The 50,598-nt window shown below is 44.1% G+C and overlaps 1 protein-coding gene across 1 annotated transcript; it reads left to right on the forward strand.

The window, feature by feature from the left end:
- The first annotated feature begins 397 nt into the window (after positions 1 to 397).
- Positions 398 to 46,991, forward strand: LOC148349974 (matrix metalloproteinase-17-like). The gene is made up of 10 exons (XM_088319785.1): positions 398 to 757; positions 28,859 to 28,991; positions 29,752 to 29,887; positions 34,980 to 35,266; positions 40,138 to 40,314; positions 41,460 to 41,562; positions 41,670 to 41,752; positions 42,253 to 42,405; positions 43,918 to 44,175; positions 46,389 to 46,991. Exons 1-10 carry the CDS (start codon positions 614 to 616, stop codon positions 46,709 to 46,711), a joined length of 1,797 nt encoding a protein of 598 aa, XP_088175911.1. The 5' UTR covers positions 398 to 613; the 3' UTR covers positions 46,712 to 46,991.
- The last annotated feature ends 3,607 nt before the right edge of the window (positions 46,992 to 50,598 follow it).

Here is a 50,598-nt window from a genome sequence, read left to right on the forward strand (position 1 = left end):
GAGAAAGTTGAAATGAGTTCAAAGTTCACGGGAGAGTGAAACAATGAATGCTGTTATAACTTAGTAAAGGAATAGATTTGGATTTCATGGAAATACATTCATTTTGTGCATAATATTATGTTATTATGTAGTGTACTAATCAGGAGACCCCCAAACCTGCCATTTTCGTTTCTTTTTTTTTCCTGCTTTCTTTTTGTTCTTCTTTTGTTTCATTTTTCCTTCATCCACTATGTATCTGCAGGAGGGCAGTGCCCACCCTCCGGCCACCTCCGGTAACGCCCCTGATTCGACGCCTGAAGCCTCCGCCCCTCCCTGTTGGCCACGCCCACCCACCTCCTCCTCCCCCTTCGCTCCAATCCACTCGTGAGACTTTAGAGAGGGGCAAGAAAAAGCCCACGCCACGCCACGCAGCTGCTCACGTTTGTCTCGGTGGGAGACCGGGAAGCGCTTTTCCTCCTGGATACCTCCTCACGGAGTCCTCCTCCCGGAGTCCTCCTCCGTCCCTCCATCATGGCCACTTAGCTCGTCTTCTTCCCCCGGAAAGCAAACTTCGTCCCTCGCTTAACCGCCACCTGTTTTCAGGCGTTTCAGGCGTGTGCGTTCGGCGAAGAAAATGGCGCTTTCCCTTTGGTTTTGGGGGACGGCTTGGACTCGCTACGCCGAGATGCTGCTGCTGCTGGTCCTGGTCCCCTTGCTGAGCTTTTTGCCTCCGAGCCGAGAAGCTCCCACGCAGACGCCGCCAGAGGACACGGGAGTGGTAACAACAACAACTTTTTTTTTTTCTCCTTTAAAAAAGAAAAGAAAAGATATTTGTCGCGTTAAAAGCACGTGGATACGAACCGGCCTCGGTTTTCTAACAAGAAGACGCGTTTTGGCGTCCGCGCAGCCGTGGTGGCTCCGTCTTGTCGCTTTATCGGAGTTGTCATTTGGTCCCCGCTTGGGTTCGGACACGTTTGGGTCCTCCTGTCTCGCCTTGCTGACAATTTGTCTTGGTTTTGGGAAAAGTGGAGAGGGAACTGCAGAACTTTCAAATCTCATCATCAGTACTCGAGATTTTGGGGACGTTGGATGAAATAGACGTCTTAAATGAGTTAGGGAAGCTGTGGCTCGGGAGCCATCTATGGCTCTTTTCCTGGTTTAGCCTGTCCATTGAGGACCAAATTGAGTCCCACAACTGTTCTAATGGATTGAGAACTTGCAAATATCATCAAGACCCCAAGCTCTGAAACTCTCATTGGATTTTGAGATGGCCCCAGATTTGGATACGACAGTTTGTAACGCCCAGTCAGTGAATATCTTTATTGCATTAAACTGAATACATGACAATTTGTAGTCAATCGTATGAAATCCTTTCTAGTTAAATGTATAAAATCCTTTAGCACCAAAACACTAAACATGTAGACCAGTCTGGTTTGGATTAAGATTCCAAAATGGCATTTTAGTCCTTCACTTTTATCTCTTACGTGTTTAGGAACTCATCAACAAAACCCAGTTCCAGACGTCATTTGGAAATCCGAATTTGGGCTAAATCGTGTCCGTTTCGGACACAATTTGTCTTCAGTCAGTTTGCCTTCATCTTTTTTGCCAAAAAATTGACCGTTTGTTGAAAAACTTGCAAATCTCATCATCACCCAGACCACCCAGCTCTGCATGACATTTAGACTATGAGTTTAGTGCTGGATGATGACCGTTTAAGACACCGCTTAGCCAGAAACCGACCTCCTAAATCTGTCAGTTTTGGACCACATTTAGTCAAAAAACTCTGATTTAGAACTTGCCAATATCATCATCATCAAGACGCCTCAACACTGGATGTATTTAGGATGTTGGATTTAAGGCTATATCTGGACAATTTTACACCCAGTTTGGCCAGAAAACACAGCCCTTCAACTGGGTTATGTAGGTGGGCCAAATACGGTACCAATCAGACGTCTTCTGAGTGTTTGATTTTGGGATAAACCCTTATTGCGGTGTGGTTTGCCGGTTCTTCCTGTGCACATCTGTTTCTCCTTTAAATGATCCAGCTGACTCCCGCTTTACAAAAACACGCTTCTGGGTTTAGATCTCAGCCCGCCCAATTCGTCGCTTGCTTTTTTTGTTTTAGACATTGCCTAGCAGTCAAAAATGGTGTTCCATACGTTTGGGATCTTCCCCCTTAAAGGATCCCTACTTATTTGAGTACAATGATCCCTGACTCTTACTGAGACTCAACCATAACTTTGTAGCTTTCTTTCAATTCAGTGGGTAAGTGTGTGGATGCAGTTACACTGCTGGCCAGGTGAGGCAGTGGAGAGTAAAATCCACCTGTAAATGTACAATCGACCCCGGGGTATGACATCAAATCCATTCTGAGGTGGGGATTGCAAGTGACATTGCCATATAGCGAGGGATTGAAACCCACGGTAATTAGCTATTGCTTTCCAAACCCTTGGTGCCCCAAATAAAAACAAATTAAGAAAATAGTTTATAGTAAGACCTATTTATGAATGACATCTGTGTGTATAATTAACACAAATAAATTTATATGCAAAGGAAAAATGAATTGTGTCCATCTTATGGTGTAACATAACATGAGCTGGTCAAGTGGACTAGCAGGACGGATGCCGGGGTAGGAGATGGTGGATTCAAATTGAAACAGATTTCAAAATCAATCACTTGAAGGATTGTAATCCCCTACAGAGATATCCTTGCGTTCATCGATTCCTTATTAATCAAAGAGTCCATTGGTTATGGCCATGCAAATTAGCCAGGGTATCCTGGTTTAAGTAAAAGAGAGAGAAGACCTCAATAGATTGGAATTTGCAAGGGGAGATAAGCCTTCAGATAAGGAATTTCAACACATTCTAGAAGCCCTCCCCTGGGCTCTTTCTATTTATTACCGATCTTCCCTAAAGAGTGTGGATATCAAAGAACAGCAAGGCCGAGGGCGATAATAATGTGTTTGTATAAACAAGTGCGCAATAATAGTTGACATAACCAACTGGAATCCTATTGAAGATCAGTTGTAGGTGTCCAGTATTTAAGACGATCGTGTGCCTTTTTCAAATTTCTTGATCATCGCCAACTTGGTCTCCACGGTTAGCATGTTTAGGCTTCTCCCTTTGGCGTTACGGCTAAAGTTGGGACCCATAGTGAATGAATACAGTATTTATTGTGAGCGTCTTACAGTGGGGAATTAAAAAAGCTCTTCTTTTACACCGTAAAGAGAAACCACTGTGCATTCAATTTCCATTCTCCATCCAACATTGCACTCCTCAGACAACGACTTTCCTTCAAAAGAAGTGGTTAAATGGTCTGCATTTTTATAGCGCTTTTCAAGTCAATGAAGACCTTTACAATGTGCTTCACACTTACCCATTCACACACACACTCACACACCAACAGCGGTCATGCAAGGCGCCAACCTGCTTATCGGGGGCATTAGGGATTCTGTGTCTTGCCCAAGGACACTCCGACATATAACACGGAGGAGCCGGGAATCGAAAATGCGACCTCTTGATCCCGAGACGATAAAAACGGAAGAAATAATAATGGAAACAAAATGTATTCTGGCAAGTACAGGGACACATCAAATTTGCTCTATTATAAAGTCAGTCCTATCGAGTGATACAGTTAGAAACTAAATATAGCTAGCTAATTGATTCGTTTTCATCTCAAACGATATAAACACATCTACCTACTTGCCTACCCACTGTAAATAGCTAGATTGCTTACTAAATGAACTCCAAATTTGGTTAGCTCTTAATTTCCCTGCGGGGATGAATAAAGTATCTATCTATCTATATAAAGCTATATAACTCACCTCTGCTAGCTAGTAGTAGAGGGCTTTAGCTAGAAGTTACATCAACCAAATTGACTCCAATGTGAAATAAAAAAGTAAAAACATAAATAGTAAATGGACTTGGGAGTGGAAAATAAGATGCTAAAGGTGTTGTCAAAACTAAAGAAATGATGATAAAGGAGAGTGGAACCAGGAGTGCTGAAGTCTCAGAGGAAAACTGGAGAGGGGATCTTGAACCGGCCAAAATCTTGAAAAGATTCGGGAATACCTTTAGGAAAAGGGTTGGAGTGGTAGCTCTTAGGTCGAAGAGGGAAACGTTGAGATGGAGGCTTGAGTGAGAAATGGAGGATTTAAGAGGTTGACATCTTTGTAGAAGTAGAAAATAGCAAAGAAAGTCTCGTCATTCCTTTTGTAATGAGTGTTTAGGTGATGACTCGAATCAGCGGGGATAAATATCAGCGTCTGAACTGCTGCTGACAAGATACATTTCACACTAATGGCTTTTGTAGCAGATGCTTTTATCTCCCGTAACAAATTGGAAGCCTCCAGCCAACGCAAGATTGGCAAAGACGCTTCTTAAGCATCTGGGTCTTCGGTGTCCCTCAGCTCCCCCGTCTTTTGTTCCGCCTGCAAACAAATTTCATTAGGGGACATCCACTTGGCCCCTTTGCCTCGCTTTCAAATCCCACCCGGCACGCCTCTCGTATTTAACACACGCCGAGGACGTCGGTTGCAAAAGTAGATTCGGAAGGTTTCGTTTTGACCTCGTAACAAATCAAGCGCGTATCATGGGGAGGGGGTTTCCTGTCCCTATCAACTGCGATACAAACGATGGACCGCAGCACGGCTCGGCTCTTTTCACGAGTACATCTGGCTCGGAGACAAAATTGAGATCAATGTGCTTGTTTGCCGAATTTTGTGACATTTTTACAAAAGAACTTTGCTTGCACCTTGTTTTGAAACCATTGTTTAAGACAAAAATAATAGTTCAAAATGAGCCTCAACACTCTTAAGTAACTGAGGGAGAGAAACCTATTTAAGTGTTAAATTGAACTTGGACACAGGTTCTGACATTATTATTTCATACATTTGATCAAATCATCAAACGCCACACAGTGAAATTAAATGTGCTGAAGAATGAGCTTTTGTCTGGTGAGCGGTTTTGTTGAATTTCATCTTCAAATATAAGGTGTGACTCGCATGTTAAACATTATTTTTCTTTTACAATATTTCTGATTTAAAAAAAAAAATATATATATTTCTGTAGTAGAGCATACTGATTAGACTTATTTCTTGACTGAAATAACTTATTTAAAAAAAAAAACCCGAATGTGGCACCATTTTGTTGCATCCATTGTCTTGCAAGGGTGGGCGGCGATATTTCTGACTGATCAATTATCGCACAAATAGGAAATATACTACCGTCAAACCTTGTGCGTAACGCGCACCCGGACTTTGGGTTCTTTTGGTAGGTAAAACAAAAAAATCCATACGAAATCTATTTTGGCACTTTGAGTGAATTACTACTTCTGTTTTGATGGACAGCTCTCTTAACAAGAGGGGCGGGATTTTAGGAGCCAGATGGGCCTCAGACACAGTTCCTCCCACCAGAGACCTTTTGAACCTTCTTAAATGATTGATTTCAATTAAAAAAACAGCCCCTCCCTCTCTGAGCAGGGAGATTACGTTTTGAAGTGGGCTTCCTTTATTTGGCCCCAGCGGTGCTTCTCAAAGGGTCCACGAAAGAAAAGCCGCCTGCAGAAAGGTGTGGCCTCCACCTCACGTCCCGAAGCTGCCCTCTACCCGTTCTCTCTCTGTTTTTTGGAAACTCATTAGCCGAAGCGCAGCTCGGAGCCGCGCTCTTCTCATCTGGCTTTTGTAATCCTTGCCTCTGTAGGAGGAGAGGAAGCGTTTGGACATAAAAGACGAACACGATCTTCATGTTTTCTTCTTATTCTTTTCACGCCAAATTCAACGGCGTCTTGTATTTATCAGCTCGAGCGTTTCAGAGAACATTGCGCCGGATTCCTGGTAAATGGGATCAAGGGCGCTCTGTTTCTGATATGTTCTCGCTAAAGGTGGAGTGAAACCTATTCTCTATGAAGTGATTACAAGGCCCGACTAAGAGCCCTTATGCTTTCTTTTCCATTGGGCCCATCTGCTTTTATCTTTCCTTTAGCGGGAGTGTCGGGGGCGGAACTATCTCTTCAAAGAGTTCATTCGAGCGTGCACATCGTGTGTTACTCTGCCGCCATCTCCCGGCTTATGGTGAAGATTGCAGCCGCAAGTTTTCAAACGCCGCACCCCGCCTTTAAGATGCGGGATTATGTTTTCTTTCTGCACCGTTGTGACGTTTTTCTCCGTCAATTCTTCCAATATAGACCTTGAGTAGAGCCGCGACGACTTTAATAGTCGACTAGGCACTGACTATTGATAATTGTGATGTTTTTTTTCTCAGTTTTAGTTGATATGTGAATAAGGTTTGTTGATGGAAGAAAATGGGGTACAGTAAAAAACACGTCTTGAACAGGTTTGTACACAAATTTAAAGCCAATCAGGCAAAGTGCTCGGTCAGTCGAGACATAAATCCATCCATGATCTGCACCGCTTGTCCTCAGTAGGGTCGCGGGGGTGCTGGAGCTCATCCCAGCTATCTTCGGGCAGTGGGCAGGGGACACCCTCAACCGCTTGCCAGCCAATTGCAGGGCACACAGGGACAGACAACTCGCTCGCTCATTCCCACCTAGGGACAATTTGGACCGGCCAATTCACCTGACATGCATGTTTCTGGAACGTGGGAGGACACCGGAGTGCCCGGAGGAAACCCACGCAAGCACGGGGAGAACATGCAAACTCCGCACAGGAGGTTCGATCTCACAAACTGTGCCGCACAAGCGCAAACCACTGTGCCGCCGTGCTGCCCGAGACATAAATCCATAAAAAAAACAGACAAGCGTTAAATACAAACAAATTGCCAGCCATTCCCTTTGAATGTTTGTGTGTCCCCGATCCACCGCCGTGATACGGGAGGTCTGCTTTGCAGTCGTCTTATTCTCGGGCGTATCTTGCATAAAATGCTCCCGACCTTTTCAAGTTTTGCGTACTTGACATTTCTGTATGTTTATTTGACCGCTCGGTAAAGGGACGCTATTGCGCACGAGCCACTCTCTGCAGGGATCCTTTTCATGCAGCGATGCCTCACTCTGTCGGAAAAATGTGTCCGGTGACGATCGTTGTAGCGTCCCCACTGAAAAATGCTGGAGTCTTGACGGGTGGTTTTCAAATCGACAAATTACGATTTGTCGTTCACCAAAAACATCCGATCGCTGTGAGAAATTGTACTGCTTCGCCGTGTGCTAAAACTAGAAGAAACTGAATAAGAGTGCCTCTGCGGTCGGATGTCAACACAAGTTTTGAACCTTCACAATAAGAGTGAGGTATAAAATCATGGCATCAGGAAGATGAAAATATGTTATTGGCTGAACTCCTTCCTATAATGCCTTTCTTTGTTTTTGTAAAGTTCAGAAATGCATTTGCTTTGTAAAAAAACGGCGATGCAATATTGTGTTTTTGTACAGTATTTATCGGCTATGGATCCAAAGACTCTCAATTCTGCCGTGAAAACGAGGCTTGCGATGATCAGGACATAGGAAAAGGACAAACAAATCGCTACCCATGTTCATTCGCATTGCCATAACCCATTGATGATCAGGACTATGACAAATATGGATGTGATTAAGGAAGAAAATATTTAAAAGCATTTTTTTTTTTAAAATCCACCATCATCATCGACCCCCCTGCATCCACCCACTACTCCACTCAACCAGCTCATGTCACTTTACACCAAAAGTAAATCAGATGCCATTTTTTCCCCTTTATGTGTATTTTCATATAGATGTTTATATAATTAGTATTTCCTTTATATATATATATATTTTTTTTTTTTAATTTGGGGTACTGGAGGTTTAGAACGCATTAGCTAATTACCCTAAGTCTCTATCCCCCACCATATGATAATTTCCCCGTACGATCCCCATCTCAGAATGGATTAATGCTGTATCCCGGAGGACTACTGTACTTGTGTAGTTTTTACTGGAAGGTTCACGTCGTGGTTAATCTTCTGCGGGGTTCAATTTGCGGTTCTTGCATCAGATCTGATGTCCATGGCCTTGAAGGAAACGGGCTTCTTCCACGGACGGTCCTCCCACGGGTCTCCTGTATCGCGTCTTCCCGCAACCATCGCCAGTTCTTCTCATTAGCTTTGCTGTTAGCGACAGTCCGATTCCAAAAGGATCTCGCTCGTCCCTCCTCCCGTTTGACTTCCTCCGGGTTTTTTTCTCCCACGAGTAGCTTCGTTACGCCGACTCGTCGCGGCTCTTCTGGCGAAGGGGGTACGTTTCATGAGGAATAGTTTTATTTTGAATGCAATTATTCCTTTTGTTTTGCTAGAAAACAGTCCAATTCAAATGCTGTTCGGCCAACCCATTTTGCATCTGTTCAAACTGTCGGCAATTATCGATGAAAATGTAGCCTTGACCAAATTGTTGGAATAAGTTGTCCGACTCCATTAACCAAACACGACCCACATTCATCCAACAATTATGCGCGCTCGGTTTTTTGAGAGTGAAACGACCAGATGGATCACGCGGGGGCAGATGTATATTGTTCCTAACAGAAGACCAAAGTGTATCAACAGGAGACCGCGTTCCCCTCCCAGGTGCCCCGGATCATTTTTACATTTCACAAAGAAAGAAAAGACATCCCGTTGGCTATGTGCTATGTGTCCTCTGTAGTTAACGTTAGCTTTCTCTTATCGGTCTTCCCCTCGTATGAGGGCGTGTCGGCCGGGCTCCGCGATCTTCGCATACTAGCGGTGCCCTGACGTCTGCCCTTCTACGTCCGGCCTTCTCCGTCAGCACTCACAGGAATTCTGTTATCAGAAAGACATCCGATGCATTCCACACAGCCTAACCTTTTAATGTACCTAGAATAAAAACACAGTCAGTGAATATCTTTATTGAACTGAATACATGTACTTTGTATAAAATCCTTTAAAACAAAGTATTGTTTATTTGATGAAAGCGCTTGGGAGCGTTAAAAATGCCCGCAAGATTGAAAAGTAGTCCGGTGTCTGTATTTCCTTCCTGTGAATTGCCTCGATGCTACTACTTTGATCGTCGACGATAGAAATTGCTTTTTCGGACTCGAATAAGATGAGACACCGATCTAAAACACCAACAAAAATCACGTTATGGGTCATTTATCACGGTTAATAGGGACCGCGACTTAATGCCAGATGCGAAAATCAGTGAGGTAAATAAACAGGATTCGCACCGATACGGGGTTTTCAGGACTCATACCCGTCATTAGTATGAAGAGGAGGCTGATTACCGATATATGGAGCCCATATTCATTCGCTGTAAAAGCTTCATATTTGGCGCGAGACATCTTTAATAATGCAAAAAAAGACTAAGACTATTTGTGATTTTTTTTCAACTAAAACTTGAAGAGCTCTCCTTTTACGGTAAATACATTTTAACACGACTCACATGACTAATCTTTCCTTCAAACCGAAAATCTGGCTCAGCAGCAACCCGTATAAAATGACATCAAAACTAGTTTTTTTTTCCCAATAAATCATTAAAAATGTCCAACCAACATGACTTCAATCAAGTTAAAATAAAGAGTGCCTGGAAATTTCAACTTAGTTTGAAAAGTGCGGGCACTTCTGTTTAAGAGCCAGATTGACCTACTCGTGTTATGATAGCAGCTAATCACTCAGCCTTCCACGTGCTTTTAATGCTCTTTCTTAATCACAAGCACACCAACTCATGTTATGATAAGAGCTCATATTTCAGTCTCCCTCTGAAGTCCCTCTCTAAAACAAATGACACTTTTTAATCATGATCTCTTGATCGCAATCTCTCAAATTTATCTTGGACACAGGCGTTTCGGGACATGCTAGCTGAGTCAAGTCAAGTCATGTTTATTTGTATGTCCCTTAATCACAAGGAGTCTCAAAGGGCTGCACAGACCACAGACTATGACAAACCACGGACTATTATGACACCATCCCCTGATCTAAAACCTACACGAGGGCAAGGAAAAACTCAAAAACCTCTGCATGAGGAAAATTAGAAAACCTTGACAAGGGACCGCTACTTTGTTTTATGATAAAACAGTTTAACACAACAAAGTTGAAACTTTCATGAAAATTTTGTTTATAATGCAATGTTCAATTGAAAAAAAATACAAGATAACTTTTTTATAAAAACTCTCTTGGCGGATTCTGCCGGACGAAAGTGGTACTACAACATCACATCAGAATTGTGTGCGCTCGTGTTTGCATTGATTTAACGTACTTAGTGGCTCATAAAACACACAATACAAAGAATCTAATGAGTTGCTTTAAATATTCAGTTTGAATCGGTTTTATCGATGAGTTGTTGCAGCCCTAAATATTTGTGACTTGAATAAGTCATAAGTTAAGAGTTATTTTACACGAAAGAGTAGTTACACTCATTTTACACGTCATTCAATGACATTTAGGCCTTTTGTGAAACGCCATTACGCTGATATGGCTCTCGGTGCAAATGAGTTCTGGGTGAAGATCATGTTGAGCAAAATAAAGGGACATTTCTCAACATACAGCTGCTGCTCTATTATTGTTCCTTCTCCAGTGACTCCGCCCCTGGTCGTTTATCCAATCGGAAGTGGGGGGAGCGAGACATAGAAATTCTCGGCTCTGGGACTAAATACTCTGCTCGTCTGGAAACAAAATATACCGATATATAAATACGGTAGCGACAATTTTCTCCCATACGAACCAGTCTTACATGCGAGCAGTGTTTTCGTTCCGATTTTCAAACACTTTCTTCTATTGACTCTCCTCATGTGACCTGAAAAAAATCTCGTTTTGCCCATTACCCGAGAAACAACTGAGGGTTAGTATTTCAAACCAGTGTGAGAACGGGGTGGAATCGGGGTTAGGGTTTCAAAGTCGAGGCCCCGAAACGTTTTCCCGCTGCAAAACTTCCAAGCGGGTCGAGTCTTTCATCGATCGACGCGTCAGAAGTTTCAAGGTGTTTAAAGGAGCTCGTAAACGTTCTAACTTTAGCTGCGGACGATCCCGCGCAAACTGCCGAAAGCGGCGGCGAACGTCGGCGCCTCCCCAAGGCCGACATCTTGACCCTCGCCGTTAACCGCGTCCCTTTCGCCGTCGCCTCAGGAATGACTGCAGCTGTTGGCGTGCAAAAATACATGCTTGGACACACATGCAGCAGGTCTTTTTTTTTTGGGGGGGGTTATTTTTAGGTCGGTCTCGGCACGTTACTTCCAGTGGCTCAGCCCAATCCAAACAGTCAAGCGGGCCTCGTCGGAAAATAGTTGAATTCAAAGCGTGCTGGAAAAAAAGTATGTTTGAGTAGAGCTGCACGGTTTGGGGAATTTTTGTATTGCAATTTCAGTGCATTTCATATCATAGTGACATGCAACATTGCCTCAGGACGACGTCATCAAAGACTGAGAGTATACCACCGTAACCAAATAACAACTATAGACATACAAATAAAAACACAGAACTGCAGTTGATTTAAATGGCATTTAGAGAATAGAATATAAAAGAAAAGAATATACCTTTATTGTCATTGTTACAAAATGGGTTGAACATATTGTGACAACGAACTTGGACGTGGCACTCCAGGTCCGCGTTTTACAGTAAGGAAAAAGAAAATAAAGAAGATAAAGGTTATAATTGACACAATATTTACACAAGAAATGTGGGCATGTAGGATGTTACATCCAGTTTTGGGATGGTATTAGTGCAATATGCGTTAAGTGCAAAAAAAGTCAACATTGTCATGATACAAAATTAGAGTTTCAGAGTAAGGAAGCGTTTTAGAGAGCGGCTGGCTAGCCGCACATTCTTAGCATCAAGTGTCGTCGGAATGTGACATGTCTCCACGATGATTACATAAAACCGACCTGAAGGTTGTAGCTCCAGGGCGTCCGTTTCACGGTAATGGAGAGATGCAGGCTGGGCAGGGATGGCTTCTGAGACTTGTTATGTAGCCTAGCCACAGTAAGCCTGACCCATGGCGCCGCTATTGCCTTCCTTCCTGACGTTGTCCGCCAACCCTGGCTGTTGACAGTATTCACCAGCCTCACAGTCACACTGCTTGCAAACTTTGCCCAGTCTTTATTGGCTCGTGCCGTTCAAATTCGCCTCTGATCGGCCGGCCAGTTTAAACACGAACTGTGCCAATTCTGGTCCACCAAACGCTCCATCACTCCTAAACATGGAACTGTAAAACCTAGAAAAAACGGCGTAGTCTTGCGATGACACAATCTCACTGCGTCACGTCGCAATAGCGATTCGATTTTGGAAACGGCTCGAATTTGTGTTGCAGTGCTTGTAGATGCTTGAAATTGTGGCCATGTTTCTCAACAAGTGTGCTTATAAATGACAGACACTGCTCTCTCGTGGCTTGGCGTTGCCATTACAATTCTCTTTCCCTCGTGATTAATGGCAACTAGCGTTAGTTTGTATGGCTTTGTCCTATGTAGCGTGGTTGCCCCCTATGGGACAGTTTTAAGCTATGCACTATAAAAGGATACAATGTGTTTTAGTCTAAGGGTTACCGATCTGTTATGGACCTTTATTACAGGCTATGCAGACATGAAGGTAGCGTTTCCCATTGTTTTTTTTGTTTTTTTTACAATGGGCGAAAAGAGTTTCTCCAGGCGTATCTAAGAAATAAACTCGTATCATGAATGAGCTTGACTGAGTCTGCCATGTTACGCAATAAAATAACTTGGAAAAACGATGCCGTCATCGGATGGAGAATATAGACTACGGATTTTACGTAGATGTAGGTAAGACATTGCGCCATTTCATAAAACGAAAGGGTTCATTTTTTAATCTTTGTGCACACTACGAAGAGGTAGAGAAGCAACACAACCGAGATATGCTATTACTATAGAAAATCGATTTAGAATTAGGAATATTATTATTATGAATATTTCCAACAAAGAGTGTTTGTTGATTGATTATTGTAGCGTGGCGTCAGATAGCTCGCGTACTCTATGAAGAGATAGAGAGGAGACATGACCCCCTTTTCCTCGTACCTGTATCGAAAATTTGGATCTAGCCATATAAGTAACATGAATGCTTAGAATCTATTTAATAACTAGTTTTGGCTGATTGATTATTATGGTCTGTGTTTTTAGTGCCTCGGGAACGTTATGAGGAGGTACCGAGGGCACTCGACCAAGTTGGAGGACTACTTTGAAAAACACATTTTAACGGGAAGCGTAAATCCTTGGAATCTACGACTCATTTTGACCGATTGAATATAATGGCGTGGTGCCAGATGCCTTGTGCACATTATGAAGAGGTAGAGAGGCAAATGGTAAATGATCTGCACTTATATAGTGCTTTCAAGTCAATGAAGATCTCCCAAAGCGCTTTACAATGTGCTTCACTCACACACCAATAGCGGCCGTGCAGCCATGCAAGGTGCCAACCTGCTTATTGGGGGCATTAGAAAAAGATCACGTGATTTTCTTGAACACAGTATAAATGCCAGTGTCTCTCAGATGGACTTCGAACGTGGATGAATGTTGCTAAATAAAGAACGTCCCCCTTTTGTCATATCTCCTCTCTGCGTATATTTTGGGGCGACGCCCAACGACGTCCTCTCCAAAATGAGTTTTGAGCTAAATTTTAGACCAGTGCCTGATCAAAAATTAGGGCTGCGCGTTATACACTAAAAAATACAGTTCTCAGTCCATGGTGGGTCGCAAGGTTTTAACTGCTCCCTGCCAGGGTCTCAAACGTCTATTGAAAAAATAAGGAACACAACCAAGGTGTACTAGAAATAAGACTGCAATGTTAAACAATAAAAATGACGCGAGAATAAATGATTTTTGGAATACAGTGTAGAATACAGACTACCAGTTTTACGTAGAGGTTAGTAAGCTGTTCAGGCTCAGAACAGGTTGGAATTTCTCATCTAAGGGTCGGTTCTGTTCTCCTTGAAAGTTTCAAATACGTTCAATGAATAACTCGTCCGTCACCAAAAAAAAGCCGATCCGTGCTTTGCCTGGGCTTGCACCAAACCAAGAGCGAGATGAAAAAAGTGATGTGAAAAAGACTCCCAAGACTGTCCAAGAACGTTCCATTGTTGTCCCTCCTGCCTTGGTTAAGAAAAGGATATCGTTCATTCTTATCTGGAGACACCATTAACTCAAATATAACCCGCGCTTGTTAAACTAAACGGACGGGGGCACTTTCTCCCGTGCCGCCCACTTTTCCGACAGCCCCGCGCGCCTCCATTTTACGTTTCCCAGAAATCCCGTTCCGACACGAGCGATGGCGCTTCCTTTTTCCCCTCGATGCACGCAACCCTGACTTGTTAGGGAATAAGACCCCGACGGGCTCAATCCAACAAAGACGTCAGCTTACATCAAAGACACAGACATGTTTTTACACAAAACCCAGATACTTATTTCACGTCTGCCAGATTTCTGCGAGCCATTTGAAAGCCGCCACGCTTTTCTCCTTTGGCTTTTCTCGATCGTGTTATTAAAGCCGAGCTATAGATTATTTTGGGCGCAGCCGCCGCAACGCGCTATAATGACACGTTTGAAAAGCGGATCTTTGATCTGGTCAAAGAGACGCGGGGCGGCGCTCTCCCGCTTGAAATTTGAACCGTCCACATGGAGCCGGTTGATTTGAGGTTTCCTGTAAAGTTCCCTCCGTGGACGCACGTAAAAGCCATCCTCCCTTGCGGAAAAGATCTGAAAATGCGGCCCAATCGTGACCTCAAAAGGAAACGGTCCTTGCCAAACCGGGCTTTGACGAAAAGGAGACTTTTTTTTTTTCCAATTTTGACTTTCAAAGGAGGTCGATTTGGAAACGAGGCTATTCTTTAAGGAGGGGTTTATTCTAGCGCTGGTAGGATTGAGAAAAACAATCCGTATCATTTATACAAGCAGACAAAATCCTACTCTCCAGGCTATAGCCTTTAAACCCTAGTCCCCGAAGCCAGCTCTCCCGACCCTACCCTCCCTACCACACTCTCTGAACCCTTCCCTACTCATCTCTGCCTACCAGAGTTTGCGAACCCTATTTTCCGAACCGTACCACCCACTGTGACCGAACCCTCCGAACTGTTCCTTCTAACTCGAATCGTACTCTCCAAACTGTACTTTCCAAACCCTTTCTCATGAAATTATGAGTTCCCAAATGGAGTTATTTTCTTGACTCCATTTGATCACCCCTGTTATGAATTCTAATCACGTTTCAAAAGTCAAGCCCGATTTGGAAAGTCATTTGAAACCCAAACTGTCCTTTGAAGCCTTCAAAACCCAGTGTGTATTTCTTCATTCAATTCACATCAATTTCGTCCAATTTTGATTGAAGATAAATACGTTGTGTCACGCAAAATTAAATAAAAATGACAGACAATTCTTATTCCTCGAAAGCCGTCCAAAAAATGTCTCAAACGCTTGTACGACAATTCCGTTTAGTCCGCGGGTAAAACAGAAACAATGACCCGATCCGAGAAAATGCAATTATCTTTCGGAAATACTTTTCCAGGTACGCTGCCAAGCGAGGAAGGAGCTTTTGTTAAGGCGGTTCTTTTTTGGCTGAAATGACAGCGGAAGAAAATTGAACAATGGCGTCATGATTAGAGTGAGTTTTTGAAACGTGTATTTCCTTTTTTCCGTTTTTTTCCAGCTGTGAAAATTTCAAAATCACATATATATAATGATGGAGGGAGTTGGCGGGAGAGCTCCTATTCCCTTTACGAAATCTCTTCGCTAAAGCTGGCTTTTGAACGATATGACATGAACTGAAAATTAAAGGCAACATTTTTAAAAGGATCAGCACAAATTGAGGGATAGAACAAACTGAAACGGATGGCTCGATGTTAGGGGGCGTAATAACTCTTTGTTTTCTACTGATAACCGGTAAAGTGTGCCTCGCCCACATAACGAAGAGCTAGAGACGGGACACGACCGAGTGCTGTTAATACTTTTCTAGAAAATCCAAATCTATTCTCATCGCTGAATCTTTCTGACAAGTAGTGTCTCCTGATGAAATAGCATAGCGCGGCATCATGATGAAGCGCCAAAGAGGCCACACAACCAAGTTCTTCTACTACTAGATAGATGTCTAGATAGATAGATACTCATCTCCTTAGGGAAATTCACACTTCTATCCTTGTGTTGAAAAATAAAATAAAAGATAAAGAACACAAAAATACCCAATATAAAGTTTTGCTATCGACTATTTACATAGTGCTACGGAAAATACACGCTGTAATAAAAATAGTGTAATATGCAAATGTAAGGGGTGGGCTTTACTCCCCCGGGTGGAGTTAAAGAGCCTCATGGCACGAGCAAGAAAATATGGAAAATCACTCGATAATTAGCGATATGATTGCTTCAAATAGTGTTAGCGTGGCGCCAGATGTCTTGCACACATTATAAGGAGGAGACACGACCAATTGTGCTACGACTTTGATCGAAAAGAAAAATCTCATTTCATGAGGAACATAAATGCTTTTAATCCTTCTAACAAGTAGTCATCGCACGTGTCATGATTACTGATTGGGGGCTCTTGCGACTGCCCCGTTGGCGCCAACAGCCCTGGTCGCTGATTGGCTCCCTGCCACTTTTTAAACCCCCCGGCTCCCTGTTACCGGCGTCAGACCGTTTGCGAACCTATGCTCCCAGCTAGGCAAGCTCATACCTTCCGACATTTTCCTGCCCCGTTTTCTCCTGCCTGATACCTGTTTCTGGACCCATTTCTGCCCTGATCTGCCATCCTGACTATCGACCTGTTTTGCCCCGTTTCCTCCCTGATACCCGTTGCCGACCTCTTTTCTGGACTCGATACCGCCCTTGCTCTCCCGTCCCGGCCAATATACCTAGTATTCCTGCTACCCACGACTATCCTCGCTCGACGCCACTTCTGCGTTCCTGCCATCAGCCACCCGTGTCTGACGATCATGGGATCCTGGAAGCAAGCGCTGCTCTCTATATCAATAATACTGAGTAAACGAACGCTCGCTACTGGGTCCTGTCTCCGTTTCTGGCTTGCGACAGCGCGACTTATTACAGGTTGTGTGACGCCATATTTGGCCCTTATCCCTTCCACGTTTCCCGGCACGATAATAATTCTTCGTCCCCGTGAAACGTTCCAAAGAAATTCAATCGGAAGCCTTTGAAATCAACGCACTCCCCGTTACTGCTGTTGAGAAAGAATAGAAGGAAATGCTGTTAAATCACCTGGAAGAAAATGCCATTCACGAGCGTCGCGTATCAAAAACCCCCGACGTGCGCTACGTTACTCCGGACAAATACTTCCTGGAGCCGAGCGACCGAACCGCTCGCGGGGACAAAGAAGGAGAGGCTTCTTCAGGCTCGTCCCAATCTCAGGCAAAAGAAACCCGGCTTCCTCAAGTCCTCCGAAAGTCTGTCCGTTTCTGTTGTGGTCGGCCGCATACGCTTTAATGAATTCTCATTGATCCTAATGGCCAAGAAATGCTCGCTGGAGATTAAAATGTGATGAGATTTGGACTGGAGTGAAGTCTTTTTGAATACACGAATCACATTTTCGTCTGCTTGATATGTGTGGCAAGTCGTTTGTGTGCAATTCGGCCAACCCGTGTCCGTGGATGAGGACAGTAGATACAATCAAATGATTTCTATATATGATATACACGCCGTGCCTTTTAAAAGTATCTTGATAACCTTTTGAGATTTGACGCCATTTTAGGGTTTAAACTGATAGATAACTATGGTGAAAACAACACATTTGAAATTGTGCTAACAAAAATGAAATCTAAACCTTTTGAGGTCTGTCTCTAGAAGTTTTTCACATCTTGAAACAGAAATATTTGCCATTTCTTCCTTACAAAACAACTCGAGTTCCTAAATGTTTGATGGTAATAGTTGCTGCACAGCATTTCTTTCTAATCTTTCCTCAAATGTTCGATAGGATCAAGGTCTAGACTTTGGCTTGGCCATTCTAACACCTTCTAACCATTGTTAGTTTGAAACCTTTCGGGCGTTCAATCATCTTTCCAGTCCCTGCTGAAGAAAAGCAACCCAAGAGTATGATGCTGCCACCACCATGTTTGACAGTGGGTACAGTGTTATCAGAATTTCGTGCTGTGTTTCTCTTACGCCAAAGGTAACCCTTTGCATTCAGAACAAAAAGTTATTAGAGCGTGTTATTTGTGTCTCCCGTATGGCTTGACGGGCTTTTTAATGTTATTCTTTCCGAAAGGGCTTTCTTCTTGCCACTCCTCCATCAAGGGCAGATTTATGCAAAGTATGACTCATCGTTGTTTTATGCACAGATTGTCCCCCGTTAGCTTTTTGTGCTTTCGGGTCAACCGATGTGATCACGGGCCTGCTTCTCTGAATCGGTTTTCATCTCGTTTGGGCCGAAAGTTGAGAGGGTCGGCCAGGTCTCGCAGTGGTTTTGCGCTTTCTCCGTTTTTCTATTGACTGAGACTTAATGACAGACGGGTACACTCTGTTGGTCATTGCTAGTCATTTAGGCCGACAAGGCATCATTTCGAGGGAGCTTTTGGAGTCTGATGTCTGAGCTGAGAGAATCCCCCCAGTTCTCAACATTTTTGCAACCCCTACCTTTCAATTTCGTATTTGTTGAGTTGAAAACATTTGATTTCTTTTCACGATTGCGTCTCACACGTGCTCGATTTTTAGAAAATGTTTAGATTTTTTTTATTTTTTTTTAATCTATAGGTTTGAAGCCTGAAATAAGGGTTCTCGAGGTTGGGGGCTGGAGTCTGGAGGGACCAAAGCATGACCGACTTGGTTGTCGAGGTGCCTCACTTGTTTGGGTGTTTGGGCATTTGGCTTGGCCATGGTCCCCCAAAATATTTTCTGTGTTTTTTGCTATTGTTTTTCCCTTTTTATTTTCTTTGTTATCGTATGTGTTTGTCTTGCTGTCGGTCACCCCTCTCGAGGCATATGACCAAGGTAGATAGATAGATGGATAGAGGTTGGGGGCAATCCTTTTGCAAGGCACTGCTCTAAGGGAGCGGGTATCTCCGGGACCCCCCCTACCCCCGAGAGGTTACATTTTTTCCGACGGGGTCATTTCCTGTCCGTTAGAAGATGAAGCGAGCCGGCAGCTGTGCATCGGGCCGGAACAGGGAGCTGGATTGTGGGGCGGCACACTAGCTCAAATGCAGGAAGGAGTTGCCGTGGTGACGCCGTAGCCACCCGCTTTTCAGTTGAATGCGAGCGACGGAGACCCTTAATTAGAGGCGTGATGTCATCATGGCCGACAAAGCTATGAATGTTCCCCACCGTGGTCCCACATGTAGCTCGTACGAATACACGAGAGCTCCGCGATTCACGAAAAGGATTTAGCACGCAGATCGGCGTCTTTCAGGGCCGATACCGAATATCGGTATCGGGTGGAGGCCGATAACCGATATTCATTTGCTGCAAAAGCTTCAAAATTCGTTTTTGATCATCCAAAAATGATTGTCATCGATGAAAACTCGAACGGCTGTGTCTAAACCTTTGACCCTAAATAAAGTTGAATTTCAAGACACCTGACCGACCCTTACTCAAACCCAAAACTAACCGTGCAAGAAAGAAAATCGGGCTTAGCAGCAACACTTATTTAAGTACATAAACACTTCACGCTCCCTGATTTTTTATTTTTTTATTTTTAATTAAAAATCACAAAAATATAAATACAACCAACATGACTTAAATTAACTTCAAACAAAAAGTGCACTCCTGTTAAGAGCCAGATTGACAAACTCATGTTATGGTATTAGCTAATTACTCAGCCTTCCACTTTTGCATAATATGCTGTCAATCACAAACACACACGCTTGTTAGACAAACTCATGTTAGGATAAGAGCTAATTTATCAGTCTCCACCTGTAATTCAGATTCAGATACAGATTCAGATCTACTTTATTGTCATTCTAGTACACGTGTATACAGAACGAAATGTCGATACATCTGACCCGCACAGTTTCCTCGAATGTACAGATATAAGTAAAAGTTGTATTGTATTATGGCTACGTATAGTATTTTACCATAGTGCCGATAGTGCAAGAGGAGTAGCTAACCAGATGTGCAAAATGGGCAGTCAGGTTAACAAGTCAGGTAAACAGTAACATTAACACTGTAACAATAACGCTGTAAGTACAATAGTGCAGAGAGCAAATGTGCAAGGAGTTAGTTCCCATAATTACATACAATATGTTTTGGTTTTGCTGGTCATTTTGTTTTTTTTAAAAAAAAAAAGAAGCAATGGTGAATATATTCTATCTCTGCTTTAATTAGATATATCCGAGGAGAGGTTTTTTTAACTTGTCATTAGCGTATGCAATGGTTGGTCTTGAAGTCATATACCGATTGGTAGAGACTACTTACATAGATGACATACAAAAAACCCATTCGATTTGATATCCTGATCTCTCTCTATTTTAGTCATGGTACCAAAAACGAACGTCAGAGAATGGAGACGACAGAAAGTCGTCCTAAAAGATATAAAAAAAGCAAGACGAGCCTTCGGTGTACCTAACGATGAACGAGACCTCGCGTCGAAATGAGGTCAAGTCGGTCTCCTCTCTAGAACGGAGGCAACCCGTCCACCGCAAGTCATTAAAGGGACTCGACGGCCATATTGACCTGTGGCTTTAAAGGAAGGGACGGCTTGACTTTTCCTCCAACGCATTTCTTCCAACTCCATGAAATTGCTTCCCTCTCCCCCGTTGCAGAAGCTCCCGGGGTTTAATGGCTTTGGCCACGGTTCCACCTTTTCATCACCAGCTCAGAGTTCGAACGGGCGCTTGAAATTCTTCAAAACGCTCGAATTTCAGGTGAAGTGCTTGTAAATGCTCGATATTGCCACTTCGTTTCTCAACCCGTCTGCTTAAAAACAATTCCGACACCGATCTGCGGTCGGCTTCGCTTTGTCATCGCTTACCGTAGCCGGCATGAGTTTGTACGGCGTCGTCTAATGAGGAGTAAAGTGCCCGAGAGGACATGTTTCACGGCCTCACCCGCGTGTGTCACGGTTGCTGCGGTGCCCAATTGGCCCCACCCGTGGGGTGCCAGATGCGGCTCGTTGAGAGATTGACTTTGTGTTTATATAAAGCTTGGCGCTCTCTCGCTTCGGGGTCAGCCCGTCATACGAACTTCTGCCCACGAGACGTGGGTTCTGACTCGGTCCTGTTTTCCCGTGATATCTTCCAGTCCGGTATTGTTCCCGTTAGTTTTGTATTGTTTGATTTCAGGTTCCGTTTTTTTCCGTCTGTTTTTGTCCTGTTTGTTAGTTACTTCAGTTTTTGTTCCTGTCTAGTTTCTCCTGTTTATTTTTCGTTATCGATCTCGTCGGTCTCTGGCTTCCGGTCTTTCCACGCCAGACCGGCGACCTAACGTGCATGACTCCCCATTTTCCGTAAAATAAAGGCTTGTGTGAGAACGTCACGCGATTGGGTCCTGTATCTGTTCTGGTTCTTGAAAACATGCGCATGCTACCATTAAACATTGCACTTTGAAACGTGTACTACTGCAAGGATTACAAATCAATGATGGACATTTAATGCAAAAAAGGAAGCTGGAGTTTCCCAGTGGTAAAATATATTGGGAAGAACTTCCCGCAACTGAAAAGTTAGATATTATGCTCATTTTTACCCAGCACCTTCACGGAGGCAGATGCGTCTCAAAAACGAATCGATGCGCTATTTCCTCAAGATCTAAAAAGTCTTCATCAAATCCCCGCGAAGGATCAAGAATGGCGCACGTGTGTGGCTCCGTCAAATACACGATTGACAGCGGATTCCTTAATGGAACGGTACTGGAGAATCCAAAAACGGCTTTGAAAGTCCTTGCAAAGTGCTTGAATTTAGCCATGAAAAAGCTGTGGAGCCGCACGGAGGCCCGCACGCCAAGGTTGGCGAGCACCTCGTCAGAAAGCCGGAAACAGAAAACCAAGGAGAATGGCTTTCAAGTGACATCGCCGCTCAATATTTATCTGGCACACGGCACGGCGTCCTCCTTGAGTTTGTTTTGCATGGAAGGAGCAAATTGGCATCAAAGAGGGAACGGGATTCACCTGGCGCTTCGGATCACTTTATGTAGAGGAAGTTTTGATCAGGGGCTTGCGTGGGCGACCGTGCGCAATCTAGGATTGTATCACCGATATAGAATTCTCTTTGTTGTCCTTGATAACGATGCGGCGTACGTTGCGGTTTTTCCCCATTGATTTTTGCGAGACCCTCTTGGGGGGACAGTCTAGATCAGGGATGTCAAACTCGTTTGAACTCTGGGGTCACACCATAGAACAAACGTTCTGTCGGGGGCCGGACTAATAGATTCAAGAGAGATCAAGAAATAAGGGAAAGAGGGAGGGAAAAGGAGAGAGGGCGGGAAAAGAAAGAAAAAGAGAGAGAGGGGGAGAGAGAGGGAGAAACAAAAGAGATAAAAAGTCCTGAAAGAGGGGAAAAGAAAGGGAGAGGAAGAAAGAAATCCAAAGAGAAATAGAAGGACAGAAAAAGAAAGCGTGAAGGGTAGGAAGAGAGAAAGAGAAAATGAAAAAAGGAAGTTAGAGCAAAAGCGGTTAAAAAGACACAGCGAGAGAAAGAGACAAAGGAAGAGAAAAAGAGAGAGTGAAAGAGACAGAGACAGAGAGTGGGAGAAAAGGGAGAGGGAGAAAGAAATACAAGTAGAGTGTCTTTGTTGGAGGCACCTGGCTTTGGCAACATCAAGTGGACCTATTTCAACCTGCAGCTTGTTTCTCTCTCGCGCTTCTCTGAGTGTCGTCTCGCGGGCCGGATTCAATCCCTTAGCGGGCCCGATCTGGCCCGCGAGCCGCCTGTTTGGCACCTGTGGTCTAGATACAGGGTCCTGTTCAGTGCTATAAGGCATAAATACGAATTGTCCCCGAGTGCCAAAACGTCAAAATAGATGGTGGTTTTTTTATTTGAAACTCTTCTAACGGCTACAGCGCAGCCCTTCAGTGAGTATCGAGCCTGTGGGAATGATTTCAGTTTGATGAACCCACTTGGATATCGGGAGTGGCTCGGATCGGATCTTTGTCAACACACGTTGCGCCTTTGCGCGTTCCCTGGGTCCACGTACGCCAGCGCACGGTTGTATCGGCGGCCCATAAGCCGTGTCCGCGCAGTGGATTTAGAAAAGTGAAGATAGGAGGACAGACAGTTTCAGGATTCCAAGACACACCTGTCCCTAATGATGCTGAGCCTTTATGATGCCCGTTTGGCCTGGACTTTTTGTTCGTAGTTTAGTAGCCACTGGTCCGTCTATTACTTTGTTCCTTGCATTTTCCGTTTCCGCTTTGGACGCTGTCAGGTTTCATTTTGTTTGTTTTGTGCGCCCTCGTTTGTTTGTGACTTTGTTCCTCTCATATTGCATAGCCAAAGGGCAGCGTGTCAAAGAGGTGGTGGCCGGGGCGAGAGGGGTCCTCCCTAATGTGGCGGGCTCTGCCGCAGACGTTTCAATCCCGAAGGCGTCGCGCATCGCGTCGATGGCCGCCTCTTTGTCATTTCACGTTTTTCTTTCCCTCTCTAGCCGCCTTTGAATGTTGAAGCTTTTCGCTGATGCCAAACCTCTCCGTATTAAAGGATTACAGGTTGCTGTGTCCCGGATTACCGGGGTGCCCAAAAAAAACCGTAGAATGTGAAGAAAAAGACGAGCGAGAAGCTGCTTAAGCCTAAGGGATGTGTGAATGGGGACTGTGGGGGCCATGAGAATTTTTTGGGAGGGGTAAAAATATCTTTTTGGTATATTTTTCTTATATTTTCTATATTTTACTCTGTGTTTTTGTATTTTTGACTGCATATTTAAATCTTTCATCTAATTGGTATTATTCTTATCATATTTCATAATTATGACCGGGTTATCAATTGTAATATTATCATTTTTATTTCATTTAAATTTCGACTTAAAATTTGATTCATATATTTTTTTCTGTTTTTTTTTGAAACAAATAAAACACAATTATAACAGAGTTGAAATCATGAATTTGATTTCATTTGGAAGGTATTTTTTCAGGTAAAGAACAGAGACAGGACCCACTTGCCTACGTTTCTCTGTTTTATTGGGAAGAAGGGTGATCTGGTGATCGCTGGTTGCTCTCAACGCAGAAGTAGATCTTCTGTGGCGAGCGATGGCGGTATCGGTAATGGAAAAACAGGTCAGTAGCCGGAACAGGAGAGCAAAAAACGTGGCCGAGATCAGAAAACGGGTCGAAGCCGGGAAACGGACAGGAGCCAAAACAGGAGTGAGTCGGGGTCGAAAAGCTTGCCTAGCGTAAACTGAGGTTCGCAGACGGACCGACAACAGGTGACAGAAAGACGGGGGTTCGAATAGTGACAGGGAACCAATCGGAGTCCGAGGCAGTTGGCGCCAAAGGAGCGGGCACGGGTGATTGGACATATTTTGACATTTTCTATTTATTTTGTTTTGTATTCTTATCTTTGCATTATTTATGAAAATCAAGAAGCAATTTGTGATCATTACTCTATTATCAGGTTGCAGTTTCTATTATTACTTTATTTTGAGTTTTTTGTCCATACTTTTAACGGGATTGTATTGTAATGTTTAATATTTTATGAAATGACATTTTGAATTTCCTTTCTTTTTGTATTTAGTACATTTTTTTTCGAATCCTTTTGTTCACTTTAATACGATTATCGTTACGATTTCCTTATCATTCGACATATTTGCTGAGCTTGTTTGTTTTTCAAGGAAAATATTGCCGTGACCTATTTGGACGGATTCTTGAGCCAAGCGCTCACAATTGTGACCGGCGTGCATTTTGGTGCACGCGCGCCGACACGCGCGGCACGCTTTCATTAAAAATAATTACAAATCATTAGAAATGGACCAACAAATTACGGCCCGTTGCAAAGCACGTGTTTCCATGACAACCGTGGCACAGAGCGCCCGAGAAACTGACGGGGGAAAAAAAATCTGGGTTCTCGTTGACGGTCGAAGAATGAGACGGGGTTCGTACGGGTTCTTGAAATCTTCGGAAGCGCTTGAATTTGAATGTTCTGTTTTCAAGGAAGCGCTCGCATCTCGGGTGAAGTGCTCGTCAATGCTTACAATCGTTGCTCTGTTTCTAAGTCGGCTTAAATATGACGCTGACACTGCTCTCTGGTGGCTCGGCTTTGCCGTCGCATTTCTTCTTACCTCGTGACGAACGGCAGCTGGCATTGGTTTGTTCGACATCGTCCTATGAAGCGTTATCTATGGGTGGCGCCCAAATGGACAGGTGCATGCGACGCACTGTATTAGTGCAAGGATGATGCATCGACTACGGACATCTATGACGGGCCGTGCAAAAAATGAAGAAGAACCTTTCGAGCCATACGACAGTCCGATATCACGACCCACAAAGTCTTTTTGTTATAAACCCAATAAAAAAAAGGAAAGGCGATGCGGGTGGTAGCCTGCTTCGTTTCCATGGTTTTCATATTGTGACTTCTCCCTTTAGCGTTACTGCAAGCCTTGAGACGCACGGCAAATCACTCCAGTACTAAAATATCATATTGTCTTGCTGACTTGCAGTCTTGGATTCCGAACTGTAGCAGGAATAAGGCATCGTAGCCAATTTAATAATTGTCCTCCTTGTCGATTGCTTACGAGCACATTCCTCCACTCGCGTGCCTTCTTCGTATTTTGTCACGATCTCGAGCTTCCTTTCTATTTTTATCGTCTTCTCGCTTCGACGTTTAGATCACTACAACACTCGGGACCTATTGCTAAACAAACTCAGGTTGATAATACCAGATTCTGAACTGAGAGAAGATGGGATCATTGTGGGAAGTAGTTCAGCCAAAAGCCTATTGGCATTTTCATGATGAAGAGATACAAACCGATAGCAGAGCAGTATTTTGTATGACATCGCCCAATAGCGTACAGGTATCTTAAAGACGTAGCTCCATATATGCAATACATGACATCATTTGTTTCGATGCCGCGTAGCGGGGAAAAAACTGTGAAGATTGGGCCGATGAAAACATATTGAAAATGTCGTAAGGCGGGGCGGCTGTATCCCGGGGGTCTACCGTACCTATTTCCTCGTTTGGGCCACGCGACAAAACATCTCCGGCTTCTACTCTGAATTTCTTACCTCTGAGAGCAAGTGGTCTGCCGAGCCGAGGATTCTTTCTTTTTTTCTCCGACATGAAACTAGATTTCTCCAACTATTCGACAAGAAAGCGCAGTCCCTTCAAAGTGAGCGTAATGTCTGCAGGTAGCCCGCTGCCGCTTTCATGTTTCGGTTGAAAGGCGTCTGAAGACGTTTCGGGGACCGGACACAAAAAAGGGGCCCTGAAATTCGGCCGGCCTGGCAAGCTTTCACTTGAAAACAAATTGGATTCACCCTATTTATATACCTTCTTATTTCCTAAAACAGGGGTGTCAAACTCATTTCAACTCACAACAAACATTCTCTCGGGGGCCGGACTAGTCGATTCAAGAGAAAGAAAGAGATAAAGAAATAAGAGGGAGGGAAAAGGAGAGAGGGCGGGACAGAGAAAGAGGGAAACAAAATAGATAAAAAGTCGTGAGAGAGGGGGAAAAGAAAGGGAGAGGAAGAAAGAGATCCAAAGAGAAATAGAAAGACAGAAGGAGAGAAAAGAGAAAAGAAAGCGCAAAGGGTAGGAAGAGAGAAAAAGAGAAAAGGAAAAAAGGAAGTTGGAGCAAAAGAATTTAAAAAGACACAGCAAGAGAAAGAAACAAAGAGCAACAAATGAAGAGAAAAAGAGAGACAGAGAGAGTGACTGAGACAGAGAGTGGGAGAAAAGGGGTAGGAGAGAGAGAGAGAGAAAGAGAAATACAAGTACATTGTCTTTGTTCGAGGCACCTTTCTTCGGCAACATCGAGTTGACATATTTCAACCTGCAGCTTGTTTTTCTCTTGCGCTTCTCTGAGTGTTATCTCTCGGGCCGGATTCAATCCCTTAGCGGGCCCGATTTGGCCCGCGGGCCGCCTGTTTGACACCTGTGTCCTAAAACAAGTTTAGGTGCACGTTATTCTTGAGGTTCTACAGTAGTATATTAAGGTAGGTGCGCGTTGATTTCTAGTTTGAAAATTTCACCGACCACGATCGCAACACATTGGATCCGACGGCTATATCGAATCGGGAACCGTAGGGGTGAGAGCGCCGATCCTAACCAGTAGACCAGTGTTTTCAAGCCTTTTTGAACCAAGGTACACGTTTATGGATAAAAAAGTTCCAAGGCACACCGTCCGTCAAAATCAAGTGATGTCAAATATTCACTGTACGACCTCGGGGTCGGCAAGCCAAAATGTCGAAAGAGCGTTTTTTTCGAGAATGCCTTCAGTTGCGGAAAATACGGTACAGGGCGCCTTCCGGTACGTGATCGGAATCGCCGAGCGACATTCTGGTCTCGCCTTCGGGACGGCGCTGACTCGCTTATTAGGGGTAAAAGTGTGGCCATTATCCCCCCACAATCAAAAGGAGAAATCACCTTCACACGCGGCGACCTTCCGTCAGATGAGAAATCGTAACGCTTAATAGAATTAAAGCCCGGACCGATCGATGAAGATTAGTCTTCACGCGCAGAAGGGAAAAATAAACGAGAGCCGAGCCTTATATCGTGGAGGACGGGTAAGTCGCAATAAACCTATGCCCGATTTTTCAGATCGTCGGTCACTCGGAAGTCTCGCCGGTCCAAAAATTCTCAATTAAGAAGGAAAGCTTGCACTGGAGTATAAGTCTCATTTTGGGGGAAAAATGTACCGTTGGTGAAAAGCTTTTGAGTGACATTTTCTGGTGACAAAATACATTTGTATTTGTTTGGCCCTTAATCAAAGAGCTGCACAGACCACAGATGATTGCAAACCACAGACTATGATGACAGCATCCCCTGATCTAAAACCTACATGAGGGCAAGAAAAAAACTCAAAAGAGGGGAGAAGGGACCGCAAATGAGGTCATCTAAAATAACACGAATACAAAAACCGCGCCAACGTGGAACAACCACAAATACAAAATTGGCACCGTGACGCAACGATGACAAATTTCCATAACGACGAAAAACAAGACGGCAAAATCCGAAAACGGCGAAAAACTAGAACGCCAACAACTAGAATGACTACAAAATAAGAAAACCAAAACACAATACGACGACGACGACCAAATCTAAAGACGAAAAAATACAAAAACGAACGACAAAATACATCATTGACAAAATGTTATCGTCGCAAATGACGACGACGAAATACAAAGATGACAAAATACAAATGGGACCAAAATTCGAAGTTGAAAAAATACAAAAAGGCGAGGCTCTTGAACTCCACCCGGGGGAGTAAAAGCCCACATTTGCATATGACCCTATTTTTATGACAGTGTGTGTTTTATGTAGCACTATTTAAATACTCTATATCAACACGTTATGTTGGGTATTTTTCTATTCTATATCTTTCATTTTATTTATTTTTCAACACAAGAATACTGCTGGAAGTGGGAATTTCCCTACGGGGGATGAAGAAAGTATCTATCTATATATATCTATCTAGACATCTATCTATTTATATATACATCTATCTCTATCTATCTTTCTATCTATCTAGGCATCTATCTAGCCATCTATCTAGAGATCTATCTATATCTTTTGACTTTCACTCAAGTCATTGTTTGGATGACTACCTTTGACTTCTACTCGATTCCTATGATTGTGAAGTAAGAGTACTTTACCTGGAGTGAGATGTTTGTGTATTCTGCCCACCTCTGCTGACAATCATAAATTGTTTGCGCGTGTGGGGGGTCAGAGAACGGGGGCAACGGACATTTTCTTTTGTAAGCCGGCGTAGGCGCCATCCGTGCGCACTTAGCCGACCGAGCCGGGACAAAATTTACTAGCAAACGGCTGCAAACCGCGGCTGACCTTATGACAACTTTACGGTACGCACTCATAAAAAGGACGCTGAATATACCGTTGCGCTTGCTTCAGGTCTGATAGTGAATGTTTTTCTTTTGTCTTTTTTGAACGTTTGGACCTTCAGGACTGGCTGAGCAAGTTCGGTTACCTTCCGCCTCCCGACCCGGTGACGGGACAACTTCAGACCAAGGAGGCTTTGACCAAGGCCATCAAAGCCATGCAGAGGTTCGGAGGACTCCGAGAGACCGGGGTCTTCGGTCAGTGCTTCGATCTTTTGGGCAAAAATGAAAGTCTTTCCCGTTTGAAACGCTTGAAATTGTTGCCAATTATTATGGGGTGGCCGGAGCTCAGTTGTCTTGGGACCAGAGAGATTGCAGGTTCAATTCCAAAAGTGTCCTTGGGCAAGTGATAAGCAAGTAGGGTTAGGGTTAGGGCTCCGCAATCTTTGCATACCAGCGCGCCCGGACGTCTGCCCTTCTACGTCTGGCCTTCTCCGTCAGCCCTCACATAAATTATGTTATCAGAAATACATCTGGTGCATTCCACACAGCCTAACCTTTTAATGTACCTTGAATAAAAACAGTCGGTGAATATCTCTACTGCATCAAACTGAATACATGTACTTTGAGGTCAATTGTATAATATCCTTTATATCCTAAAAAGACACAGTGAGAGAAAGAAACAAAGAGCAACAAATGAAGATATATGTATAATATCCTTTAAATGTATGAAATCCTTTACCTGCGACTTCTTGGTCTAAAGAAAAGTGCTTTATAATGTGCTTCAAACATAAGCCTTTCACACAAACTGATATGCAAAGCGCCTACCTGATTAGCGGGGCCAATAAGGGTTCAGTGTCTTGCACAAGGACACTTCCACATTAACCTCTGAGGAGCCGGGTATCCGACCCGCGACCCGAGACCAGCATTCTCCATCCTGAGCCTCAAAACGATCAATGATTGTGTCAATGTGGCAACAGCAGCTGTCCTATCCTATTTAAAATGTATATCGTTCCAGACGAAGCCACGTTGAGACTCATGAAGACCCCCAGATGTTCGCTGGCCGACCTTTCCCAAAACCAATCCTGGACGCTTCGCAGCAAGCGAAACTCGATGGCTCCCGACAAATGGAAAAAGCGACATTTATCCTGGAGGTGAGACTCATACCAGCCCTCCATCGCTTCACTTCACAACCGTCACTTCCCCCCCCAAAAAACTTTATTTTTCTGCACGATTCGTTTCGCCTATCTTGCGCGGGTTAAGATCAGGGTTTGTACGGGTGCTTGAAATCCTCAAAAATGCTTAAATCCGAACGTTGTTCTTTCCGGACACTCGTTTGGCCCTTGGTCACGAAGCGCTATACCAGGGATCGGGATTCTTTTGACCCAAAGAGGCCAAAATATGTTGATGTTTTTGGGGAGAAAGCCAAACCGAATACCTGAAGACGTTTGACGGTTCGATCGTCCATCCACCCGTTCGTTATCTGCGCCGCTTCTCCTCAGAAGGGTCACGGGATGCCGGAGCCCGTCCTAGCTGTCTCGGGGCAGGGGATACCCTCCACTGCTTGCCAGTCGGTCGCAGGGCACACGGACGACACACTGGCGACAGTAAAGGGGGCGCTATGTCTATTAGATGACGTATCGATCCACTGGTCAATTGTAATGGGAAGAACTTCCTGCAACTGAAAATGGGAGCTACTAGCTATTAGCCAACAACCGTATGGAAAGAGTTTTTCTTAACAAATAAATTCTCGTTTTACTTGAGATCTATGTCTCGACAAATGCACATGCAGAATAAAAATGGCATACGGGAATTGTATATTTTTTTTTAAATTTTTGTTATTTTACGATACGATTCGTACCGGATTTCTTCTTTTTCCGGTACTTGAGAACTTACACGGCGAGCTTTGAAAGTACTAAAAAAGAAGAAAGGTGTAAAGCCCTCCATCGTTTCACTCAACAAGCGACTTCCTATTTGTGCAAACAAAACCTTTTTTTTTCCTCCACTAATCGTTTCAGCCCTCTCGCGTCGAGCCGAGGATTACGGCCGCTCCAGCAAAGATAAGATGAGATAAGATAGGATAAGGACGGATCCATCGTCATTTCTCAATGCCGAGGCTCGGAGAGTCATTCATTAGCGGTATCTCCTTTGAGATTGCCAATTGCCAATTCTATAGCGCCCCCTAGTTCTGAACAAATACTTCATTCTTTTCATATTTGACCACTAGATGTCACTGCGTGGTGTCCTGCAACCAAATCCAAGTGCTATACAAACTATGGAGACTCTGCGACTTTTTTTTTTCTTTTTTTTGCCAAGGAAAGAAAGAAAAATGAAGAGAAAAGACACAATAGATAAATGGAGAAAAAGAGAACGCAAGAATACCGAAGAAAATGGGGAAAAAATATAAAAGGAAAGAAAAGCAAGAGGAAATAAACAGAAGAAACAAAAATCAGGTACCTTTAGCAGCAAAACCCGTAGGAGGTGCAAAATAATACACACTGTCCCTTTAGGTTAGCGAGACGGTCCGAAAAAAAGGGCGTTCCATGTCTTTTTGGACGGTTCGCTTGAAAAGGGAGTTTGAAAATGCCCGCCTTTTAACTCTGTAGGCCATTTCTGCAGCGAAGGACAAAATGTTTTGTTTCTCCGGCAGCTGCTCCAGATGTTATCTCGCAGGCAAATGAGTTGGCGTTACGTTTCCAATTTGCCCTTTTTTTCATGAACAAATGCAACCGTCTCTTTGGTTGGCACACGAAATGCGATTCAAATGGAACCGTCTCCTCGATTAGCAGGCAAAATGCACTCGAAATGGGACGGTCAACATAAGCGAGAACCGACTTCCCTTTGTCTTTGAACGGGGCACTTCAGTCCAGTTTGATTTTCTTATTCGTTTGCTCTCGTTCAGTGAACGAGAGCTTCTGTTTGAATCCTCGGCTCGGGACGGATCCCGTTTTCCGACGGCCTGCACCGACTGACCTTAAACAACAAGCCCGCGGATTGATTCTTCTTTGAATGCTAGCGGAGAAATTGGAAAATTGCCTTTGAAGGTCTTTAAAAAGTGCTTGAATTTGGCCAAGAAAAAGCGTAAGAAGCCCGCCTTCGGCCCGTTACGATTCCGACATCACGAGAACCGAGAATGTTTGGTTTTATGAAGCCATTATTTTCCCCGTCGTCGAGCGAAGAAATGCTGCCAAATTCCCTTTTAGTGTAAATAGTCTGCCGGACGCGTTGCCAATTCCTTGGGCTTCCGCGTGGGCTTCGCCAAATCTTGTAGAAATAATTGCTCCCTAAAGGTTGCTCGTTGACGCTCCCGGACTCGTACGAATACCACGTCGACGTTATCCGCCTCGTTAAAAAAAAAAAAAGCCGATATCGAGTCACTCCGACGCGAAGCCTCAATATTCAATCGGCTTCTCTGAAAATGGATACACGTTCCTCACGAGAATATATAGATATCTTTTTTCCAGAATAAGCACAACTTGGTCATGTGTCCTCTCTGTCATTTGCACAAGGTACTGGAGATAATGTTCAAAAGTTGACACGACGTGTTCAAAAGTATGATCCCTTTAGATTTTCTACAGAAGAAGAAGTACAACTCGGTCACCTGGCACCGGAGAGCTCGGCCACAGCCAGTAGCATTGTGATTGGACGCAAAAATACTTGATGACTTGTTTTAAAAATGTCTTTTTTCTTTTCTTATTCTTTTCTGGGTTGTGAGTTCCATCCCCGTTCAAACCGCCCGATTTGTAGGTTAGGGTTAAGGTTGCGTGTTAAGGTTTTTGCCCTAACTTACGCTTTACGGGGTTAGGAGGTTAGGGTTTTGGCCTTAAACTACGGTCTTTGGGGCTTAGGGTTTCGGCCCTTAACATAGACTTTTAGGGTTAGGGATAAGGGTTTTGGAGTGGAGTTAGATAGATAGATAGATAGATAATTTATTCATCCCCGTAGGGAAATTCACCCTTCCAGCAGTATCCTTGTGTTCATTATTAACAAATTAACAGGATGGCCTCAGGGTGCTGTGTTGTCGTTAAGCCACAGCGGAGTGGATGACGTTACACGCTAGGCAGCACTTTTTCACCAGCGTCAAACGACAATGCTACAAAGGCGAGCTTCGAGGTCTGATGGCCAAGTACTGCAAACCTTTCAGGGTGGGCGAATTTCTTAAAGGGGGTTTAAAGATATTTTCAGTTTGCTGGATCTGGCCCCCTGCTTTCTCCATAGTTTGGACATGCTTGAGGTAGAAGCAGGTTTATTTTTTAGGTAGGTGTGGGAAAAACCATTCCCACTCTCCGGGCCCGCCCCATCCCACCTCACCTGGACCCCCGCGCCGGGCCCACATCTTCATCTTCCTAACGAGCGTTTCTAGGCCAGCGTTATGACGATCGCCCTCATTAATAGGGCTCCAAGCTGAAGAAGCAAGGACGTTTCCAAACGCAACCTGAATGGGAGAGTCGCTGCTAATGAGGGAAGGCTAACCGCAGTCTTAATTTGGCGGCGGGGGGTCCGTCGCTATGCTAAATATAGCCGTAGCTGGCAGCTGCTTCTTACTCTTCTAGAAAGCGCCACCAATTATCCGCCACCGCTATAAAATTCGGATAAAATGTGAAAATGATGATGCGGTGATTAGGGGCGGATGGGCTTTTTAACGCCGCCTGCCGAACAAAAACGGGCTACGTACATGTGCTGGAGAGCCGTGACTTTGCCGGATGAAAACACCTCAGCGAGCTAGCCCAGTTCGCCAAAGACGAGCATGACGCCATTTTTACCAGCGCGGTTTTCCGAGTTGTTTACGTCGCGTCCTTTCCGATCATGTCACCATTCATAAAGGCCACTATTATCTAGGTAAATAGCCATCAGGAATATAGTATTCACTAATGCGCCGAAAGAAAAGGCCAATGAGGGCCGGGTTTTGGCAGGACCTGATTGGTGTCGTTCGCGGACAAAAAGTCTCGATGAGAAAGCTCTTGGAAGTGAGCCAGATCCCACCAATCAACAGCCGGTTCCCTCCAAAACGCCTTTTTTCTCGAATCATTGGTCAATAACCATTTTTGAGGGATTCTATGATGTTAATTTTAAATTTGTTGAGCATGAAAATTTAAAATTGTTTTGTATTTGATCTTTTTTTTGCAAATGTATCCATACTTTAATTCTATTTCCCCTTTTTTCAGTGTTAATGTGTTTTCTTTTATCTCTTTTGTGATTGTATTTTTCTTTTTGTTTCTTCTATTTTTGTTCATATTGCTATAATATTTATGTAGTATTGTAGTAGAATTGTAGTTTTATTGTTGTCGTATTTATGTAGTATAGGATATAATAATATATATAATAAATATAATAATATCTCTGCATCTATGTAGCATTTGTAGTATTTCCATAGTAGAATTTCTGTATTGGAAGTATTTTTGTAGGGTTTTTGTAGAGATATTCCTGTCATAGTATTTTGTATCATTTTATTACTGTCGTGGTAATATTGTGGTATTTCTCTGAAAAAAAAATCCCAAAACAATTCTATAGAAGTATTTTTGCAATATTACAGTAGTTTATTTTTTTTCTAACCCTAAGTGTGTCAATAAGAGAATCTTGTTGTAGATCTGTAGTATTTTCTGTCATCTTACAAAATTGAATTTTTGTATTGTTTTTGTTGTGATTCTGTAGTAGTATGATGGTAATACTGTAGTCAGTTTTGTAGTATTTCAGCAGCTTTGTTTATGAAGAATTTCCATTAGAGTATTTTGTATTCTGTAGTGGTATTTGTGTATTATAGTTTTACTAGTATTTAGAAAAGAAAAAAACTGTAGAAATAATACATTTCTACAGTTATTTTCTTTTCAGGATGAAAGCAAAATAATATATTGGGTCCCTGTTTTTAAGCACTAAATTTGATATTTGGTTTTGGGGTCATTTGATCATATTTCTGTCATAGTTCCGTCGACGTATTTTTGTTGTAGACACGCACACGACATTAAAAACTATGTTTTCTTATACATTATAATTGGATTCTTTTTGTTTGGCGGGTCAGGGGAGGGCACACGTGACCCTCGGGCCGTCGTTTTGCCCACCTCCGCCCTAAATTGTGCTGTGTTTTGGAAAAACGGCTTCATTTTCAGTCAGATGTTCTTCAATCTTCCAAGTTGCTCTTCAATTCCGGTCAAGATCTTTCAGTTCAATCGCAACGTGGTGGCTCGGAGAGAGCCCCACTCGTGCCGATATTCTATTTTGGGTCCTAAAAGCGTCTCTTTGTGATCTCAGGGTGAGGACCTTCCCGAAGAAGTCAGCCTTACTGGGCCGGGACACGGTCCGAGCCCTCATGCATTACGCCCTGAAGGTCTGGAGCGACATCGCCCCCCTCAATTTTCACGAAGTGGCGGGAAACCAAGCCGACATCCAGATCGACTTCGCCAAAGCCGACCACCACGACGGATACCCTTTCGACGGGCCGGGGGGGACGGTGGCCCACGCTTTTTTTCCCGGGGAGAGGTTCACCGCCGGGGACACGCACTTCGACGACGACGAGGCCTGGACCTTCAGGTCGCCGGGTGAGGGCAGAAGCCGCCTCCCAATAATATTTCACTCCGACCCAAAGTACGGCCTTAAGTTCAAAATCGGTAAAGCGAAATAAGTTTTCATACAACCGGATGGTCGTCGTCAGGAGGGTGTCTCGATGCTGTGAAGGCGCCGGGTCGTTGAATGAATGAATGAAAACTTTTATTTCGAACATTAAAATAAAAGAAGAACAAAAAAACGATAACTCAACAACAAAATAATGTGACATAATATGTTCGAGAAGTGGTAGTAAGAAGCAAATGCTATTATTCCCTACACCTTCATTTTCTCTATTAAATAAACCGATGATATAGCAACAATAACAGTTATGATATAATAATAGTAACAATAACACAAAGTTAACCCTAGTTGTAGACGCACTCTTCCCAATCTACCCCATTTTCTTCATCTCTGTATTCCGCCAGGAATGTTTTTTTTTTGTATTTAAATTTGAACGCGTGAATCGTTGGACATTGTTTGATCTCATCCTGTAAATTCTCCCAAAGTTTGACTCCGCACTCAGGCACGCACATACTTTTCCTGGTGGTTCTCACCTTTGGGATAATGAATTCAAGTTATCATTTCCCTCTTTCCGAATGAATCATTTATGGATGTTTTCTGGCACAGTTTTTGTTGGCCTTAAATAGCAGTTTTGCAGTGAAAATTTTCAGTGAATCATCCAATTTTAATGATTTGGACTGCAGGAATAAAATATGAGTATGATCTCCATATTCTATGGTTCTAATTGCACGCTTTTGGAGGATAAAAAAGGGGATGTAGTGAACTTTTGTAATGAGTGCCCCAGACTTCTGCACAATATATTAAGTATGGCAGAACTAGAGAACAATATCATAAATACAATGCATTATCGTTTCAAATGAATTCATGATTGAAATGCTTTTAGATACTTTAGTTTGTATGTGTCTGATGTGTGTTTTCCAGTTTAATTTATCGTCATTATGAGCCCTAAAAACTCAATTTCTGATACAGTGTATATTGCAGCAGCATCCATTTTGACTTCTAAATCTGGATTTGCCTTGCGATGACCAAAGAATATGACTTTGGTTTTATTCGATGTCATTGTCAACTCGTTTTGGGACATTGGGGAACCGCATGCTAAATGGTCTCACGTCTCTACTGGAAGAATGACCAAAGGAGGACGTATGGAGTCAGCCCGTAGACCAGATCTTCTCTGTTCCTGGAGGATCTTTCTATACGGTTATGGCGTCTCCTTAAAATGAAATAAGGTGGTCCCGTCCCGTGATTTCTTCTTTAGTTTTTCAGAAAAAAATACTGAGATCCCTTAGTTATGGCGATGAACAGGGACCAAAACCGCTTGCAAACATTAAAAACCCGCCAAGTAGCATCCCGCCTTCGTAAAAGTACCCAAAGGCAAACTTACCTCGAGATGACGTCCTTACCAACTTGAGAGTATGCCACTGTCACAAAATAACAACGAAAGATGTACAAACAAAAACAGAACACCGAAATGCATATGAATCGGGGTTCGTACGGGTGCTTGAAATCCTCAAAAATGCTTGGAATTGCTGCCATTGCCGTGTTTCTTGGCAGTCTGCCTCTGTAGAACACGCAATATATGAATCTTTTTTGCATGAAAATGACATCGACACGCATCGTCTAAATCAGGGGTGTCAAAGTCATTTGAACTCGGGGGCCACACCATAGAACAAACATTCTGTCGGGGGCCGGACTAGTAGATTAGAGAGAAAGAAAAAGAGAGATAAAGAAATAAGAGAAAGAGGGAGGGAAAAGGAGAGAGGGCGGGACAAAGAAAGAAAAAGAGAGGGAGAGAGCGTGAGAAACAAAAGATAAAAAGTCGTGAGAGAGGGGGAAAGAAATCCAAAGAGAAATAGAAAGACAGAAGGGGAGAGAAAAGAGAAAAGAAAGCGCAAAGGGTAGGGAGAAAGAGAAGAGAGAAAAGGAAAAAAGGAAGTAAGAGCAAAAGAGGTTAAAAGACACAGAGAGAGAAGGAGACAGAGGGCAACAAAGCATGAGAAAAAGAGAGACACAGAGAGTGAAAGAGACAGACAGAGTGGGAGAAAAGGTGTGGGAGAGAGAGAGAGAGAGAAAGAAATTCAAAGAGAATTAGAAAGACAGAAGGAGAGAAAAGAGAAAACAAAGCGCGAAGGGTATGAAGAAAGAGAAAAGAGAGAAAAGGAAAAAAGGAAGTAAGAGCAAAAGAGGTTAAGAGAGAAATAAATAAATAAATACAAGTACAGTGTCTTTGTGAGAGGCACCTGGCTTTGGCAACATCAAGTGGACATATTTCAACCTGCAGCTTGTTTTTCTCTTGCGCTTCGCCGAGTGTTGTCTCGCGGGCCGGATTCAATCCCTTAGCGGGCCCGATCTGGCCCGCGGGCCGCTTCTTTGACACCTGTGGTCTAAATCATTGGGGCGTTGTCACGTGAAGCGTCACTGTCCCCTACTGGTCACACCCGAGAGAACAGTTTATGTTGTTGGTGTGAAAACCGGCTCTTGGGTTAGGCTTCTTCTTAAAAATAGTCTTTTACATTTGCTTACATTATATGCATCATCTTCTTTTACTCTTAAAATCAGCAGTCTTATACCGAGGTTACATATTAGCATCGTCTGCTTCTACTCTTAAGATTAGCATAGTCTTCTACTAAGTTTACATATTAGCGTCGTCTTCTCTTAATATTAGCATAGTCTTTCACGGTCAGATTATAAGCATCGTCTTCTTCAACTCTTAAAATGAGCGTCGTCTTCCACTAAGCTTACATTTTAGCAAAGTAAATTTGCTTACATTATATGCATCATCTTCTTCTACTCTTAAATTGATCCATCTTATGCTGAGTTTACATATTAGCATCGTCTGCTTCTACTCTTCAAATTAGCATAGTCTTTTATCACGGTTACATTATAAGCATCGTCTTCTTCTACTCTTAAAATGAGCCTCATATTTTATTACGCTTACGCGTTAGCATTGTCATTTTTCCCCGCGATAAAGAATGGCTGTCACGAGACGAACAGGACAAAAGTGCGGCGGTTGCAGTTTTGAGGGTTAAACCGCGCTGATGTTTTTTTTACGGCCGCCGCGTTTAGCGTGGCTCCGCTGCGTTAGCTAGGCGGCTCTATCAGGAATCATTTGCGAAAACGAGAGCGCATCGATTTTTCTATAAAGTTTGACGCGCAAATGGGACGAGGGGGCGGCCGAGGGCAAATTGCTCGTCTTTGAGATATTGTTGTCCTCGTCCAAAAGACAAGATATGTCCTCTGGGCCCCAAAAATAAAGGTCAAAGAGGTTTTTTTTTTTTTTTTTTTTTGAATTCGTTCCTTCAAGTCAGGGGTGTCAAACTCGTTTGAGCGAGAGAGAGTTAAAGGAAAAAAGGGAACATTGCGGTTTTGTGCGTAAACGGCGTCGCTCGCGAAACGAGGCTCGGCCGCCCGAGCGACCGCGACGTCTCGGATTTCCCTCGAGGTTCCGTCCTCGGACCTCTTCTCTTCTCATGAAAGCGGCAGCTCCCACCGGCTCCGTTCTTCACTCGCTTTCATAACGTATCGCGGCGGCGCCATCTTCACGATTCGCTTATCAAAGGTAGGTAAGAAGTGAAGTCAGAGCCCACCTGAAATCCTGCCTGGAATGGCAATCGGTACGTTCCGGCCGGCCCGGGATTTTCTCTCGTCGACTTTTGATTATCGACCCGTTGTTGTTGTTCTTTGTTTCTTCAGCAAGGCACTAGGTAAGGCTGAGCGAGAGGGGGACTCTCCAACACACAACAAAGAACAATGACGGGTGGATCATTTAAAAAAAAATCCAGCGAGAGAGAGAGAGAAGCGTGGCCAACCCTCACATTTAAAATATGAAAATTCTGTTTTTCTTCAGGCTTTTTCCCTTAAAGTGAGCTGGATTTTTTTAGGGCTGGTTATACCTCTACTATATATATCATATCATATCATTTTTTAGAAGCATTGTCTCTTAGTGCCATTATGAAGGGTTTGGTGCAGCACATCAATAAGTAGTAGTAGTAGTAGTGTTGTAGAATAATGAAGTCGGAGCTTATCGACGTAATGAGGACACATTTGTTGAGACAGGAAATTCCAGGCTTGTTTCTCCCGAGTTTAAATGTCAGCGAAGCCTCTGGGAATGGTTTCAGTATGATAAATCACTATTACATGGCAGGAATGGCTGTGATCGGATCTTTGGCCACACATCGAGAAAGCCCCCATTTCTTAGTGTTGCTCCCTGTATCCAGCGATTGAGAGTGTGTAGAAGGCCCTGGGTAGGTGTGGTAAAGCAGTTTGGTGGGAAAAAGACAGACAGAAACCTCTAAAGAACTTTTTAAGACTTGTGAAATTTGCTCTTGCAGGGGCGCTTTGTAGTCCAAAATTTACGGTAAACTAAACTGGGAGGTGGGAAAACATTTTGAGTTGCGGGCCACATTGACAAAAAAACGTTCGATTGTTTGGAATATTTGTATCTACACAAAGAGTCTTAATCCGATTGCTTATCATGGAAAATTAGAATCATCGTGCATTTGCTTTATCGCACATATTTTCCCATTTGTTTTTAACTTGAAAAACACTTAAAAAAAATCCTTACATTGGAGCAAAATTATTGCCCAATGAGAAGAACTTTTGTTTTTTTTAAATGAACGTGTGATCAAACAATATCATGCGATGAAAAATGACCCATGATTTAAAGGTTTTATCAAATACATTATTTTTATGGAGGAAGAGGCGACAAAGGAGGGACAAGTGTGGCATTTTTATGACATTTTTTTCTTTTTTCAGCGGGCCATTTTGAAAAGACGTGGGCGGGCCGCGAGCCGCTGTTTGCCCACCCCGGACTCTCAACATACTAATTATTTTTTGTCTCGTTCAGACTCTCACGGGATGGACCTTTTTGCGGTGGCCGTGCACGAGTTCGGTCACGCCATCGGTCTGGTCCACACCTCGGCCGTGGAGTCCATCATGAGACCCTACTATCAGGGTCCCGTCGGGGACCCCCTCAAGTACCACCTGCCCTACGAAGATAAGGTCCGCGTCTGGCAACTCTACGGTACGAAGCGTGATGGCGTCGGGGGGCCTGAATATTGGATGTAGTACAAGATTGGATCGGGCTGCTCGGAGTGGTGGGTGGTCGAAAGCCGCAGTACAAGATCCGGTCGCCGGAGGGACTTCTGGACCCCGCGAAACAAAAGCGGATATTTGTGGATTTTGTCGGTGTTTTTTGAGGGTCCGTAGGACCCCAAACCAGGTTGAAGATACTCGCAGAGGCCTAAAGTAAAACAATGCAAACGCTCATGAAAATCGGTTCGCTCGTTTCGGATCACCCAAAGACACGCGTCGGGACTTAGAAAGTGGTTTGGATTTCGATAGACTTAGATTAGACTTTGAACCGGATTGGGAAAGGATGTTTTCAATTGACCGTCTACTCATCAGCTACCTGTTAAAATGAGCTAGCAATAGAACAACCGTCCAGGCTTAAAAGCTGCTTGGGTGACGCTATTTTCATAACGGATATGACTTTCAACGGCACACGTGACAGACGGGACAAAATCGTGCCCAAATCTCCGAATATGGAGCAAGGAACGCCTTTCACTTGTTTCAAAAGCGTTATTTAGGACCAAAGGAGCCCCGACACACTTCAGTAACTGAGAGAGAAGACATTTTTCTATGGGAGACAGATATGATTATCATTTGATAGATTTCACAAAATATCGAAAGGTCACAGAGCAGCACGACGGCGCAGTGGTTAGCGCGTGTGCACCACAGTTCTGAGGTCATGAGATCGAACCTTCCTGTGTGGAGTTTGCATGTTCTCCCCATGCGTGCGTGGGTTTCCTCCCACATTCCAAAAACATGCACGTCAGGTTGATTGGTCTAACCGAAATCTCCCTAGGTGCGAATGTGCAAGTGAATTGTCTGTGTCTGTGTCCCCTGCCCACTGCCCGATGATAGCTGGGAAGGGCTCCAGCACTCCCGCGGCCCTACTGAGGATAAGCGGTGCAGATAATGAATGAATGAATGAAAGGTCACACAGGAAACTGAAATGCGCTGAAGAATCGGCTCTGTTGCGGAGAGCGTCTTCGGCGCTTTTGTTGAATTCGGTCTTCGACGAGATGGGCTCTCTGGAAAAATGTTAGCTTTTGGTCTGTAAAATAGGGTCACTCGCTCTCCTTTCGGTTCTGTACCTGTTGGCAGGTGTCGGCGATTCCGTTCCGCATCCCGATCCGTCGGACCCGGATCCCCGGCCGTCGGAAACGCCTTCCCCGACGGACCTCCCGCAAAACAAATCGGTTTGGCGGTAAGCGCCCTCTCTGTTCGGTCCTGGCACCGCAGCCGCCTTCCACGCGGCGGCCCGCCTGTTACCAATCGCGATCTTTAGACTTTTCGGATTTCCTCCCGTTTCAGGCTCCCGTCCGACGCTCCGGACAGATGCGGCAGCTCTTTCGACGCCGCGGCCCAGATACGAGGGGAGGCCTTTTTTTTCAAAGGTAGAGCTCTTTTGATTCCCCTTCTTTCAAGTCGATCCTTGAAACCTAAAGAAACGCTTCTTCAAGGGACAGTGTGTCATACTGAGTGCCCCCGAGTGGTACAAAAAAACATTTGAATAACAAGCAACAATCCTACCAATGTCAATTTTTCTAAAAAACTTTGAATTCGTTTACGTGGTGGAATTCCTATTCAGAGGTCGCCGCCATATTTCTCTACGCCGTGCTCTTGGCACTGCTTTTCCTTCATGTCAGCGCTGTCTAGCACTCGATACTACAGACCAGGGCTTTCAAGTAGAAAATGATCGGTTTTCGTGTCATTGACATGGAGAGGCTTTAAATTGTCATTGGTTGTTACCAAAGTTTGTAGAACTGCTTGAATAGCGCTTGAATTTTGGGCGGAATCCTTGTAAATGCTTGAAATTGTTGCCATGTATTTCAACGGGCATGCTTCCAAATGACAGGGCGCTACTAAAGTTGGAACTGTTCTTTTCACGCTCCAGGCAAATACTTTTGGCGCCTGAACCGAGAGAAGCACCTGGTTTCTCTGCGGCCGGTCCAGATCCACTTGTTCTGGAGGGGCCTGCCCAAAAACCTGGACGCGGTGGATGCCGTCTACGAGAGACCGGGAGACCACAAGATTGTCTTTTTTAAAGGTGCCATTTGTAAAATTCTTTCCAGCTCTGGCTAAATGATCCCGGCTTCACATTATTATCTATAATAGACTGAGGGGAAAATCTTAGGGCGGAGCCTGTCCTGAAACAATCATTACGTTTGGGTCCGGGCTGATTTCTCGATTGCTGACTTTTTACTTTTTAAAATTTTCGTTCTCTCTGCGGCACAGAAGAAACAAAGGACAATGACTAGTGGATCGTTTTTGTCTTTTTTTAAAGAAATGCAGCGAAAGAGGGGCCTGGCCCGGCCCTCACCAATAAAATATGAAAATTCAGGTTTCTTTCAGGCTCGGTCCCTCAAAACGAGTCATATGGTGGGGCTCGGACCGGGTCAGGCTGTCCTATCCGCAGCCTGTGCAGGTTCGGTTCAGTCCAATCTAATAATATAAATATTCATTACCATATTTATTTGTGAATGCCGCACATTTTTTTTAACCTGAAACAGACTGTAAACTTGTGGGTCTTATGTTTTAGTATATTCTGTGGAAAAACATCACTGACCTCAATCGCAATTGAACCTGGGTCGCTGGCCCGCCAAATTTTAACCACTTAGACCACTCATAAGAAAGCATTTGATTTGATGTTTGTGATTTGATGAAGTCATGGTACCAGAGACAAACGTTAGAGGATGGCTAAAAGGCAAATTGGTTTTGAATGATAAAAAGCATGACGAGGGAAACAAGTCTAAGGTCTACCTGACTATCATTTTGTTGGACTTTTTCTGGCCTCGGACTAAACATCGTAAGCGTTGAATACGTGCGGCCATTTTTGAAATCATCGATTGACAAAGAACACAATCCCAACATCAAATGAACAACGTATTTATTTCACTTCCGATTCGTCATCCGATATTTTGTCAGCGGTTTCCTTCATCTTTTAGGAAGACTTTGTTTTCTCCAATCTCTAGCGTTTCTCTTTGGTATCGTGAATCAAAATAGTCTAGTCATGAGATCGACTCAAATACCTGGATATAACGGATGCGGCTCACAATAACAACAGCAAACCAGAGCCTGCAGCCATGTGTCTAGGATGAGTGGCCAGAGAGGGAAACAGTAGGAAAAACAAAAAAGGATCGTGACGGATATTTGGAAAGACTTCTATTTTTATATTATATTTTTCCTATCATCAGTCATCATAAATAAATAATGAATAAAGTATCTATCTATCTATATCTCTATCTATCTATCTATCTATCTAGACATCTATCTATCATCAGAAGACAATTCAGGCATCAGTAACGAGATAATACCAATACCGATTTCTTTCAGTCCGGCTTTTCTCACCGTGGCGGTCCGGCAGTTAGGATTCGGTTTCCTCACTGCCGTGACCCGGGTCTGATTCCCGTCGCACCGAACGATTCGTGATTGCGGTCAGCGATGTCTTTTTTGGGACTTTAAACCTGGCGTAGGAGGGGCCCCCACACGTTGTCATTTTTAGGTGAAAAAAGTCAAGCGCGTGCACGTCAACCCACCAATACGAACGATGGTTTGTCAGGTCCGAGGTACTGGCTGTTCAAGGACAACGTGCTGGAGGAGGGCTTCCCCCGTCCAATCAGCGACTTGGGTTTGCCGTCGGAGGGCGTGGACGCGGCTTTCGTGTGGCCCCGCGACCGCAAGACCTACTTTTTCAAGGACGAGCGCTACTGGCGCTACGACCAGGACCTGAGGAGCATGGACCCGGGCTACCCCAAGGAGAGCGCCCCGTGGAAGGGGCTGCCCGACCGCCTCGACGACGCCTTCGCCTGGCCCGACGGTGAGCGCCCGCCGGTCCTGCCGGAAAACGCTACGCTTTTTTTATCTCGTGTTTTAGCCAGATCGGAAATGCTTGCGACGGTTGCCGTTCTTCTCATCAAGCCTGCTGCCATTGCTCTGCCATCGCATTTTTTCCCCCTTCGTTTATTTATTTGGTATTTGATAGAAGAGCATTGTCTTACAAAGCAGCAGCGCCCCTACAGGACAGGTGTATGTACTACACCTATGAAATGTGTATTAGTGCAAGCATTACATTTCCCAATGATTTTTTTTTTTTTTTTTTTTTTTTACCCAACACCTCTAAGCAGCATTCATACGGGTGCTTGAAATCCTTAAAGGCTTGAATTCGAATGCTGTGTTTTCAAGGATGTGAAGTGCTTCCTTTTTTTGTGAAGTGCTTGTAAATGCTTGAAATTGTGGCAACGTTTTGCTTAAAATGACACCGAACCTGCTCTCTCTCTGCCCCCCCCCCTTTTCTCCCACTCTCTGTCTCTTTCACTCTCTGTGCCTCTCTTTTTCTCTTCCTTTGTTGCTCTTTGTCTCTTTCTCTCTCTGTGTCTTTTTAACTTCTTTTGCTCTAACTTCCTTTTTTCTTTTTCTCTCTTTTCTCTCCTTCTGTCTATTGGATTTCTTTCTTCTTCCCCCTTTCTCACGACTTTTTATCTTTTGTTTCTCATGCTTTCTCCCTCTCTCTTTTTCTTTCTTTGTCCCGCCCTGTCTCCTTTTCCCTCCCTTTTTCTTTTTTTTCTCGATCTCTCTTTTTCTTTCTCTGGAATCTACAAGTCCGGCCCCCGACAGAATGTTTGTTTTATGGTGCGGCCCCTGAGTTCAAATGACTTTGCCGCCCCCGCTCTAGAGCAAATATTGTGCTGCTTCGGCTCACGTGCTCCGACGTCGGGTTTTAACCGCTCGTCGATAGAAATGCGCAATCGATATCTGCGTATGGCCGGCGCGCTCCGGGATCCCGTCCGTACGGGACGGCGTTTCGGCAAATCCCGGCGATCCTTTCGGTAGCGTAGGGCGCTCCGCGGGCTGAAAATGATGAGAGAGAAAATGTGAACGGCGAATCGGCGACTCGTGAAATGAAGCCCTCGACGATACGCGTCCCCTTTTGTTTTTTTGTACCGCGCTTAATGAGAGCGCAGATGATCGGGCAGATGTATTTTTGCGTTTAATATTCTTCTGCAAGAAAAACAAAAAAGCATCCGTCTAAAAACTCGCTCGAGTTCAAGGCAAGCGATTGCCTCGCTGTGGATTTTCTTTTGCGACGGTCACGTTTGAGGGAAAATGTCCTCGAGTGGCCTAAAAACAACACTATTCATGTAAAGGCACCGTATGTATCATTTAGCGCCTCCTGGTGGTTAAAAAGACTATTTTGAAAAAAACAATATTGATTTAATTAATAAACAATAATGTATTATTTCAAAGGCCAGAGCTCCCTATTCCCAGCCACTTCATCCAGCTCATTTGACGGGATCCTGAGGCGTTCCCTGGCAAGCCTAGAGACTAGGTCTCTCCACCGTGCCCCGGTGCCACCGTTCCTGAAGGTGGACGTGCCTGGAACACCTGCCTCAGGAGGCGTCCTTATCAGATGCCCGAGCCACCTCCCGATATGGAGGAGCAGCGGCTCTACACCAAGTCCCTCCCACATCACTCAGCTGCTTGTATCCGTCGTGTTCTTTGGGTCATAACCCAAAGTTCATAAATGTAGCTGAGGGTAGGAACGTAAATCGAGCGCTAAATCGAGAGCTTTGCCCCTCTGCTCGGCTCCTTCTTCGCCACGCACGACTACAGACGTCGCACCGATCTGTCTGTCTGTCTCCCGTTCCGTCCTACCCTCACCTGCGAACAAGACCCCGAGATACTTTCGATATTGTTTGAGTCTCTTCTCCTGCAAGGTGCTCTCGTGGTCATACACTGTTGATCTTTTTTTCCCAGGGTTTCCTTCTCTAGCCACTCTTGTTGCCGAGTTCCTGATTGACGTATACGGATTTGCTTTTGTAATCGTTTTCTGTCCTGTTTCTTCTCCTGCGAGGTGCTCTTGTGGTCACACACTGTTGATCTTGTTTTCCCGAGGGTTTCCTTCTCTAGCCACTCCCGTTGCTGAGTTCCTGATTGACGAATACATCTTTGCTTTTGTAACCGTTTTCTGTCCCGTTTCTTCTACTGCGAGACGCTGGAAATACAATTTCGTGTTTTGTTCCCATTTTGCAGGTTGGTCCTACTTCTTCAAGGGCAAGGAGTACTGGCGCGTTCCCAGTAGCGACATGGAGGCGGCGGCGGCGGAGACCCCGCGCCTCATCTCCGAGGACTGGCTGCTGTGCGGGGACATGCAGTCGGACTCTCCGGGGACCCGGGGACCGGAGGGTCCCGAGGGCCGCGTCGAAGCGGGCCCGGGTCCCGATCACGCCCGCAACGGCTACGAGGTCTGCTCCTGCACTTCGGGCGCTCGGAGTCCCGGCCTGGCCCCGAACGTCTGCTGGATCCTGCTGCCACTTTGGACGCTCCGGCCGACGTTCCGTCTCGGCGTCCCATGATACCGTCAACGGAGGATTTTTCCGGGTATTTATTTCGCAATCCTTGGACAGGTTTTAAGGGAGTTTTTTTGCAGCCGGAAAGCAAGAAAAAGACTTTAAGGGAGGAGATTTCAGAAAAAGACTGGAAGAGCTCCACTTTCACGAGCAGGTAAATGGTCTGCATTTGTATCGCGCTTTTCAAGTCACTGAAGAGCTCCCAAAGCGCTTTACAATGTGCTTCACACTTACCCATTCACACACACACTCACACACCAATAGGGAGTCAGCCATGACCTGCTTATTAGGGATTCAGTGTCTTGCCCAAGGACACTATTCTAAAGGGTTCGGCGTAGCTTATCAGTAAGTATCAAGCCTCTGGGAATGATTCAGTATGATAAATCACCATTAGATGGTTGAGTGGCTTTGATCAGATCTTTTTCCAAACATGGAGGAAGCCCCCACTCCCTAGTCTTGCTTTCTGTATCCAGTGATTGAAGTGTGTAGCTGGCACCGTATGGCAAGTATCGCCATAACGAAGCAGCGGGGTCAGAGTAGCGAACGTACTGTATTCCTTGGGGTCTAAGGCGAAGCCCTCTATTTTCTTCAAAGTCGCTATCGAATCGTCTTTCTCTCCAGCTCAACCTCAACATTGTCGGTGACAAACATGGGCGAACACGAGCAGAGTGATTGAAATGATGAGGACAATGCTGACATAAAATGTACTTGAAACCTCAAATTTGTCCTATTTCACCATTGGATGGCGCTGTGTTGTCTGGGCAGCACCCAAGATTTTTTTTATAAAAACGAACATTGGTATGGTAGTCTTGCTCTTTTTGCCTGGTATTCAACAAATCCATGTTGTTGTTTTTTTTTTTTTAAATGAAAGGCTTTGTTTTTTTTGTACCACAAGACGGCACTCAATATTACATACTGTCCCTTTATTGTCCTTCAAAGTCTGATCATCAGATACACTAAAAAGTATTTTCCCCCGTTGAGACTTTTTTGTGTTTATTTTTATCGGAACAACTTTGTTTTCTCGATTCTTGAACATTTGAAGAAAAAAAAAAACGGTGTGATAACGAGCCTAAAATCTATTGCCTGTTCATATGTCATCTGTAACACTGGTGGTTTGAGAGGTTCGGATTCAGCTCTCCTACGGCCGCAACCTAGGTTTGATTCCTGTTGCATCCAATGTGTTGCGATGGTGGTCAGCGGAATTTTTCGACTGATAAATCTTGGCGCGGCTATGATAGCGCAGCATTAAGTGACTAATGGTCATGTCTCTCCGGTGCCTCGTGCACTTCAGGAAGAGGTAAAAGAGACACGACCAAGTTACGCTTCTACTTGTATAGAAAATCCAAATCTATTCTAATGAGGAACACGAATGCTTTAAATCTTTCTAATAAGTGAAAAGGATAGCGTGTCCCTCGGGTGCCTCGCACACATGACGAAGAGGTAGAGAGCGGACACAACCAAGTTGTGCTTCTGTTTCTTCAAAATGGATTCAAATGACAAAAACGAACGCTTTGATTCTTTCTAACGAATCGCGTCGGCTGATAGAAAATTCTAGCGCGGCGTCCGATGACCATGTCCCTCCAGTGTCTCGCACACATCACCAAGAGGTAGAGAGGAGCAAGACCAAGTTGTGCTACTATTTATGTAAAAAAAATCCAAATACATTCTAATAAAAAACATAAATGGCAAGAATCGTGGGCTGATCGCATTTGTTAGCGTCAAGTGGCTAATTATTGGGTTTCTTTCTATTGGCCCAATAATTATCGTGCGTCCCTAAAATTTATTTTCGGAACGAAGCTTAAGAAAGAGCAAAACGAGTTCATTCTTCAACGCTTTGCAAAACTGTTATGTCCCGGTCATTAAAACTTCAAACGTTTCTACTTTTAATACTAAAACTAGAATTTATGTAAAAAAAAGCCTGCTCATCACACAATAGCATTTTGAACACTCCTGTTGTGAGCGACGACGTTGACTTTTGAATTTTTCCGTTAAAGCTGGAACTTGCAATATCGACTTCATTCTGAGAAAAACGGGATCGATGCACTGTGAGCCGTAGCAAGCTATTTAGATCGATAGATAGATACTTTATTCATCCCCGTAGGGAAATTCACACTTCCAGCGGTCTCCTTTGTTGTTTATGAACAGATGAACAGGATGGCCTCGGGGTGCTGTGTTGTCGTTTAACAACAGCGGAGTGGATGAGGTCACACGCTAGGCCAAAAGTTGGACGTCCTTGCAGCAGATGGAAATCTTTGTACCCAGGGTTACACCGCCTCGTCTTCACGTAGATAGCGAGTCCGCCTCCTCTCCGCTTCCCGCAGGCTTTCGTGTCTCTGTCTAACAGCGCCTAAGCCGGGTAGCTCCACGTTAGCGTCCGGGATGCTAGACGTGAGCCACGTGTCCGTAAAACACAGCACATTTAATAAATTGAATGAATGCCAAAAAGATTGACAGGGTTGTTTTGAATTCTTTCAAAAAAATACCGTCTGCCATCTGTTTGGAAATGTCTGCGAGGGCATAGGGGCGTTGGTTTTATGTCCACATCTGCTTCGAGCTTTATTTCCTTTTTTTTTTTATCCCCGTCATAGATGACAATGTATTTTTCTCTGAAGGGTTGCGCACTTGTAGCAAAAAAGTGTATATTTTTGGTTGCATTTTGTAATGTCGAAATATTTTTCTAGAAAAAATAAAACCTACATGAACACCCGAAGACGCGGGAGTTGCTTTTCAATGATACTCTGTCATTCTTTCTGCATGTTTAATGTCGATTTCATAGTTCTTTTCGATTGGGAGCGCTTGCGTAAGATTTGATTTGTGCCTTTCTGCGAGTATATGCAAATGTGTGCATCCGATACGCCGTCCATACGGTGACGCATACCATTTGCATTGATTACAACTCGTGGCGACGTTTGCCTATTAAAGGGACAGTTGTTGCTTCCATATTTGATTGCATGAATTTCAGACAGAAAAAAAAACACGCAAAAGGTCGAGAATCCAAGCTGGAGACGAATGAATACTGAGCGCGAGTTGGTCAGAGCTGATGCAATTGGCTAACTTTTGATAAGCTACTGAAAAGGCCAATAAAAGATGCAAGATTGAAGCAGAACTTGTTCAGCGTCAGGGCCCTGAAAATAGGAACGCAGCAACATGAGTGGTTAGAGAAGGAATCTGTGGAATAAAAGCATCGGACACCTGAATCACAGAACTTGATTGCTTGCATGAACAGCTGTGCAAGGTAAGTGACACTGAACAATAGATGCTAGAGGCAAGCCATAGCCCGAAGCCAAAGTTAACATTCGAGGCTAGAGAATGAAACGGTGAAAAAAAGTGGAAGATGCCCGTGTCACAGCTCAGTGACATTCACTAGTGTGAAGCTTTGAAAGGTGAGTAACGCTGAAAACGGACGATTAATAATAGCAGCCAGTGGCAAGCTACGACCTGTGGCCAAGAGTAACATGAGTGGCTAGTGAGGGAAACTGTGGGGAAAAAAAGAAAGATGCCTGAATCTAGGAACTTTGCAACATTTGACTTAGCTTTGGAGGGCAAGTGACTTTTCAAAATGAACCTGAAGCAGTTGACAATTGCGGCTAGTGGTGAAGTGTAAGGTGAGCGGCTAAAGAAGAAAAAAGTGGAAGATACCTCCAAGACGGAACGCTAACATTCGGTTGCATGACCGGCTGTGGAAGGCGAGTGACACTGAAGGACAAAGGAACAATAACAAAAGCTGCTAGTGGTGAGCCATAGCCTGCAGCCCAGTAACTAACATGAATGGCTAGAGAAGGAAACATTAGTTTATAAGAGTGGACAATTCCTGAATCACAGAAGTCTGACATTTGCTTGCATGAGAATCTCTGGAAGGTGAGTGACACCGAAGGATGAACAATGAACAACTA

This window comes from Urocampus carinirostris, chromosome 16 (assembly GCF_059441175.1).
Source record: "Urocampus carinirostris isolate Australia breed hairy pipefish chromosome 16, RoL_Ucar_1.0, whole genome shotgun sequence".
NCBI lineage: Eukaryota > Metazoa > Chordata > Actinopteri > Syngnathiformes > Syngnathidae > Urocampus > Urocampus carinirostris.

Excerpts from the sequence above, each read along its gene's own strand:
- LOC148349974 (XM_088319785.1), top strand. The coding sequence starts at position 614 with ATGGCGCTTTCCCTTTGGTTTTGGGGGACGGCTTGGACTCGCTACGCC. Across the intron at positions 40,315-41,459 it reads CCGCGTCTGGCAACTCTACG|GTGTCGGCGATTCCGTTCCG; the intron begins GTACGAAGCGTG and ends ACCTGTTGGCAG. Across the intron at positions 41,753-42,252 it reads GGAGGCCTTTTTTTTCAAAG|GCAAATACTTTTGGCGCCTG; the intron begins GTAGAGCTCTTT and ends TTCACGCTCCAG.